Raw genomic sequence first — 72,089 nt, forward strand, 5'->3', positions numbered from 1 at the left:
GGTGAAATTTGTGCATAAATTGATATATTTTGATTTAACATAACAATAGTAAAAAGAAAGAAGCAAATGAACAATCCTTTCATGGTGATGAGAATAGTTTGAAAATTCTTTAACTTTGTTTTTCTTGGTTAGGTATGTTGTTTGCAATTCAAATTAAACTACGCTTCATGCATATTTATAGTTTTGTTGGTGTCTCTAGTTTAATATGAATATGAATATTTATAACAAACTTAAAATTGGGTTTGATTTTAGTGATGGTAAAAGAGATTTATTTTTGACAATTTTTGTATTTTTAGCCATATTTGTTTAGGATAAATTTGTTATTTACTATTTCTCAGTGTATCATCATCCTTGGATTGAAACAATTTTGCATCTCAGATTTTTTTTTAGCTTTCAAAATATGGTTTTGTTTCTTTGGTTAAAACGTTGAAAAAACTGGGTGCTCCTTATGTTACTTTTGGAATTTTAAAACAACTAAAATATAATAAAACAAAATAAAATAAAATTGAAGGAAATAAAATGTAATATAATTTAAAGACTGTCCGCACACCCTAATTAAATTGAGAGAAGCCGGTATTATTAAGTTAGACGTCATCACTAAGATTCAAATCCTATCTTACTAATCTCTGTTATATGTTTGAGTTTCTAATAGTTATTAACACTTTGTCTACAAAGTTAAAAATAAAGAGTTCGAATAAAATATGAATTTCATTATATTGTTTATGTATTTTAAAACATTAAGAAACAAATTTTATGTTTCTTTTTTATAGAGCACGTAGAATGGAATGGATCATTATTTTAGTATTCAATCCATCTAAATAAACTTTAAAATCAAATATCAATATATCTATCATATAAGAAAAGTCTACCATTTCCTCATCTCTTAGCTATGCCACATCAGCCTCTCTTCTCACAAAATTCCACATCATTCCTTTTCCATTGTAGGATTCAACTTTAAACCTCCAACCTCTCATGATCTCGCAGTTACAAATTATTTACTTTCTCTGGTCATTCACATTCACAACTACTTACAGCACTAATGACCTCATATACTTCCACGTTCCAAAACACTTTTATCATTACTATATATAACCATCATACTTTCACAGTATCTATCATATTCATCAAACCTAATCGTGGAAAATTTTGGTTTATACTATTTTTGCAATTACAGCCATTCCCTCCCACGACTATTCATGTGGAAAATTTTGGTTTATACTATTTTTGCAATTACAGCCATTCCCACGACTATTCATGGACAAACCGAAATTTAACATTTTTTTCTTTCTTTTCTTGATAGAAAATATCTTTCATGTTATTTGCAGGTTGAATTTGTAGTGTATCATTCTGAAGTACTAATTGTCGTTTCATGTTATTTGCAGGTTGAATTTGTAATGTATCATTCTGAAGTACCAATTGGCGTCACTCCATAGTATATGATTCGTTTTTTACATGGGTTGTTTCCAATCCCTATTTTCTATTTTTTTTAGTAACAATTTAAATATTGTCCTAATATTCTTCTTTGACTGTCCCGAAAGTTTGAGCTGTAGAAGTAGAAATCAAGTTGGCTGGTGTCAATATACAATGGAGAATCTGTTTGAAATTAGCGCAAGTTTTGTCAAAAATGTAGATATTATACTATGTAAATAACATGATATTTTATATTAATTCATAGAATGAACTTTAATTTTTTATATTTTAAGTGCAAATATTAATAAATAAATCTTAATTGATTGATTTTATGTTTGAGTGATATTTTATATTAAATCTTAGTAATTATAGAAATTGTAGATATTATAATATGTAAATAAGATAATATTTTATATTAATTCATAGAACTAAAGAATATTTTAGTTAGGTCAAATTAAGAAATTAAGGTTATCAATATATACAAAGTTAGTTTTATAAAGTATTATTGATATTTATTTATTATAAGGTCGAACAAAACAAAAAATAAAGATAAAATATTACAAATTAAAAATGTATACATAATTTTGAAATTTATAAGAAAATAGAATCAAAGAGTAAAGAAAAAAATATTATATTTGTTTAGGTAAATAAAGAGTTTTGAAATGAAAAGACATAAATCATTTACCTATAAAAAAAATTAAATATCATAATCATTTTACTTGACTTCAACTTTAATTTCTGATTTAATCTGGTTGCAACTTTTGATTTATTATTTTTAATTTTTTGATTTAATGTGATTACAATTTTTAACTTTTTATCCATAATAATCCAAGCATTATGGTCGAATTGAACGTGATTTTAAAGAATGGTTTGTTGAAATAATGAAGCAGCACACCTATTTTCTTGATATGGAAATAATTGGTATATTATTGTAAATTTTAATAAATAAATTTCATTGATTAATTGATTTTATCTTTGAGTGATATTTATATTAAATCTTAGTAGCTATAAAAATTATAGATATTATAATATATAGATAACATAATATTGTATATTAATTCATATAACTAAAGAATATTTTAGTTAGGTCAAATTAAAAAAATTAAGTTTATCAATAAATAAATATATATATATATATATATATATATATATATATATATATATATATATATATATAATTTATAAAGTTAGTTTTTTAAAATATTATTGATATTTATTTATTCTAAGGTCGAACAAAAAATAAATAAATATAGAATATAATAAAATATTACAAATTCAAAACATATACATAATTTTGAAATGTATAAGAAAATAGAATCAAAGAATAAAGAAAAAAACAGTATACTTTTTTAGGTAAATAAAGAGTTTAGAATGAAAAGACATAAATCATTTATTTATAAAAAAGTTAAATATCATAATTATCTTTAGTAATCATTGATCGATTGATTGCAATTTTTAATTTATGATTTAATGCATGTGATTGCAACTTTTGATTTCTTATTCTTATGTGATTATACTTTTGTATGATTTGCCTAAAATTATCTAACTTTGCAAGATATAAAAGCCTTTTTAACGACCCATACCTTAAAATCAGTATGTTGGGAATAATTTAATTGATATAGAATCAATACATTAAAATCATATCAATTACTTACCGATATCTTAATTGGTATAAAATAAATACGTTACAAATATATTTAGTACTCCAATTATATTGATGTTGTATCACCAAGTGAATCATATTATCATTAAAAATTAATAAATATAATTTATCTCACTTGATTTCCTTCAAAATTATTTAATAGAAACTTTCCAAAATAATGAATTTATCAACATAATTTTGAAACCAAATTTCATATGGTTAGAAGATTTTTAACTTCTCATTTAACATAAGGATAAATATTATTAGATACATATTTTAATAAAATGTTTTAGGCATATCATTGCTTTTATATATTGTATGGAGTTTTTTGATAAAAAATTCATAGATATTATTATAAAAATAAAGTATATTTTCAAAATATTTAAAATACAACATGTGCCATCGTCATTCTCTGTATAGAAAAACTAACTACTATTTTCTATTTTCACTTTAATAAGATTTCTTACTAATACTACTAAATTATTTAAAATATAATATATGAAAGTTATATATATATATATATATATATATATATATATATATATATATATATATATATATATATATATATATATATATATATATATATATATATATATAAATAAATAAATGAAATTTTTTAGAGATTATTAAATAAAATAAATATATTAGATCTATTGACTTTTTTTAAAAAAAATATTTAAAAATAACTATGGGTGTTAATAAGCATAAGTAATCGAATGAAACATAAGTATTGTATGAATAAATAGTAATAGAATGAAACATAAGTAATGTATGAATAAGTAGTAATAGAATGAAACATAAGTAATATATGAATAAATAATATCAAAATTGTATGATATTTTTTATTAATCATACAATTTGTTTGTCATTTATAAAATTTAAAATTTAATTGAACAAGTTCATCAATAATCAATATATATATTTATCTATATATAATATAATATAATTGAAATATTACCATTAAAACTTTAATGGGTCAATTCTATCCAAATACAAAATAATATATTACGGATACACACGGGTAATTATATGGTACGCACATATGGTACTGATATTAACACATTTAATTAAATGTAATAACGAGAATAAGTTTACAATTGATTTAAATAGTTGGCTTAATTGCAACTTTGGTCCCCCTATTTTGTCTTTTTCTCGATTTTAGTCCCCCCATTTTTAAAACCACGATTTTAGTCCCTTTTTGAGTTTTCTAATGAAAAAGAGACAGGAATAGGGACTAATTTTGCAGAAAAAAACAAAATAGAGGGACGAAAATTGCACAGAAAACTTAAAAAAGAGACTAAAATAGTGATTTTTAAAATAGAGGGATCAAAATCAAGAAAAAGACAAAATAGGAGGATTAAAGTTGCAATTAAGCCTAAATAGTTTTATAAATAATTCCAAAACAAAAATATTTATATATAGGAATAATTAATTATTGATTCAAATATTTTATATATAGAATAATATATTTGATTTGTAAATTGAGTTTAATCAATTATATTAAATATTTATTATTAATTTTATTATATAATTTGATAGAATATTTCTTCATTATAATTTGTCAATTTAAGATTTTTGTTATTAAAAAAAAATTTAATTATCATCAAATATTTTTAAACAATGTTAAAATTAATTTATTTTTGTTTCAAAAATATCATCAAAATATTGAATATTAATAGAATTTTTTTTAATATTAATGGGTACATGAAGTTACTAATCAAAATATTGAATATTAAAGATAATATTAAATTACTGATCAAAATATTAAATATATTGAATATTAACGGAAACATGAAGTTATTGATAAAAAATGGCATGTTAACGAGAGCATAAAGTTACTGATCAAAATATTGAATATTAACGAGAACACGAAGTTATTGATCAAACTATTGAATATTAACGGGAAAACAAAGTTATTGATGAAACTATATTGAATATTAACGGGAACATGAAGTTATTAATCAAAATATTGAATATTAACGAGAACATGAAGTTAGTAATCAAAATATTGAATATTAACGTGAGTATTAAATTACAGAGCAAAGTATATAATATTAACGGGAACATGGAATTACTGCTAAAAATATTGAATAATAACGGAAACATGGCGTTATTAATCAAACTATTGAATATTAACAGGAACAAATTTGAAACATTAACAGAAACACGAAGTTAGTGATCAAGATAATGAATATTAATGGGAACTTGAAGTTATTGATCAAAATATTGAATTTTAACGGGAACATGAAGTTACTGAACAAAATATTGAATATCAACGAGAACACAAAGTTACTGATCAAAATATTAAATATTAAGGGGAACATGAAGTTACTGGTCAAAATATTGAATATTAATGGGAAATGAAGTTTATTGATCAAAATATTGAATATTAGTGGGAACACGGAGTTACAGATCAAAATATTGAATATTAACGGGAGCACGGAGTTATTGATTAAAATATTAAATATTAATGGGAGCACAAAGTTAATGATCAAAATTTTGAATATTATCGAAAACATTAAGTTACTATCCAAAATTTAAAAATTAACAGTAACAAATTTTGAATATTAGCGGGAACACAAAGTTACTAATCAAAATAATAAATGTTGACGGGAACACGGAGTTATTGACAAAATATTGAATATTAACAGGAACATTAAGTTACTGATAATTTTTTTGAATATTAACGGAAACGAATTTGGAATATTAACGGGAACACAAACTTATTGATCAAAATAATGAATATTAACGGGAACAAGGAGTTACTGATCAAAATAATGAATATTAACAAGAACATGAAGTTACTGATCAAAATTTTGAAAATTAACGGGAAGAAATTTGAAATATTAACGGGAATACGAAGTTACTTATCAAAATAATGAATATTAACGGGAACGTGAAGTAACTGGTCAAAATATTTTTCTATTAATTATGCATTTTGAATGAATCATTATTATAAATGGAGTTTGTAGTCGTTTCTCATTGGCCTACAAGACAGAGCTGATAGTTTGAGATTGGGCTGATAGTTTGTAGTTATAATTGAGCCAAAATAATTAATTTTCTCCTTAGCTAGCAAAAAATAATCGATTCTCCTTAGCTGATAGTTTGAGATTGGGCTAATAGTTATCACTAATTGAATTATATAATTTGATTGAATATTTCTTCATTATAATTCGTGAATTTGCGATTTTAAAACTTTTCCTTCATTATAATTTGTTAAATAAAATATTACTATTTTTATAACTTTTTCAATTTTACCCAAAACTTAATCTTTTACTAATATCTTTTATTTTTCTCAATCACAATGCGCGAAAACGACGGGTACCCGTGCGAACGCACGGGTAAGACACTAGTTGTTTTAATCTTTCAATATAAAATATATCTATACTCTATGTACATTAATGAATTAGTACATTTGTCATAATCCCTTAGTTTGTTTAAACTTTGTGAATGAGAAATTGTGAACTGGAATAACTTCAAATGAGTGTTAAGCCGGAAGACGTTGCATATGTCGACAATGATGGTTAAAGAATTATAGATGATTAAGTAGTTCAGAGATATGAGTTTGGTGTGTGAAGTGACACCTCAGAGTGTAATGTTGGGTATGCTGAAAATTAATAATAAACTCCTGGACAATATTAGAGAAGCTCAGAAGATCGATGTGAAGTTGGTGGATTTGATGGTTGGGATCGATCAGTCTGAGAATGGTGATTTCAAATTAGATGCACAAGGTGTTTTGAGATTCCGCAATCGAATTTGCATTCCCAATGATATAGATATGAAGCAGATGATTCTTGAGGAGAGTCATAAAAGCAATTTGAGTATTCATCCGGAAGTTACTAAAATGTATCAGGATTTGAAGAAGTTATTTTGGTGACCGGGAATGAAACTTGATATAGCGAAGTTTATGTATGCTTGTCTAACTTGTCAAAACTCAAAAGTTGAACATCATAAGCCTGCGGGATTAATGCAACCGTTAGAAGTTCCAGAATGGAAGTGGGATAGTATCTCAATGGATTTTGGGACAGAATTTCCTAATACTTCAAGGGGGCATGATTCTATTTGGTCGATCGTTGATAGGCTTACGAAGTTGGCTCATTTTATTCCTATTAACATCACATATCCAGTGTTAAAGTTGGCGGAGATTTATACTAGTGTGCATGTGAAGTTGCATGGCATTCCTTTGTGTATTATATCAGATAAGGATCTGAGGTTCACATCTGATTTTTGGAAGAGTTTGCAAGAGGAGTTGGGTTCTAAGCTAAGGTTGAGTTCGGCGTATCATCCTTAGATGAATGGTCAAACTGAAAGGAATCTTTAGTCGTTGGAGGATTTGTTGAGAGCACGTGTTCTTGAACAAGGAGGTTCGTGGGATACTTATCTTCCGTTTATTGAGTTCACATATAATAATAGTTACCATTCTAGTATCGGAATGGCACCTTTTGAGGCGTTGTATGGTCGGAGATGTAGAGCCCCTCTGTGTTGGAATGAATCTGGAGAAAGTGTAGTCCTTGTTAGAACAAGATTTGTTCTGATCAATATTCTTAGTTTTGATGATAACAAGGATATGAATTTTGTGTGAGATAATGTGGTACTCTAATATATTGCAATTTCCCTTTCAGGAAATATATAAAGAGTATGCACAAATCAGCGCTCAGAAGCTTTGTCTCAGAAGGTTCAGCATGCAACATCAGAACATGGTCTGGCAAGACATCAGAAGATGGTCAAGGCAGAATCAGAACATGGGTCTATGGAAGCATCAGAAGAACTTGAGTTCAGAAGCAGAAGCACTGAAGTTCTCATGGTATCACGCTCAGAAGCACTTCAAGGTCAGAAGACAAGAAGATGCTATGCACCAAGCTGTTTGACTCTGATGATATTCAAACGTTGTATACACAAACATCAGATCAGAAGAAAGTACAGGTGGCAGGCTACGCTGACTGACAAAAGGAACGTTGGAAGCTATTAAAGGCAACGTTCAGTAGACACAGCGTGAATAAGGCTCGAGGTAGTTGACAAAAGCGTGAAACATTAAATGCAATGCTGTACGGAATATGCAAAGCATTAAATGCTCCCAACGGTCATCTTCTCAAGTGCCTATAAATATGAAGTTCTGATGAGAAGCAAGGTTAACCAAACCTGAACGAACTTATTCTGAAAAACTTGCTGAAACGCTGTTCAACTCAAAGCTCAGAAACTTCATCTTCATCAAAGCTCACTACATTGCTGTTGTAATATATTAGTGAGATTAAGCTTAAACTTTAAGAGAAATATCACTGTTGTGATTATAGCTTTTCAGAAGCATTTGTAAAACTCTTATTTGATTACATTAATTTGTAAGTAACTAGAGTGATCAAGTGTTGATCAGGATACTCTAGGAAGTCTTAGCTTGTGTCTGAGCAGTTGTAATTAGAGCGATCACGTGGTGGTCAGGATACTCTAAGAAAGTATTAGCTTGTGTCTAAGCATTTGTTCCTGGAGTGATCAGGTTGTGATCAGGATACTCTAGAAGACTTAGTCGCGGACTAAGTGGAAAACCATTGTAATCTGTTGCGATTAGTGGATTAAATCCTCAGGTGAGGTAAATCACTCTGTGGGGGTGGACTGGAGTAGTTTAGTTAACAACGAACCAGGATAAAAATAACTGTGCAAATTGTTTTTATCATTCAAGTTTTCTTAAACTACACTTATTCAAACCCCCCTTTCTAAGTGTTTTTCTATCCTTCAATTGGCATCAGAGCGCCGGTTCTATGGTGCAAGCATTTAACCGTGTTTAGAAAAGATTCAGGAAGAGAAAAACGCTTCAGTAAAAGATGCCTGGTGAAATTCCAACAAATCCATTTGCATCTACATCTGGCTCTACTGAGCAATACAATGGTAACAATGGTTATACTAGACCACCAGTATTTGATGGTGAAAACTTTGAATACTGGAAAGATAAACTGGAAAGTTACTTTCTTGGTCTAGATGGTGAACTATGGGATCTTCTGATGGATGGTTACAAACATCCAGTGAAAGCTAGTGGCGTAAGGCTTACAAGGCAAGAAATGGATGATGATCAGAAGAAAATTTTCAAGAATCATCATAAATGTAGGACAGTTTTGCTGAATGCTATCTCTCATGCTGAGTATGAGAAGATATCTAACAGGGAAACTGCCTATGATATATACGAGTCATTGAAAATGACCCATGAGGGAAATGCTCAAGTCAAGGAGACTAAAGCGTTTGCTCTAATCCAGAAATATGAAGCCTTCAAGATGGAGGATGATGAAGATATTAAGAAGATGTTCTCAAGATTTCAAACTCTAACTGCTGGATTGAGAGTTTTGGATAAAGGCTACACCAAGGCTGATCATGTAAAGAAGATCATCAGAAGCTTACCCAGAAGATGGGGTCCAATGGTGACTGCATTCAAGATTGCCAAGAATCTGAATGAAGTTTCGTTGGAAGAGCTTATCAGTGCCTTGAGAAGCCATGAAATAGAGCTGGATGCAAACGAGCCTCAGAAGAAAGGTAAGTCTATTGCATTAAAATCTAATGTTAAAAAATGCACTAACGCTTTTTAGGCTAGAGAAGAAGATCCTGAAGAATCAGAATCTGAAGAAGAAGATGAACTGTCCATGATCTCCAGAAGGGTAAACCAACTCTGGAAGAGCAAGCAAAGGAAGTTCAGAGGCTTCAGAAGTTCAAAGAGATTTGAACGAGGAGAATCTTCCGGTGACAGAAGATCTGACAAGAAGAAGGTTGTCTGCTATGAGTGCAATGAGCCTGGACATTACAAGAACGAGTGTCCAAAACTTCAGAAGGAGAATCCCAAGAAGAAGTTTCATAAGAAGAAAGGTCTTATGGCAACATGGGATAATTCTGAATCAGAATCAGAATCAGACTCTGAAGAAGAGCAAGCCAACTTCGCGCTGATGGCTACAGAAGATGATGGATCAGAATCTACATCAGAATCAGATTCTGAAGAGGTATTTTCTGAACTATCTAGAGAAGAGTTAGTTTCCAGTTTAACAGAACTTCTGGAACTCAAGGCTCATCTTAGTATCAAATACAAAAAGCTGAAAAAGCAGTTTGAATTTGAAACTAAGAAGCTGGAATTGGAAAATTCTGAACTGAAGGAAAAAGTTTTAAATCTATCCAAAGATAATGGATCTCCTTCTGAAACAGAAAAATCCATTCCTAGCATGAATCATATTCTGAAAGAATATGACTCGAGCTTCAGAAAGTTCTTATCTAGAAGTATTGGCAGAAGTCATCTTGCTTCTATGATATATGGTGTTTCTGGAAACAGAAGGTTTGGTTTTGGCTATGAGGGTGATACCTCACATAAATTTGAACCTGTTGATGATCTGAAGATCACATACAAGCCATTGTATGATCAGTTCAAATATGGCCATGCACATGATATTAGGCTCACTTCACATGCACAGAAGTTTAACACTGTTCACACCAAGAAGCTTGTGACACATCCTAAGAAATATCATGCTGACAAACCTAAAGAATATCATACTGTTCCTCCTGTTAAATATTCTGCTAAACCCAAGTTCAATCAGAACTTGAGGAGAACTAACAAGAAAGGACCCAAGAAATTGTGGGTACCTAAGGAGAAGATAATTTCTGTTGCAGATATCCTTGGCGGCAAAGAGGACAAAAAGCAAAATGTCATGGTACCTGGACTCTGGGTGCTCGCGACACATGACGGGAAGAAGGTCTACATTCCAAGACCTGGTGCTTAAGCCAGGTGGAGAAGTCAAGTTTGGAGGAGATCAGAAGGGCAAAATCATGGGTTCTGGAACCATAAGTCTTGGTAACTCTCCTTCCATAACTAATTGACTTCTTGTAGAAGGATTAACGCATAACTTATTATCCATAAGTCAATTAAGTGACAATGGTTTTGACATGATCTTTAATCAAAAGTCTTGCAAGGCTGTAAGTCAGAAGGATGGCTCAATCCTATTTACAGGCAAGAGAAAGAACAACATTTATAAGACAGATCTTCAGGATCTTAAGAATCAGAAGGTGACTTGTCTTATGTCTGTTTCTGAAGAGCAATGGGTCTGGCACAGAAGATTAGGACATGCTAGTTTGAGAAAGATCTCTCAGATTAACAAACTAAATCTGGTCAGAGGACTCCCTAATCTGAAATACAAATCAGATGCTCTTTGTGAAGCATGTCAGAAGGGCAAGTTCTCCAAACCTGCATTCAAGTTTAAGAATGTTGTTTCTTCCTCAAGGCCGTTAGAACTCTTGCACATTGATCTGTTTGGCCCAGTCAAAACAGCATCTGTCAGAGGAAAGAAATATGGATTAGTCATCGTTGATGATTATAGCCGCTGGACATGGGTAAAGTTCTTAAAACACAAGGATGAGTCTCATTCAGTGTTCTTTGAATTCTGCACTCAGATCCAATCTGAGAAGGAGTGCAAAATCATAAAGGTCAGAAGTGATCATGGTGGTGAATTTGAGAACAAATTCTTTGAGGAGTTCTTCAAAGAAAATGGCATTGCCCATGATTTCTCTTGTCCTAGAACTCCACAGCAAAATGGAGTTGTAGAGGGAAAGAATAGGACTCTACAAGAAATGGCCAGAACCATGATCAATGAAACCAATATGGCTAAGCATTTCTGGGCAGAAGCAATAAACACTGCATGTTACATTCAGAATAGAATCTCTATCAGACCTATTCTAAATAAGACTCCTTATGAATTGTGGAAGAACAGAAAGCCCAACATTTCATATTTCCATCCTTTTGGATGTGTTTGTTTTATTCTGAACACTAAAGATCATCTTGGTAAGTTTGATTCTAAGGCACAAAAGTGTTTCCTTCTTGGATATTCTGAACGCTCTAAAGGCTACAGAGTATACAATACTGAAACATTGATTGTAGAAGAATCAATCAATATCAGGTTTGATGATAAGCTTGGTCTTGAAAAACCAAAGCAGTTTGAGAATTTTGCAGATTTTGATATTGATAAATCAGAAGCAGTAGAACCAAGAAGCAAAGCTGCAGAAGCTGGCAGTCTCAGAAGCAATGGATCAGAAGATCAAGTTGCTGCATCCTTAGAGAATCTCAGGATTTCTGAAGAGCCAGCAGTCAGAAGATCACCTAGACTTGCTTCAGCTCATTCAGATGATGTGATCCTTGGAAAGAAAGATGATCCTATCAGAACAAGATCATTTCTAAAGAATGACAATCAGAAGCAGTGATCAGAATTAGAAGGCGTAAAGCTCTTTCAGAAAAATACAGCTGTCATCTATTTTCGATGGTGAACGCGTGTCTGTACGGTTAGTAAAAAGCGTGCAGTTGAAAAGACGCCGATCTAGGTAACTGTGTTAATTCATTTCATTTACCGTGTTCTCTCTCCTAATGTCATTTCTCATTAAATGCATAATGATTTCTTAATTTTCAAATCTTTTAAATAACCCGCTTCACCTTCATTCCTTCTCTCTCTCTCTCTCTCTCTCTCTTTTGTGCATCCCTTTCGTTGCATCTGTTTTTCAAACCCTAGTTTTTGATTTGATCTCAAAGCATAATCATCATGAACTCATCTTCATGTTCATCAAATTTAAAAGAAAGACTCACTTCCACACAAATCCTTCTACGCAAATATGAGTATGTTCCATTAAAAACATGCTTAATACCCACGGAAGAACTTGAAGTTCTTTGTGAATCTGCTGTGGACATCAACAACCTAAAAGCAAATGGCTTTAAGTGTGATGCAAGAGTCTTTGAGCAAGGATGGTCAAAATATCTTGATAGATTGGTTGGTCCAATTTATCTTGAACTTGTGAAGGATTTTTGGGTACATGCAACGGTTACTCCAACTTCCATCATTTCATTCGTGCTAGGGCATGAAGTGGTTATCACTGAAAAGCTCATCAGGAAGCTGTACAATCTGAATGATGAAGAAGGTTGGTCTGGTCTTCAACATGCAACAGTTGACTGGTCTAAAGTTGAACGACAAATCTCTCTGGCTTTTGGAATTGATTCTCATAACACGGGCACCTTAAGGCCATTTTATCAAGTATGGGCTGAGATTATTCTGGGTTCTCTTCACCATAGAAAAAAGATGCTTTCCTCCTCCTACATCAGTCCGGATCACAAGTATACTCTTTTCTGCATTGGCAGAAAGATAGAGATCAACATCTCTCATATTCTATTTGAGAATCTGAAGACTTCTATTTGTGAGTCAAGAGAAGATGAAAGGGCGAAGTACCCTCATATTTCTAGAAAGACTATTCCCTTCGGAAGAATGATTTCAGACATTCTGATTGAAATCAAAGTGCTGGACTCCATCAGAAAACTCAATGCGTCCCATTTTCTTGGAGTAGTTCAAGGTCCCATCTTCAATGGTGTGGATTTGTTCAGACTGGAACTCATTCAAAATGTACCTTCTGTGTGCACAAGCTTTCCTAACATCCTGTCAAGAAGAGTTGTTGTTGAAGGTTTTGTCTCTTTGTTTCATAAAGAACTGCATCAGGTTGTCAAGCTTTACCTTGAAGATTGTGTTAGGAAGCAATCAGATATTGATCCTGCTTGGATCCGTGGCAGAGTACTTCCGTCCAAAGCTGATCTTCTGAAGAAGGATCAGAAGGAACAAAAGGCTAGGCTAAAAAGAAAGGCTCGAGAAGATGAGGTTAAGAAAGCCAAGAAATTGAGGGTCACCTATGATCCTGACAAGGTGGACTCTGAAGAACGAAGGGAGAAAAGGATCAGAGACTCCTTTCACAGAACCAGATCTTCACATGCTTCTTCTGAACACGTCTCCAGGCAGGTTTTTACTCCACCTCCTTCGGTCCCCAAACCATCTCTCCAATCACCTCCATCTGAACCAAAAGTAAACTTCACTTTACCAAATCCTTCTCCATCATCTTTTTCCTCTCTCATTCTAAACCCCACACCTCTAAGTATTCTTCCCCCAACTCCTTCTGATAAATCTTTCTCACCCATTCCCTTTACAAATACTCCATCCTCTTCTCAATCTATCCTTTCTGATATTCCATCCTCATGAATCATTCTCTCAGATATCCCTTCTTCCTCATCCACCGCACCTCCACCTTCTATATCCCATCCCTTACCTACCAGAAAATCCAAACCCTACTGTCTTCTCTACCCTGACTACAAATTCACCTTCAATCCGCCTAAACCTGAACCCTATACCTACCTGGAACTATTCAGACATGAGGTGATTAGCAGTCTAGACCTTCTGAAGGATGCCTTTCTAAATGGTCTGGATGATGTTTCTACAAGAAATCTCTGGAAAAGTTTTCGCAAGGATTTTCAATTAGAAGCAATGGGAGTACAGAAAAGACTAGTGGCTGCTGCCCCTGGTTACCCTGGTTACCTTCTGGAGGGTGATAATGGTATATACTACCATCCTCTCAGAAATTGTGTTGCTGCTAAGGAGAAGCAGTTTATGGATGAATTGGAAGAAGCAAGACTGGCTGCTGCATTGGAAGCTAATCCTTGCAGGGAGATTGTGGTCTGGATACCTCAATATCCTGTTCTGCTCGGAGATTTCAAGACTCTTTTTGACTTTTTGAGGGAAAACCCTTCTAAGAAAGACCCAAGCTTGGTCATTCCAGAAGTTGTTGACCCACCAGAAGTTGAAGGTCCTTCTTCCCCTAGGAATCTAGCTGCCATTCTTCAGGCACTTGAGAATGGAGATTCTGAGGTTCCTGCTGCAGAGTATGGAGATGCTTCTATGCAAGAAGCAGATGTAGAAGATCATGTTGCTGAATCAGTTCCTGTTGAGGAAATCCCTGCAAATGATCTATCAATGGAAGCTACAGATCACAATGCCATTCCGTTGGATAGAAGCTGTGAAGCTTCTTCTGATGAACCTTCCCGTCTTGCAAGGACTCTGGAAGTTCTTCAGAAGAACCAGGATGAGCAAAGCTCAGTAAATGCTGAGTTTAGAGCTTTCATAGAGAAACAGAATGAGCACAACAATGGGGTTCAAGAGATGCTGGCCAAGATCTTGTCGAGGCTAGGGTCATCTTAGATTGAGTCTTAGTTGTTTTGTTTTTGCTTTTGCTGCATCTGTTTTGTGCATTTTCTCTTCCTTATCTTCTTGTACTTCTGTACTTTTGTCTGCTTGAACTTCAATGAAAATTATCTTTTTCTTCCATGTGTTTCTTTTTGTTTTTCATCTGAATCTTTTATGTTTTTGATGTTATGACAAAAAGGGGGAGAAATATGTGATAAATGATTTGAGTTAATCAGTTGCTTTACTAACAGAACTTGCAAAGTTCTATGCTTTAAGTTGTGTTGTTGCAGGAATTGAAGACTGAAGATCAACATAAGAAGCAACAAGATGAGGAAAAGTAATTCTTTAAGAGAATCAAGCTCCTGGATTCTTGAAGCAAGCTGAGTGCTATGAAGCTTCAGAATCAGAAGCAAGAAGGAAGAATGTTCAGATATTCTGATGATAGAATATGATCTGAAACATTATGTCTATTTGTTCTGATACATTCTATATGGCTCTGATACATATTATGTGTTCTGAAACATATTCTATGTTCTGACTCATTCATGCTGACTTTTGTCGTTTAGTTTTGTTCTGTAACATTTCAGGATGTAGAGATGCTCTGATGATGCTCTGGTACATTCAACAATGTTCTGATACAATCTAGCATGAAGTGATGTAAGAAGAAATTCAAGCTCTGAAGCTGTCCCAATGGAAGCAAGAATCAGAAGCTGTGGATGTTCTGAAGATCTAAAGAAATTCAAGTTCTGAAGCTGTCCAATGGAAGTAGAAGTCAGAAGCTGGGAATGTTCTGAAGATCAAAGAAATTCAAGTTCTGAAGCTGTCCGATGGAAGCAGAAGTCAGAAGCTGTGAATGTTCTGAGGATCTAAAGAAATTCAATGTTCTGAAGCTGTCCTATGGAAGCAGAAATCAGAAGTCATGAATGTTCTGTAGATCAAGCACTGTGAACGTCTCTACTGAAATACTCAGGGAAGTCTTTTATTATTAAAATTCTTCTAGTATTAATTTCAGGGGGAGATTATTCATCTCAGGGGGAGATTGTTAATCTCAGGGGGAGACATATTCACATGCTTATGTTATAGCTGTGTAATTGTCTTTAGCTGTCTGCTCTTTCTGATCGCAAATTCATATCATTTATATATGTTTTTGTCATCATCAAAAAGGGGGAGATTGTTAGAACAAGATTTATTCTGATCAATATTCTTAGTTTTGATGATAACAATGATATGAATTTTGTGTGAGATAAGGTGGTACTCTAATATATTGCAATTTCCCTTTCAGGAAATATATAAAGAGTATGCACAAATCAGCGCTCAGAAGCTTTGTCTCAGAAGGTTCAGCATGCAACATCAGAACATGGTCTGGCAAGACATCAGAAGATGGTCAAGGCAGAATCAGAACATGGGTCTATGGAAGCATCAGAAGAACTTGAGTTCAGAAGCAGAAGCACTGAAGTTCTCATGGTATCACGCTCAGAAGCACTTCAAGGTCAGAAGACAAGAAGATGCTATGCACCAAGCTGTTTGACACTGATGATATTCAAACGTTGTATACACAAACATCAGATCAGAAGAAAGTACAGGTGGCAGGCTACGCTGACTGACAAAAGGAACGTTGGAAGCTATTAAAGGCAACGTCAGTAGACACAGTGTGAACAAGGCTCGAGGTAGTTGACAAAAGCGTGAAACATTAAATGCAATGCTGTACGTAATACGCAAAGCATTAAATGCTCCCAACGGTCATCTTCTCAAGTGCCTATAAATATGAAGTTCTGATGAGAAGCAAGGTTAACCAAACCTGAACGAACTTATTCTGAAAAACTTGCTGAAACGCTGTTCAACTCAAAGCTCAGAAACTTCATCTTCATCAAAGCTCACTACATTGCTGTTGTAATATATTAGTGAGATTAAGCTTAAACTTTAAGAGAAATATCACTGTTGTGATTATAGCTTTTCAGAAGCATTTGTAAAACTCTTATTTGATTACATTAATTTGTAAGTAACTAGAGTGATCAAGTGTTGATCAGGATACTCTAGGAAGTCTTAGCTTGTGTCTAAGCAGTTGTAATTAGAGTGATCACGTGGTGGTCAGGATACTCTAAGAAAGTCTTAGCTTGTGTCTAAGCATTTGTTCCTGGAGTGATCAGGTTGTGATCAGGATACTCTAGAAGACTTAGTCGCGGACTAAGTGGAAAACCATTGTAATCTGTTGCGATTAGTGGATTAAATCCTCAGGTAAGGTAAATCACTCCGTGGGGGTGGACTGGAGTAGTTTAGTTAACAACAAACCAGGATAAAAATAACTGTGCAAATTGTTTTTATCATTCAAGTTTTCTTAAACTACACTTATTCAAACCCCCTTTTCTAAGTGTTTTTCTATCCTTCAGTCCTTGGACAAGAGATTGTTCGAGAAACTACTGAGAAGGTGAAGTTGATTCGAGAGAAGATGAAAACTTCGCAAAGTAGGCAAAAGAGTTACCATGATAAGAGGAGAAAGGATTTGGAGTTTTAAGTTGGTGATCATGTGTTTTTGAGAGTTACACCTGTGACTGGTGTTAGGCGAGCATTGAAGTCTAAGAAGCTTACACCTTGTTTTATTGGTCCGTATCAAATATCGGACAGAGTTGGAAAGGTGGCGTATAGAGTGGCGTTGCTGCCTAATCTTTCGAATTTACATAATGTGTTTCATGTGTCGCAACTCCGAAAGTATGTTTCTGATCCGTTGCATGTAATTCATATGGATGATGTGCAAGTACGGGATAATCTCACGGTGGAGACGATGCCAATACGATTTGAGGATCGTGAGACAAAGACGCTCCGAAGCAAGGATATCGCTTTGGTGAAAGTGGTTTGGACAGGAGCTGTTGGAGAAAGCATGGCTTGGGAATTAGAAAGCAGGATGCGGGAATCCTATCCAGAGTTGTTTGAATCAAGTAAATTTTCGAGGACGAAAATATTCTAGGTGGGGGAGAGTTGTAACGCCCGTATTTCGATTAAGTATTTAATTTGGGCTATTTTAGTAATTATTGAAATTTGCGCGTTTTGGACGATTTAGTCGGTATTAGTTCGGGATAGCGGAACGATAGTTAGTCGAGAATTTTAATATTTTTAGTATTAGAATTATTAATAGAATAATCTTCGTCGTTTTGAGAATTTTCCGAGTAATTAAGATTATTAGACCGGAAAATATGAAAACGGAGTAAAAGAGGAGTTTATTAATTGAATAAAGTGGGCTAATTAGTAATACTGCGTGTACGTGTGATGAGTGGCCCAAATTTGGAAATAATAAGGTATACTAACTAGGTTTTAGAAACTCTGTAACATAACATAATTTTTGGAGAGAAGAGCAAAGAGAAGAAGAGGAAAATAGAAGAAGAATAGAGAATACGAGCAACTTCCATAGCAGAGTGATTTTTGGGGGTTTTCGATCGGGAAGAATTAGAGCAACCTTTGATCCAAAGGTAAAGGTAGTGTTCTTGCTCTATAAACGAGGGTATGATGAAATGTATGTGGGGTTTATGGGATTAATGTTGTCTCTGTATTTTCGATTGATTGCTGATATGTATAATGTTGTGAAATTGCTATTTCTGAAACTGTATTGAAAAGCTATGTGCTGTGAAATTGCTATTTTTGAAACTGTATTGAAAAGCTATGTATTGTGTAATTGCTATTTCTGTGATGATTGAAATACACTTGGAATTTCGATCGATGATTGTTGATGAGTTATGAATGGACTGATGATGACGTCGTGGTGTTAAAATCTAAATTTGCTAATTGGGAATTACATTGTATACTGATACCGGATTGGGACCTAGCCTGGAAAAGAAAGACAAAATTTATGGATGGGGGCTTGGGACGGGTGTCCCTTAAGTGAAGTGGGGCGGGCGGCCCTAAGGGAGGGGGCAGGCGCCCTATGATGTGTTGGGGGGGGGGTCTCCTTGTGGGACGGGTGTCCCATGTAGCTTTTAGGAAATTTTTCATTTTTGGAAATTGGGTACTAGTTTTAGCATAGTTAGTTCTGAGTTCCATTAATAATATTTAGGAGCACTGCTGGATTAAATTAACCATTTGAATCAAGTAACAACCTTGGAATAAATTAGTAAGTGATCGATTAAAAATGCAGTAGCAGATGAACAACTAGTAAATAAAGAAATAGTAGTAATAGTATTTCAAGATGCTTGAACTAAACATTTAGGTAGCAGGGATACTGGGGTAGCACACCAGTAATAGTAACTATAATAATAATCGACCGAAACTAATTTAATTGGGTAGAACTAATTAGGCGTGTTCAGAATGATTCGGTATCCGTAACTTTGTGACATTTTGGCGATGTTTTGAGGCGATGAATATGGTGATTTTTGTGAAGCTTGTGAAATTGCAAGAAATTGATGTGATGATTATTATCACTGATTATTGTTAATTTTGGCGATATAGGTGAATTCCTTGTGACAATATATATATATATATATATATATATATATATATATATATATATATATATATATATATATATATATATATATATATATATATATATATATTGTGATGTTCTTGTGATTGTTGCATTTCATCCGTGTCCCATGATTTGCATATTTTGACGACGGTCTTTATTTGACGAACAGTGACGAAGGCTTATGCCTGTATAAATGCCTCTATTTACTGGAAGTTAGTGATATGGGCTGAAGCCCCAGATACCACATGCTTTGTATCTGTCGTGTCTCATTCATTTGAATTTTTTGTGACATGTGTGAATTTGAATGTTAAACCGTTTTAACGGAAATTGTGAATTGAGATGTGTTATAACTTAAATCGTAAATATACTATTTATCATCACTTCATTTATATTGTTTGATATCTCTCCCTTTACTTGTTTTCACCGTTACCTTTATATTGGTAGCGTGCAGGTGATAGCAGTGGGTGAAGAGAAGCCGCCATGAGTCAAGTCGTTATTCGCTCTGATATGTAGCACTCGGGGGGACAAACGAATATTTTCTTTAATCATTTAATTGCTGAATTTTATGATGTTTTGTTTTGGCTTGTACGTTGATGTTAAATTGAGAAAGATGCTATGATGATGAGACTAAATTTTGGTGAAGTTTTATGAATTTTGCTGCGAAGTTAATTTTATTTGACGAAGTGCTTTTGAGGATAAAATTAAATGTTATAATTTTCCCGTCTTAATTTGTGTGCTATGTATCTATATGAAGGCGTGTATGCCGTATGTGAATTAAATGACGAATATGACATCCTATTTTATCGTGTGAATATTTATACTCTGATTTTTGAAATAAGTATTTAGGTAGATTTTGGGTGTTACATTGTGACCAAAAGTCAACTCTCTAGAGAATTAGGTCAAAAACCTTAGTTGTGTACCAGATGAATTTGGAAGTTGTTGATATAGAATTGAACTATACTTGGGCTTGGATATTGATGAGTGGAATCACATGAGTATATGATAATTCTTGAGCTCCTTTGTGAGTCTCAAAACCCTAATTTTCCTGAGCCTCTTGATCAATCACCTACCTTGGGAAACAAACAACAAGCAAACATAATCTTTTTGTATATTTTTGGTTAGCAAATGATGCACGATTGATTATGAATGATGATAATGATGATGATGATCACACTCTTTTCAAAATGAGGTGGGATATCAAGCTAAAAAATTGGGGTACAACAGGATCAATAAGCCATAACGGAAATGACGGTCGCTACAGAATTTGTGTTGTAGGCATGTGGTCCAGCCTTTAGGGTTTATTAGGAATTGAAATTGCCTACTAAGTAATGATAGTGGAACATTGAATCTCTATTTCTTATGGATACGGGGGTTATTCCCTTAACTTCTCTTTTTCATTATCTTTGACAAAGACATGTCATTCCCCACGTTTCCCTATATTGAGCAAGCAAGAGTGACATGGGAAATATCATCTCCCTCATGGGAGATAAGATTTAATCGCCCTTTATTGCCGACATGGTCTCCTTGCCTTTTGTGGGCCCTTCGCAATATATCGCTAGATACATATAAGACTTTGGCTGTTGGGTTTGCATTTTTGAAAAGTGAAAAAGAGTATTACTTTACGTGGGCTTTAGAAGTGTATCAGACTATTTTAAAAGACCAAGAAAATATGCCACAAGTGATTTTCATTAGTCACAATACAACACTGATGAATCTGGTTGGAAAGGTGTTTCATATGTCATATGCTTTATTACGTAGAGATCATATGACAAACAACGTGAGAGGTAGGCTTAAGCATGCGGTGGATACCAAACAAAACAAGGTTCAAGACGAAAAGTTTTCAAACCTGGTGTAATACTGGAAAGCATAATGGTTGCATGGAGAGCTATAATAAATTCTTCTTTGGAAGCATTTTATGTTTGTAGGTGTTTTCATGTTGGTTGCATTTGTGGTAAAACATACCTGGGTGTTTAATGTCTTGACCAATGTCATGACATATTTTATATGGTATTGTGCAGGCTGCATATGGTTAAGCTAATATAGGTTTTGTCCGTGAATGTCATGACCGATGTCATGACATCCATGTTTGACAGCAGGAGTTGTTATGTTTTACTATTATGTTTCCTGATTTCTCTCAATCTACAGTTTAGGAAACATTTTATTGTATGTTGGATATTTCTCTTAGAAGATTTCGTTAACAGCACATTCTGTAACATCCTGATGACATGTATATTAGGTTAACTTGGTTAACCCTAATTTGTTTCTTGGAAAGCCCGAGGCCCAAGAGCTGCATATAAGAAGACAGCAATCCTAATTTGGAACGCAGAGAGATTTGTTAATTGTGAAAAACCGTAGTTCTGTGTCTGTGTGTTTAGTCTCTTGTACTCCAAGCAACTTCCTTTTGATGATTGTATTGGAATAGGTTGTTTTTTGTACTTTGTCGCTGTCATACCCCAAAATTTGCCCACACTTTTCAAAAATTCAAAACAGTTTCAAAAATTGGGTTTTATAAAAATTTAGGATTCATTTACATTGATATCCTATTTTTATAAATATTCGATTTAAAGTCTATTTTTAAAATATAGTAGTTTACTCTTAAAATTGCTTATATTTTAATAAATAGAAAATACTGGCCGATGCTTCATATACTTTCAATTGGCTTTTTACTTCAAATAAATAGCATAGCACAATTGGTAAGAATGAAAGGCTTGCAAACAAAAAGGTCACGGGTTCAACTCCCGCTTGGTGCATTTCCATCTTTTTTTCTAACTATTTTTAATCCTTTTTGCACTTGGACGCACCTGGACACAAGTACGTCCAGGTTCTTAATGGGCCTTTGGATTGGATTTTTTTATGAGTTTGACCTAATTCCTCTCTATAAATAGAGACTCTCCACTATCTCTTTTTCATCAACAATTTTCTAAACCTTTTTTAATCAACAATTCTCATGCTCTCCCAACCACAATTAACCAACAATTTTTACAAACTTTTTCTTATACGCTTTTCAACTTCTTTTCAAGAGTTTTCAATTTCTTTTAGCTTTTGGCCGATGATTCTCAATATGAGGCCTCCCTTTTATTTACAATTGGTTTTTTAATTGATTGGAACTATATGATGAATATTGTTTGATGGTATTTGTTTTCAAAGAAATTGTTTTTTTTTCTCACGTAAATAATCATACACTAACAATTTGAGATCTTTAAAGTGCCAGTCATATAAAAGTATGTTTGTGTTAATGTTCAAGATGTGGTTTTTTCTGCATAGTAACTATATTGGTTGGGTGAATGTCTTAAGACAATGCAAATTCTGAGAAATCAAATTCAATTTGACCCTTCATCCATACTTTTACTAAAAGTCAACCACTAAAAGTCAACCTTTACAGTTATAGCCATCATCGATTATATTACACTCTATCATTATATATTATCTCAAACTTTACAATAATATTCCATTACGTTGTTTTGGGTTTTATTGCAATGTTATGTTTTTTTAGGAAAATGAAAGAAGCCATTCACTAATTTCATGTACAGAGAAACCAAAAAGAAAACGACAAGAGCATCCTTCAAAAACGTCTTCAACGAATCCGCCTGAGTTCATCGCATTCATACACACTCTGCAGACTCAAACTCAACAAGAATCAAACACGGCTTCACCGATTCAGAGCCTCTATGCCATAACTTCAGATTGAAATCGCTGGAAACACAACCAAAGCGCATCCAAGCCCCTTCACCTCTTCCGAATGCACATCATCATCATCGACACAACAAGGATGACAGAACCCATTTTTTAGTTGATTTCAAAAACAACAATTGCTCTTTTCTTTTGTGTTTATGGCAGGTAACAGAAAATTTGGGACAGGTGCAAGGAATAAATCAAAATCAAAAACACCAGTGTTGCAGATCCGATATCGATCCGCCGCCATCACGCGTGACTCCACCACCTTCTCCGACCGCACAACGACACAACCACCGCGCCGGAGTTTGATCACCAACGATCGTGCGAAAGCATCACACCCACACAAACTTCCGACGCCGTGAACCACTCGCACCACCACCGCACCGGCAACAACACAACCCGCAACACCGACGCATCTCCAAAATCAACTCACAGCAACCCAACACAACTAGCACCAATTCAGAACGTTTTCTGATTCGGTATGCTTTATTACTCGTTCCCTTTATCGCTGCATTTTATGCTCCAATCTACTGCTTATTTGATGTTGCTGTTTGTTTATATTGTTGAAATATGAATGTTGAGTAAGTGGAGATCAATGGAGAGAGGACTTGAAAGCAAGAGATGATTTTGTTGTTGTTTGTTTGAAAAAGCATGAGATTGATGTGAGAGATAAGTTCAGAGTGAGAGCGAGAGTGAGGCGAGTGAGAGAAAGAGGAAAGGGATGGTTTGTGTTATTGCTCCACTAGGGTTTTTCCCTCATTTGAATTTTGTTGGGCCTCCTCTGTTCACCAAACCCGGCCCAATCCGTTTTTTATTCAATACAGCTCCCCATCACCTGCGGCTACACCCCCTGTTGGGTTTATTTTAATCTTCAATTTGGGCCGAGCCTCAAGGCCAAGCGCCTTTATATCCTCTTTTCAGTTATTCTGTCACTCTTTTAATGTTTGTGGTGGAATGGTAGAAATACCTCTCTGTAAAGATGATTTCATGTCTCTTTACTGTAAACAAAGGTTTAATTCAAGCTTCAACCTTGAGCTTTAAGCAAGGCACCAAAAATAATTAGTTTCCCTAATTAGTTCTCCGAACTACAAAAAGCTCTGACTTCCATTAGGGATATGTAGGCATGAGGTTCACAAGGAATCTCAGCGAGCTAATAAAAAACCAAAAATAGTCAGTCTGTCTGTCTTTATTTTAATTCAATTCAATTCTCTCTCCTAACACAAAGGAGAAACTTTCCCAATAATAAGCAACAAACACAAACACATAGACACAGAGAAGGTTCCCGTAGAGTACTACGGATATGTAGGGTGCTTAAACTCTTCCCTATGTATAACCGACCCCCCGGACTCCAAAATTTCTAGTCTAGGTGAATCCCCACACTTAGCAAACTCCTAGGGTTTATTTGAGATCTTTTCCCCCTCTCCTACTCGTAGGATAATTAAAAAGTTCGTGTGATATCGTAGGAAGAACTGAAACAAAATTCATCCCGCCCCGGGCGCATCCTCCTTCCAAATTTCGCGTGAAGGGTCTAGCGTGCTGTCCTCCCAAGTGAAACAGGGAGGTAAAGAAAACGACAGCCACACAGAGAAGTCGTCCATAAATATTTCCATTATCCCATCCAAGAAATCGGCAAAGTGTTATACCCCAAAATTTGCCCGATCAATTCACATCTTTTAATTCATCAAGGGTCAAAATTAAGAGTCATGGGGTTTGACATTCACATTGTCAAACTCACCCCCTTATAAAATACCTTGAGTTAAAATGGGGTGAAATTAACAGGTATCTTGGGTCCGAACATTTGGCCCATCTGTCTCAGGCTGGGATCATGTTTGGGGATATTCTAATGGGTTTTTATTTTCGAAAAATATATATTTGATTGGTAAGTTATTGATTTAGTTCTATTAGTATTTAATTTTGTTAAATGTTTATTATTAATATCATTACTAATATTAGGATTATCATTTGAGTTTTTTATTATGATCAGATTATTATTATAGTTTTTTATTTATAAGTATTATTAATCATTAGGATTAGGATTTTTATACATTATTAGAATTATTAGTATTATTATTATTACGATTATTTTTAATTATTAAGTTAGTTGGGCAATAGGCCCATTAGGTGTAGAAATACCCTAAATTGACTAATATAAATACAAATATTTTCTAACAAATAAGGGAGGGGTCATTCTCTCTAATCCTAATACCACATACAGACAAATGTTTCAGTAACCTAGAAAGTACAAGATTGGCTGCAGAAAACTTTATTAAAACACAAAAAAGTCGTGAACGAAGAGAAGCAGCGGAAGGATTTTGGGACCAATTCAGGGCAAACCAAACATCTGAATCAATCTCCTGGAGTTCTCTGAGTGTAACCAAATCACCGGCGTCGATCTGAACGCGCTTATACGTGCCCGGACGTTCACGTTCTATGCTCAAAAAATGTCGATTCGAGTTCCATCATATATGCATCATAAATCAAATTTGAATACATGTTTGTGTTTCTAATCTTGTTCAGAATCTCCCCGTGTCATTTAATTGAATTTTATTGCAGGTTTCGTGAATCACCATTGCTAGGGTTCTTGAGCTCTGATTTGGGGATTGTTAATTAGGGACAAAATTAAACAAGATTAAGGACATTATTTGACTCGGGAGGTTATTCACGGTTGATTGGGGTTATTATCAGTTATTAATTGATGATGATTCGCAAGTTACTTAGGAGGAAGGCTGAGGCCGGTTGAAAGTTTCTGCGCTTCAGGAAAAAAAGTGGAGGAGACAAAGCTACAGTATCGGCGCGCAGGTTTTAAATTTACGAAGCAATTTTGTTTAATATATCATGTTATCGATGCATCTTTTAAACAGACGGATTGCTTGGTTGGAATGGTAAGTGGGGTGTTTTGAGGTAAGGGGCGTGGGTTCGATCCCCACCTTCAACATTATTTTTAATGAAAATGCAGGTTACTTGATCTAGTGCCATGCGTCCTCATTGGCTTATGACGCACCTTCCGCTCTCACAACTGGATGAGCAGTTCATCAGATCTAACGTCACCAAGGAAGAGGTTCATCATGCACCCTCAAAACCTCAACATACATGATTACTACCAGGTTTTCTTCATATATTTATTTTATTATTTATTTTATTTAATTAGGTTAATTGTTTAGAATTAATAGTTAATTTAATTTAATTAATTCTTGTTAGGGTTTGGTGAAAATTAGGATTAGAATAGTAAACTAGGATTAGGTTTAGGATTATCACCCGATTATTCGATTATTTCGGTTAATTTATTTAATTAATTTTAAATATGATAAATCATAAAAAACCCTAGGAATGTGTAACCAATACATTAGGGTTTGCCCAATCCCACTGGCCACTTGGCCAAAGTTTTAAGATTTAATTTGTTATTCGTTCCGACTAAATCTACTAGTCGCAATGATTAATAATCGATTAATTTAATTAATCAAATCCAACAATAAAACACATTTTATTTTGCTAAATGGTTCTAAACAAATCTATTGGTTACAATGATTAGCATACTTAACTCGTTATCGTGTAGTAATCAAACCTATTGGTTATGAGGGATAACGATAAATAATTTCAATTACAATATTAAAATATACTCCATTTGCTGTCCGTGACGATCGAATCTATCGATCAGAGCAACCAGCAATACATTATTTATTCCGTTAACGATAATGATCTAACATATTGATCATCGCAACTAACGGTGACATATTAAACCAGGGTTGTACGCCAAACATTTAAAACACATTAAACCACGAAACTACGGATTTTCATCTCTTCAATACTGCGATTTTCAAATCTACGATAAGGTAATTCAAAATACCTTCGAACTTCGCATTTCAAAAACTATGACAAGGTAACTCAAAATACCTTCAAACCATATCAAATCAAACTCAAAGGCGTACAACCCTATGCCCGAACTACGTTGACTCTGATTCTCCATAAGGAGATACGTAGGCACTTGGTAACAACGCGAGTCCCCCTCCTCAAAACTCTAATCATGTTCATAATATTTGTTTGTCAACCTTATTACTTTCTGTCATCTTTCTTTATAACCTTGCCATAAACCTTTACTTTACAATGCAACCTTTAGGAAAGGGTTGAGGGTGCCTAACACTTCCCTCGACCTGATTATAATAACTTACCCTGAATCTTTAAACTGCGTAGGGTTTCCTATTCGCCCTTCAGAATAGGTGGCGACTCTAAACCTTTAATTTTTAGGGCAGGTTGCTACACAAAGATTGCCATCATAGGCGAATGTCTGAAAGGCATTTGTCTATAGGCGAATGTACCTTAAGGTTATGTCAATGTGGTCTTCTCTTGGTCATCGGGGTGGATAGAAATTTGGAAAAATCCAGAGTACCCATCTAGATAGCAGAAATGAGACTGTTTGGCCAAGCGCTCGAGCATTTAATCTATGAAAGGTAAAGGTAAATGATATTTGCGAGTGGCTTTGTTTAACTTCCTATAGTCGATGCATATTCTCCATCCAATTTGAGAACGTTTTGCTACAGATTCGCCTTTTGCGTTAGTGATTACGGTGACTCCTCCTTTCTTTGGTACGGCATGAACAAGGCTAACCCATTTACTATCGGATATAGGATATATGATTCCTGCTTCTAACAGCTTTTCAATTTCCTTTTTAACAACATCGCTCATGATGGGATTAATTCGTCTTTGATGCTCCATAGAGGTTTTGCAATCTTCCTCGAGTATAATGCGATGCATACAGATAGAAGGACTTATTCCTCACAGATCTGAGATGTTTTAGCCTAGAGCAGTTAGATATTTTCTTAGGACAATTAGTAACTTTTCGGTTTCAGTTCTTCCTAAATCAATGTTTACTATGACAGGTTTTTTAAGTTCTTCGTCTAGGAATTTGTACCTTAGATCATTCGGTAATGTTTTAAGTTCTACAACAGGTTTCTTAGGACCAGGTATAGGATCAGGAGTCAATGCAAGGCATTCACTTAGGTGGTTGTCTTGGTATTCCCCACGCTAATTATCATCTTCGAAAATAGGCAATATCAGAATTCTTAGGATTTAAGTATCCTTCGGTGGTTCTGACTTTATTTCCTTCACACATTTATCGATGATGTCAATAAAACAACATGTGTCTACTATAGCATGGCTTTAAGGAATTGAGAGAGGATGAATTCAATTTTAATCTTCTCCGACATTGAAAGTCAGTTTCCATCGTTTCACATTGATGATAGCACCAGCAGTGGCTAAGAAAGGTCTCCCTAGTATGATTGGAATGTTAGAATCTTCTTGGATGTCCATTATGATGAAATCTGTGGGAATATAGAATTGACCTATTTTAACGGGAATGTTTTCTAGCATACCTACAGGGTACTTCACAGAGCGATCAGCTAATTGTAAAGATATTCTTGTTGGTCTTAGTTCGCCTAATTGAAGTTTTTCACAGATTAAAAGGGGCATTAAACTCACACTAGCTCCTAAATCTCAGAGTGCTTTGTCTATGACGAATTTTCCTATTACACAAGGTATGGAGAAACTACCAGGGTCTTTCAGCTTAGGTGGCATATTGTTTTGGATAATAGCGCTACGTTCTGCGGTGAGCATCACTGTTTCATTGTCCTTAAGTTTCTTTTTGTTAGACAGTATCTCTTTAAGAAATTTGGCATAAGATGGCATTTGTGTTATGGCTTCGGTGAATGGTATTGTTATGTTTAATTGCTTCAGAAGTTCCATAAATTTCTTAAATTGTCCTTCAGTTTTAGACTTAGCTAATATTTGAGGAAATGGAATAGGTGGCTTATATGGTGGTAGATGTACGTATGGTTTTGTCTTTTCAGCAGCATCTCTAGCTATAGTTTCTGGCTCAGTAGGTTTATCTGATTCATCATTACTTTTTTCCTTTTTGGTTTCATTTTCCTTTTGTTGGGACATCGGTTTAGTTAGGATTCTTGGATCTACTGGTCCATCTAATTCAGTCCCACTTTGTAATGTAATGGCATTAGCATGACCTTTCGGGTTAGGTTATGGTTGACCAGGAAATACTCCAGTTGGAGCAGCAGTTGTTGCTTGTTATTTGGCTACTTGGGAAATTTGGGTTTCTAGCATTTTGTTATGTGTAGCCAAGGCATCTACTTTGGTTGCTAATTGTTTCACTAATTCAGAGGTGTGTACATTTTGGTTCATGAAATCCTTATTTTGTTGTGTTTCAGTAGCAACAAAGTTCTCCATCATTATCTCTAGGTTGGACTTACGAGGTGCTTCAGGAGCGGCTTGAGGTGCAACTTGGTTATAGACGCACACAATCCGCACAATAGGATTGATGCCACCATTGGACCGGAGTCCTACAAATCACCACTAGGCCAAAGTCCTAACATATGACATGAATACATGATATACATAATGCAAAACAATACAACCCCGTCTGGTCAAAGTGCATCATCATTCACGTACTCGTCACAACATCATGTTCACAAACAACATTTTTCACATCAAATCATTATTATATGGGTTAATAGCCATTTACCCCCTGTCGTATAACGCATTGTTATTCTTATTGGAGAAATTTGGATGATTCTTCCATCATGGGTTATAAGTGTTAGAATACGATTTTCCTTGAGCGTAGTTCATTTGGTCAAGAGGAATTCCAGTTAGCAATTGGAATTCGGAAATGATATGTCTAGGTACTCCACATATCTCGCAGTTTGAAGCTACGACAACCACGGTGGTTGCGGGAGTCATAGATAGACTTTCAATCTTTTGAGTCAGGGCGTCTACTTTAGCGTTGACGCGGTCTATGCCACTGACTTCGTACATTCCTCCTTTAGCTTGAGGTTTCTCCACAGATGCTCGTTCTCCTCCCTATTGATAATGATTCCGCGTCATGTTTTCATTGAGTTGATAAGCTTCATTATAAGGTTTGTCCATTAATGCACCACCAGCGGCGGCGTCTAGAGATAATTTGGTATTATAGTGGAGACCACCATAGAAGGTGTGGATGATCAGCCATGGTTCAAGTCCATGATGCAGGCAAAGTCTCAGCATATCCTTGTATTTGTCCCAAGCTTCGAAAAGTGATTCATTGTCTTTTTGAGTAAATCCGTTGATTTGGCCTCTCAGCATTGCAGTTTTACTAGGTGGGAAATATCTTGCTAAGAAGAATTTCTTCAGTTCGTCCCATGTAGTTATGGAATTGGAAGGTAAGGATTAGAGCCATGCCCTGGCTCTATCTCTTAGAGAAAAGGGAAAAAGAAGTAATTGAATTGATTCGGGACTAACGTGGTTAGCTTTTATTGTGTCTGCATATTGCACGAACACGGATAAATAGAGATTTGGATCAACCATAGGGCTTCCAGAAAATTGATTTTGTTGCACGGCTTGCAACAATGACGGTTTAAGCTCGAAGTTGTTTGCCTCGATGGCAGGTGCAGCGATACTCGAGTGCGGTTCAGCTCGAAAAGGGGCAGCGTTGTCCTTAAGAGGATGATTAACTAGTTCAGCCATGTCTGGTTTTGGAGTTGGTTCTTCATGAATGGGAATCAACTCTTCGGGAAATGGAATCGGGTCTACTTTGGGAAGTTCATGGATTCGACGTCTTATGTTAACAAAATGTTCGATTTCGTTGATTCATTTTATTAATTCCCCTCCTTGTAAACGATTATTTAGCATACAATCGTTCAAAGAAAAGAAAAGTGTTGCCTTAGTCTGTACTGTGCAACAGCGGAGTTACGATATTGACTAAATTAGTCCCCGACAATGGCGCCAAAAACTTGATCGCAACTTAGTATGTCTATAGAATACTGACTGCAAGTGCACATTCGTATGGCGTAGCTTTAAAGATTATCGAACCCAAAGGACTAAAAATCAACCTACCGTTATATAATGTTGCGGTGTAAATCTAAGGCTAATGATGTTCGATTAACAAATAAGGGGGGCGAAATAATTTAATAAAGTCTAAAATTAATTATGGGGAAACACCGGTATGTAATTATCTAACATCAGGGATTCAGTAATTTATTGGCACTGTTTCGAATGACACAAAAAACTTCTTTCAGTGAAAACTATTGGTTTAAAAATCTTTGTCTCACACTCTCGTGTTTATTGATTCCGACTATATAATTGGACCTAAATGATCTCTCTCGTTGTGTCATAAAAAATCCTAAAATACTATTTGAAAACAAATAGTGTTCAGTTAATTTTAAAGCGCTCTCGCTGTATTCAAAATTAACATTTCATTCTTACTGTCCGGTTAAAATTTCAAACTCTCGTTCTTATTAATTTTTACCTCTATACTTTCTTTTACTCTCATAATAAAACAATTTCAATATTAATTCTAAGAATCGAACCAGAAAAGAGAATTGATTTAGAAAATAGTTTGTGTCAATTCATTACCTAATTCCTTCGGCTTATGATTACATACCGGTATTGATAAGTTTATCCAGACATGGTATTCATAACAGATTCACAATCATAAATAGCAGACATAAATTTAAGCATGGTTGCAGACATAAAATTATAATGGTAAAACATGTAAAATATAAAAACCTGGAAATTTAATTGAAGATTGAAATATGCTTTGAGTATCAGATGCAAATCCTCCACAGACTGATAGGTTTTTTGCTTCTTTGTCTCTTAGAATATAAACCAACCGAAATTTCCGGAACAGTAAAACCTAAACTAACACTGAAAGTCTAAAAATAAACTAAGGGGCTTTTGATTTCTGGTGTAGAAATTAAAAGCTGAAACGGGAGTGGAAAGAACAAAAGGAAACTGGAAATTGCAGAAGAAAATAGGATGCTCTGAACTGTATTGCAAAAACTGGGTAAAAACTGCCGAACCCCCAAATGTTGTTTCGGTCTCCTTTTATAAGTCGTCTTCGTAACAATTCAATGAGAGAATTTAGGGGAAGTGGAAGTTGCTTTGTTGAAGAATCGATTCTGAGAGTCTTGCGGAGAGGAGAACGCTGAAGTTGTGGAAGTTGAAGTGTGACTCAGTCGTGGAGAAAAATATGGGAATAAAACCACATAAAACACTTGTGGCGGAGGCCACAAGTGTGAGGGACGTGCGTCCCTTTCTTCTGCAGCAGACGTGGCCTAAAGGGGCGGGGGCCACAAGCGTGAAGGGTGGGTGCCCCCACCTTATTATTCCAACGTTGTGTGCACCTTGGGGGTGGGCGCCCCATTGCTAGAGAGTGGGCGCCCCCACCTTGTTATCTTTTTTTTCTTTTTATTTTCTTGTAAATTAAATAATGGGCCTCCAACACAGTCTTTTGCATTTCTTCATTCTTTCACCGAATAATTCTTCGAAAATACTTTAATTCTCTTCTTTTTAATAGAACTCGGGAAAAATTAAATACCTGAAATAAAACGAGAATACCAGCATAATACTAAAATAAAATAATATAATTAAAGCAAAATAAAGACAAAATCTATATTAATCGAATCAAATATACGATATAATTTCGTGTTATCAGTGGTTTTTATACAAAACTATATTCGGTGGCGGAGCCCGGATTTTTTTTAATGGGAATAAAAGTGTAGTTATTTTGACTTTGCTAATAAAATAATTAAATATTTATTATAACATTTTAATAAAACACTTAACACAACAATTAATTTTACAAATTAGTAATTATTGAAGAGAAATAAGAGACAAAAATAAATTTCATTTAAGCAAAAAAAAAAACTATACTTCTAAATATTACTAATTGTGAGTTTGTGAGTATTTTTTATATATTTTTATGACCATTATTAGTTCTTAATGAATGTATTAATAGATAAAATTAAGTTAATGTTGAATTCAAAATAAAAATATATAAACTTTAGATATTAATAGAAATGATGATGCATATATGAATAAAAAAGAGAAGGATAACAAATTTAAGACAAAGTGTGTAAGTGAATAATTCATAGTAAGTGAACAAGTGTTTTTTAATAAGTAAAAAAATAACAGCAGATCTTATTCAAGATTACTATCATCATATAAATTAGGTAAAACTCATCATATAAATTAGGCAAAGTAAATTTTGATAAGGTGCCCAAGTTTACAAATAACATACAAAATTTTTATGTAGCAAAAAACAGATGGATAAAGTCATGTTGGGATTGAAAAATTATTTAATACTACTATCAAAACAAACTTTTGTTTTCTTGTGGGGGCTTTAGCTCCTAAGTTGTTACATGTGTATCTTCCACTGACTATATTGACTAGATTGTAGATGTCAAAGATGCTGATAATTGTGGTTATCGCTCTGTTTCAGCATTGCTTGGTAACAAATTAAGAAAGAGAATCACACACTTGTCAGCCAACATCTTATCAAAGATTTATACGAAATCATACACAACACTATATGGGAAAAATGAAATTCATCCATCTCTTATTCATTGTGTTAGTGGTTCAGCACCGGAGGAAAAATGATGTGCTTCCCTGAAATGAATAATCTTATAGAAAATGCATATAATAGGATGTGTAATAATCTGACAAGATATGATTTATCGGAAATATTTTTCCCACTTTGAAGTGGCTCACCTTGTAATCCAATCGGATATATTATATTTATTGGGTAACTTTCAAAATCATAACATTCTGTTCAAGTTTTCTCAAACCGTGAGTGGACATCTCATTCCATAAAAGAAGATAAAAGTTGGATGGATAATTTTTTTGATAGGAATGCGGAGTTTGCCAAGTTAAGAAAAATGGAAAAATGTAAAGCATGGAAATTCAAAGGTCGAACTATTTATATATAAATTTAGGTGGTGACACATATTTTAATGTATTTTAGTTTTATCTTACCAGGCATTTTAGGTGGAGACATTTTCTTTTTGTATATAATGTTGGATTGATTTATTCAACAATGTGTTTCAGGTACTTTTTGAAGTGTTTTAATGTATATAACATTACTTGTTAAAAATAAGGAAGTTTTGTGCGTAACATTATCTGTTTGTAATATTAACTTCTGTAATGGATGAATCCAAATTTTAAAATACGGACACCCCATAGTATTTGTTATGTTATCCTTTCATAAGAAAAAGGGTCATTTGGTAATTCAATATCCATACAAACCCTTAATTGTACCTAATTTATTCTGCATTCAAACTCTAGAATGACAGTTGAGACAATATAACTTTTGTATGGTCCTTATTTCTCTAAAACTTGTATAGACATGCCTTTGATGTAGATGTAACTATCAAAAAATACTATAGAATGTCTCAATATTGGTATCTCGCATTTGTTAACTTCAAAAAATGTGAGTTTGGATCTTAAATTTAGGGTCACAGAGGGCACCTCTCTTGAAGTTCTGAAATAGAAAATGGATAATCTCTTGTACTACCCAAAAAATCGAAGGATGGTTAAGATCGAGTATCATTCACCCTCGATTGATGAAAAAGGAAAGTTAAGGTTCGGCAACTTTCAGTTGAAGACGGGTGAAGATTTAAGAGTTATGTGGAGTATATTTCATTGTTACGAAAGAAATTGTCCAATCAAAGTGGATGCAAATGTGGCGAGATCGATCAACGACATCCAAAAGATGTTGAAATATCCTCAACCATCTCTAGATCATGAAGTGTGATGTTAGATTTTATGTCAACAAATATTTATGTAATGCTACGTAATCATGTATGTGATAATAAATATTTATTTTAATGTGTGTTTTCTTAATCTCTTGTTTGAAATTACTTATGTATTTTGATAATATGTTATATTATAGATTTCATATTCCAGAAAAATCTCATGTCATGATTTTCTGTTCTAGTATGAAATTTACTTTGTTTTCCTAATAACATGATATATTTCGGATTTTACATTCCAAAAACTCTCCTGGATGAAATTGTGGTGCGTTTAAGTAGTAGTATCAAGGAAGAATCAGGATTCTAAAATCTGATTTTGTTTAACACTGGCTTTGGTATGTTTCATGAAAATGTTGTGTATTTCAAGCTTGTATAGATTTTAAAATCTAAAATCTAAGAGTATTTTTAGAACTTCATGAGAATGTACGTAACACATAAGTGTAATTAGTGAACCAACCCATCCTGTATTTTTTTAATGTTAATATTTAGTATGTTATAAGCTTTACTAGTAAGAGACCCGTGCTGTCGCACGGGTACATGTTTATTTGATGTAGTATATTTTAAATGATGTGAAAGTCAATATTAAATGTCACTATGATCAATTTTATTAATTAATATGTAAATTATTAGATTTGAAAAAATTATAAATTTTGATAGAATATTTACTTCATAATATTATAAGAAATGTAAGTGTAAAATTTAAAATATAAATGAAAAATATGAAATTATTTACCAGGGCCGGCCCTGTGGGGGTGCAAGAAGCGCTACCGCACAGGGCCTCCAAATTTAGAGGGCCTCAAATTTAATTAATTAGTTTAATATAAATATATAATTAAATAATATATAACACTTGAGCGAATAGTTAATCACTTGTTTCATTATAGCCTCGTGGTTAAGTGTGCTTCTAGAGAAGCTATCACTATGCAGGTTCGAACCCCAACTTTGTAATTTTTTTTCATTATTAAAGAAAAGCTATCACTTAGAAGTTAGAATCGTTTTGAAATTTATTATGGATACACAAACATCTTAATCATTTCATTTCCTTTATTAAAGATCTTTCAAAATTTAATTCAATTTCTTTAAATTTTATTTTAAATAATAACATTTTAATGAACTATTATAATTAAATAATCAAAGATTTATTATATGATGAACTGATCATTTGTTATTATTTTTTATAATTAAATATTGTACAATATTATTTTTTGGGTATTGTCTTGCTTCATAATAATGTTTTAAAACTTAATAAATATATTATTTAATTTTACTCAAATTATTATTAAATATAGTAAATTAATAAATTAAGTTATTCAATATAAATGATTTTTGAACATATTTTAGCTTAATTTATTTACAAGTATTTTCATTAATTTAGATTTTTATTGTGAATTGACACAATAATAAATTTGATGTAGTACTTGCTGCATTTGAAAAATGAAATTATACTCTTATATTTTGTAATTTCACAATGTTAATTATTTATAAATTAAAATACTTTGTTATTAATATTGTAGAAATCGTTCAAATAATTATTACCTTTTATTAAATAGTATGAATTTTTTTATAAATGGAGGATAGTAGGAGTATAAAGATGGAAAAAACAAATTTCAAATGACTCAAATTTTTATAGAATATTTCAATATCATTATATATATATATATATATATATATATATATATATATATATATATATATATATATATATATATATATATATATATATATATATATATATATATATATATATATATATATATATATATATATATATATATATATAAAGGGCCTAATGTTAAAATAGATCAGGGCCTCTAAATTGTTTGGGCCGGCCCTGTTATTTACTTAATTGTAAAATGAACAATAATCATATAAATTTAACTATATTAAATAATCATACAAAAAAAAGACCGTGGGATGGAGAAAGAAAATAATTAATATTTAAAAATAAGGAGTTTGTTTCTCAAATTAAGATAACGATTGATTAAAATAAAATAGATATTGTGTTGATAGTGACCCGTGAGATAAATAAATTATTAATTTTATTAAAATAAAAAATAGATTATTAGTATCTTAATTTTTTTTGGATTTGGATTTAACTGGTTGTGTTGTGTCTCGTGTTAGTTCATAGAAGTTTTCTCAATCATTATTGAAAACTTAAAGTCTATGTGTTTACTTATGTTATTAAAAGTGATCATGATTAAAAACTACTAAAAGTGAATCAACATGCTAGTAAGATAGTCATTTTCCTGTGCGGATAATTTTTTTTGAAATAATAGTATATAACTATTATAAATGTATCAAGAATAAAAAAATATTAAATTTTAATGTATGATTAACAATGATGATATAAATTTAAATATATATTAATATTTAAAATGGTACTAATTGGTTACACATAAAACACAGCGATAAATAATTAGAAAATTACATAAATTTTACTTCATAAAGGAAAACAATCACTCAAAATATTAAACAGAAACATTGAAGAAAAATATGTATTATTAATTTAAACTATTGAGTAGATCCTTATATCTGAGTAGGTTTATAGCTTAACAAACAATCGATGTCAATGGGCCTGTAAAAATATTAGGAATTTTATTGGATTATAACTCATAACTCAACATTTATATTTATAAGGAAATAAATATATAAAGTAATAAAATTTGAATGTTTTTATATCAAATTAGAGGATTAACTTATATCATTAAATAAAAGTTACACTATTTATACTTTTGTAATGAAGCAAACTAATAAAAATATATAAGTTAATAAAGCAAGCTTTTTTCTTAAAAAAACATTAAATAAAAATAAATTTTTAGGGTAGTACACGTAAACATCACACACTCAACAAAAGACATATAAAATAACACTATGAGTAATGTATAAACTGAACATAAGTCCAAACAAATACCCACTTGATATCATATTATCTTGTCTCATTCAAACACTTAGATAAATAAAATATTTTCTTAATAATTCAATGTGGTTATTTTTCATATAATTTAATGTTGATTTTGAAATATGGGACAATATGCACTTTGCATCATACGTCTCTCTCCTTGGATAAACCGACACCGAAAAACATATTTGGTGGTTGATATTCTCCTCTTACATGTTCTATGTGAGGGAATAAATAAAAATGGAGGACCAAATTGATACACCCTATAAAATGAGGGACCTAACTCATTGCAAAAGCAGCCATATAAGCACAAAACCCATCAAAGAATGCTTGAGGGTCACTGATTTTTTTCAAGGTTTGACCACTCCACCACCAGAAGTAGTTACCCACAAACTCATGCTTATGACTGTTTCTTATACTCCTTGACAAAAATAAATAAGCATAACACATTTCACTAACTATTATATTCAAGGTTTGATAATCCATGCATTGTTTGCTCTACATCCTAGCCTTTCGTAGCATGTTCAAGACATTAAACCGAATACATTTGTTCGGACCGCACCACACATAGTTGGCCTGCATACATTGCACTTCGCAACCTGAACCAATACACCATATGTCTACTTTCTCATGAAGATGCAGTGTCATTGAACCTCCAAATTAGAACTTCTGTGGCAATCAAGTCGCTGGGATTAACAACAACTCTATAAGCAAATGGATGCTAGAACCTGCAAACAAAAATTCAAACCAACACATTACATCTTCATGTCAGTATAATTGGACCCTCCAAATAATGTATTTTATTATGCCTTACATTTTTTTTGCAAGTTAATCTTGTGAATTTTGGTTTATGAAGAACTGAAATGACTTCAATAAATTTTCACCGACTATTTATCAACCTATGAGCATGTGATTCAAAGTTAGATACTTGCAATGAGGGGTTTGGAAAAAGTTGAGGATCCACAATCATCTCTGCAACATGACAATTTTTTATATCTGTAAACAGTAAATAATTTCATGCATGAATCAAGTGGACTACAATTCTTTTAAACTTTGATTTTGTAGTAATTGTTCATGACATTTAAAGTATTTTATGATCAATGGCATAGCTGACTTATCAACAAAAGCTAAAACATGGAACACTTATTGCAATTGCAAACAGACTGTCATGAAAAAGAATATATACCATAACTTAACATTTAGTAATAAATACATAATTAACAGACATTTAGAAATCAATTGTAAATTTCCTGCAGGAACATATCACAAATTTGTGGAATGAGTTTGTGCTTTTTGGGACAACTTTTTGATAAAGTAAACTTTCCTTGCCTCCAATTTGATTCTTTACACAGAGAGAGGTGAAGCAGAGAGAGAAGTTAGAAAATGAGATCATTTTCTCAAACTGTCCTTGCCTCTAATCAGTCATTGATTAGCTCTTGTAGTTGATATGTTCATTCAAAAGCACACTTTGTTCCCAATATTCTTAAGCTCCTTACATAATATCATATCAAGAGATATCAAGAGAGTTGTGATAAAAATCCCTACAAATGTGCCTTTGCAAATTAGAAAAAACCAGCATCACATGATAAGAAATATCGTTTAACTATACAAATAAATAAAAAGGTAAACAATTATAGCATATATCATTTTTTAAGAAGAATCATCAAACAATTCTATTAAAACTCACATAACATAGTTTTTATTGTTTCATGACAAACTTTCAACAGAATTGAACCCAAAATGAGTTCAACAAAAAAATCAAATAGCTTCAAAGCAAGGAAAAGTTAATTACAAAGAAATTAAATTCAGGCTCACCCATGTAACGATGGAACACACAACATGTGTAGACCCTTGTTTTGGTTTGGTTTACTTGTTTCCTTAGATGAACTGAGGGAAAACATGAGGCAATGTCAACCTTCAACGCCGACATTTGTCCTTACTATACTTCTCGACAACATTTTTGCCCAAGATATCAATTTTAGTTCCACCATAAAATCTGTTTTAATATCTGCAAGCATCAAAACAGATCCAAAATCATTATCCATTATGAAAATGAGAAAATATGCTTAACTTATATTATAATATAAACTACTCCAACGTTTCTGATGTTGGCTATGAATTCATCACAAAACAACACAATTCAAGTACCAACATAATAATACATGTCTTACTTAAACTTTAATGATGCAAAGCAAAAACTGTGTTTATTAGCAGTAGTACCATACTCAGATATTTTGGTCCTTAACTCAAACAATGATAGAAAAAGTTGAAAACTATCCACATAAAAATAAGCTGCGGACAGTGAGAAACACAAATAAAAGTATATCAAACCTACAATAGTTTAGTCTGGCAGCACTCAAAGTATCTTCAATATTCTTGAGTCTTTCATTTCCTAAATTGCATTTGTTCCCAGTTATGCCTTGCTAACATAGTTTGAGACATGAGAAAATTGCGCCATCTCAATGCTGACAAGAATTGTACTCTGCAACATCAATTGACATATGTAATAAAATTTGCAGCAACTATTAATGTAAAAAAACCAGAATCAAAATTCAATTTTAAGAGACAAAGTATAAAAGAAAACTGAATCTAACCTTCATCATGTCCATGATTCCTGCCATTGGATCTTTCAATTTATCGATGGTTGGCTTCAGCTGCAACATCAACAGAAAAAAATTACTACTTCATCACATTGTGAAACAAATACAAGAAACTGTCATCTAATTCACAGCAGTTTACTATACTGCTTTTTGGTTTTCGGCATCTTGATTCTATAATGAATCAAATAGGGAAAATATGACAGCAATTATATAAAGTAAGAAGCAAATATATCGTGAGCACATGAAAACTTACAACAATTGTGATTACACCTTCTTTTCCAACTCTCTTCATAAACTTTGCAATTAACTCACCAATTTCTCTCTCCCCATTAGCAAATATGGTCACCATATGTAAATCCTGTGAAAACATATAAACAAATAAGTACCAAAATTCAACCACATTATAGAAAAAGAATGACTTAGAATCACATTTTATCCTTCTCATTTTAGAAAAGATTTGTTTCTTACCTGCTTCTTTCTTTTGAAATTAAAATCCTAGCAAAAATAAATAAAAACACCATAAATCTACTCATTCAGGACCTATTCTGATAAACTCTTTCCCGTAAACTCTTTTCAAGATATAAGAATAGATCTAAGTTCCAACTATGAACTCACAGGGAGAAATAATGAAAGAGAGATTGAAATAAAAGATGAGTTTTGATACCATAGAATCGAAGACGAAGATTAGTGTGGTTATGGGTTTCTGCCGTTTGCTTCGAATCTTTGTCTTCGATCTTGACATGAGTTTCTGTAGTTTGCTATGGGTCTCAGAAGGTTTATAGAGAGGGAACATATCGGAAAAAATTTAGGATGTGAGAGGCCAATGTGATTCACTAACTCATCTTTGTCATCGGTCTTTACATATTTCATTGGACTTTTTCACATTAATTTGTTGCCTTGGTTCAAAGCTTTTCCCATTCTCGGTGGAAGAGAAAGAAAGAGAGAGAGTGAATATTAGGGTTGGAGAAATGAAAGAGAGAGAAAAAAATGGGGGAGTAGTGTTTTGGGGGGAAATAAGTTTTTCAATGTAGACCAATAAAAATGGAACATTTGGTGCAAGAATGAAAAAGTGAATGGTTATTTTGTTAATTACTTAAATATCCAATTTGTAGTGTAAATTATTTTTTAGAAAAGGGCATTTTAGAGAGTTTGGTCAATCTTATAATAATGGGTAGATAGTAGATATGTTAATATGTTGCTTGGCTATGTTATTCGACACAATACAAATATATAACTATATCTTAGTAAAAGTAGAATGAACATGTCTAATACAAAAACATTTTAACCATAGCATACAAAATTTTGTTAAGAAAATCATTCAAATATAATTAAACTACATGATGTTTGACTTAAAAAGATCTTTGATTTAAAGTTTGTGACTATAGTTGTACACAACCAAACTGCACACAATCAAGTTGCACAAAACATTGCTAAATATTTGAATTACATTTGAATATCCTCTCCACAATAATTACCACCAAAATCTCAATTAGTATCAAGGTTGTTGAAAGAATCACACCTATTTCGTACCTCTCCATTCTTTCCCACCTTAACATTCAAAACACTTACCTTACGCATAGCATGACCAAAATCCTCAAAGAATTTGCTTTCATTTTCCGCATACAATTCCACAAATGGCTTTGTCCTCTTGTCCTCAAACATTAAACTATCCGTAGCCAATAGACCTAACCCTCTTTTCACATTCTTATAATACATGTTGTCAAACTTCTTAGGTGTCATCACGTCATTGTAGGCCGACATCGCGGGGTCCTTTTGGTAATTTTGGCAGAGTTTCTTTAGCCCCGCGGCAAATTCTGGTTTATATTTTGGATCAGTTTCAGCGGTTTTGCTGAAATTGTAGAGCCGGTTGCTAAACTCTTTGCAATGAGAGAATCCTATTGTGTGTGCTCCTACTAGAGCCACCATCTCTTGAATTGTAAACCCTTTTGATGTGAAAATCTCTATCACCTAGCATAGTCAGACATTTAGAAATTATACTAACATCGTTATGCACGAGTCTTTGAACTCTGTCTAAAAATATTAGATAAAAAATTATTAAAATGAAATAGATTAGTTTCATTTATAACCTGATTCATTGTCATGTTTGGTGTTGGATATTTGTTTTCCGCGTCAACAGCTCTGGAGACTAGACTATCTTTTCTACCGAGGCCTAACTCGTAGAATGGACCGCCGACTAAGACGACAAGGTCACGCGCGGCTGTTGCGATTATGTCAGAGCATGAGACAATGCCGGGACATTCCAACTCCAACATGTTTTTAGCGCGCGTCACCACGTCAAATCCATCTCCTGAGAGGGAGAGATTGATGTCTGCATCACGCTCTCCCTTATTGAAGGCATTTGAGGATATCAAAACGGAGGCGTCACAGCCTCCAATCATGCAATCATGGAAGAAGAGGCGGAGTGTAGCACCAGCTGTGGTGGGCGTTAATTGCTGCTTCGCGGCCACGGTTTCCTCCATGATGTCTAAGAATCTTGGACATGATTTTTCATAGTAGTTTGGGGTGAGTTTGGATTGGATAAAGGGAAATAAGGCTAGGAAAAATATAATGAAAATGTGAGATTTGTATTTACAAATCATATTGTTTTTAATATATCAATATTATTAGAATTCAAATTTATATTCAAAATTGAATCTTTTGAAGAAATGTTTATGATTTGTTTGATTAAGGTTAACGAGATGAATGAGTTATTGTACTATGGTTGATGAGATGAGGGAAATTTGGTATTGTGTGAAGGAATGAAAGGTTAAGGATATGAGGTTGTAGTAAATGGCATTAAATTATATGTGGAAGAGAGGACTTAAAGGAGGTGATGGTTAATTTTAGAGAGGTTTGTATATTTCATGATTATGCTTTTTTTCTTCATTTGGTTGAAGAGAAACTTGTCAATCTTGAGGTCCAAATTGAATATAGATAGTGGAATGTTTAATGGTTATTAGTAATTGTAATTTCGTATTCAAATTGTATATGACATTGCACGATGTAAATATCCTAATTATGAAAAATTTATTGTATTAGTTTTAGTATATTCAAAAACTTGCTACTATTACTCACTTATCAGCAAAATATTTAGGCTTTATTGGGAGAAATAAGTACTTGAATGACAAACATAATATACTATGATTCATCAAATAAGAATTTCTTCGGTGACTTACTAGTATTTTTTAAATGCAATGCTATTCATCGCAAGGCTTTTGACCAAGAATATCTCACGAATTGTGTTTGACCAATAAAATCTCGTTCTGAAATGAAATATGGGATTAATGGATGTAATTTAGGTCAAACTTTCTTTTATATAAAATGAAAGTTTTAAATATATAATTTCTAACATCGCAAGGTTTTTGTTCAACTATAACCACCTCAAATCTTAATAGGTATGGATGTCGATATAATATATATGGGGATAGTTTACTGAGCATAAGAGGGAATGGTCTGCGATGGAACTAATGAGGGTGATTGCCCAATGGAGTTTGGCCGTTTAAGGGGTCCTGAGTATAGTAGGTTGTTCAAAGCATACAAAGCAAGATGGTCGGTAAAAAATTAGTTGGGCTTAAGCCCCAAAAAAACAACCAATCTTATGTGATACACATGGTTTCGGAGGTGTCTAAGGAGAAACAACTGAGGAATCTGAGTAGCGGGAAAAATGTTCCTCCCACGATCAAGGGATGACTGATCACCTCTATTGCATGCTTTTTTTTTTGGAAGGGATGGGAAAACCTTCTCTTTAAATTTTAGCCCAGGCCACTATGATCTTCTATAAATGCCTTTCCAATATAGAAAAGGGTATCATGAACTTTCACCAGACCCCCACTAAAAGAAGGTTCCTTATGAGTCCTGCATGAGCACGCATTCCCCAACTTCCACTAACCCCAAACACACCAAAATTTATCAAGGAAAAGGTGGGCATCCCTATTGTACTCAAGCGAGCACTAGGATATCTCACCATCCATAGAAATCACACAAGCAAAGCCTTTTGCATCCTATACGAGCAGGTTCTCACCTTCTATTGTACATTTAGAAAGTAAAAATGGCGTTCAGCGTGTTGTCTGGTAAAACTAACCTAAGTCACACTCATCTTCAGCTCACAAGCCACCTGAATCATCTCCTAAGAGTGGTGACAGAGGAAGGCATCGTAACACCCACCACATTGGCCACTTTTATCATGCCATACCAATGGGATTGTTAGGGTCGTAAAATCCATCTCCTCATATAGGAGAGACGCTCGACAAGTCATGGCATTGAATGGCACGCTTGCCAGCCCCATACCAAGTTCAATAATGAAGTTAGAACATAAAATCGCTTGCTCTAAAAAGGACGTCATAGGTATACATCCTCATAACAACGACCTCATGATTGTCACGGTGTAATATGGCGATTGAGATATAAAGCAAGTATTCATTGTCCCAGGATGATCAACACATGTCCTATTATGGGGAGTATTTGAAATTTTGCAATAGATCTAGATGCCATCTAGGCATTCCAAGGCATGTTGAATGGGATTTTAGTAAAGCTCATAATGGTAAAGAGCCACCTTACTCTCAAGATCGTATTAAGGATGAAAGAGAACTCGAAGATGCTCAAGGTCAAATATCTCATGGTATAAACTCTTTCTACATACAACATCAGCATAGGAGGCCTGCCCTCAATCTTTTGGGCATTACTTTGTCGACATAATACATAAGTATTAAGTAACTGCTCCCTAGCAAGTAGAGTAATCTAAGGTGATCAAGAGATTTCCCAAGAATGCTACTAGTGTAGCATAAGGATAAGTTGGAGGGAGATGGCTGTAACCAATGTTCTGCAACAAGATGTGAAAAAAGTATATTCTGTAAACTTGGACCCTAGCATAGACCTCGAGAAAGAAATAATGACGCCCATATAGGCTATAAAGGAGGTCCAGACTGGGCCCTAGGAATTCCAACCCACCAAGTTATGTACCTCCCTTACTAAACTGAAGATGGAGAATTTATCGCCCAACTTAGAACAAATATTGATTTATTCGTGAAGGCTCATTTGGACATGCTTGGTATAGACGCCAATGTGGTCTGCCACTTTTTCCCTATACATTTTACTGTGAATTTTGTGATACAGAGAAATCGCAAAGTTGGCAAAAAAGAAGAGGGTAGAGATCGATGAGTAGGTTGAAAAGTTTAAAAATGTAGGTTTTATAACTAAGATCAAATACCCAACTTGGGTAACTTACATGGTCTTGGTTCAGAAGGAAACAAATAAATGGCAGATGTGCGTCAATTTCACTAATCTTAACGCAATATTCCCTAAAGATCTATATCCATTGCCCAACACTCATCGACAAGTCCCCTTGTTATAAGACTCTAAGCTTCATGGATGCCTACTTTTGTTATAACCAAGTAAAGATGGAGCCTTTGATTGCGTCCAAGACGACGTTCATGTCCAACCATGATAATTACTACTACATTGTCATGTCATTTGTGTCATACCCCAAATTTGACCCCTAAAACATTTAGGTTTTGCATCATCAAAGAGCATTCATACATCTCACATTTGTTTTTAACTTGCATCTCTATGTCATATGATAAGTCATTTTTTTGCATCTTTATAAAAAGTCAACGTTTTGATTTTAAGGACTATTTTGCTAATAGTTCTTCATTCATATCATATCATTAGTAAAAAGTCAAGAATTTGAATTATTTTTAGCCACATTGCATTATCATATACATTTGTGTTTGGTCATTCACTTTGGAATATTTTGGACAATTTCACTTATGGTCTATCTCACATAAACCTCTAACTTTTAATTTTATTCTACAAGTCCAAGTCCATCATCATGGATTTAATTATGCTTTGAATTGAGTCATTCGCTTGATTAATAATCCATCTTTTAAGTCAAATTGCATCATGTTGCATTTTCCACATATTTTGAATTGAATTTAGTTTAAATAATGCTTTAATCAAACAGATTTTTGAATTAATCAAATGTGAATAAAGACAAATGTTGGGATAAATCAAATTTGTAATTTTGTTTTATTTATCATTTCAATCACATATACATTATACATCATACATCATACAAAAATATACAAAGAGACAAAATCCAAATATCAGTCCCTGGACATCATCATGCCATATCCAAATTCCATAGCTCCATGGTGTCATCGTCTTCTTACATCATCAAAAACTCCCTCATGCTCCATGCTTCACATCATCATACAACAAGCTACAAAAGGAAAACCAACTCAGTTTTAAGTTCATCACCACAACTTCAACATCCATTGATATAACACATACACACAATACATTCATCATGCATTTGGGACCACGACTCACACGCATAACAAACTCCAAACAATTTTCAAATTCAGTTAACACAAAACCAATTTAAACAAACACAAGTAAAACCATTGATTCATTTTTTTTTTCACACGGATTGCAAATATAGCCAAATCTCAATCTTTGATCAATCACCCTTCTCACATGGATCACTAACCTCAATTCCCTCCAATTTTTCAATCTCTCATCACAATTCTCACCATCACTCTCCTATTTAATCCCTCACTCACTAGAAAATATTCATCAATGACAATCATCCAATACTCTACCAAATTTATTTTCCCTCGCAAAAGCTCGAATCCTAAACTGGAGTGAAGAGGAATGGGAGGCGGAAGAGTCTCCTTAGAGTGTGTTTGAATTAGGTAATTAGAAATTTTAAAGCAATTTAAAATTCAAAGCAATTCAAATGATTCAATTCATTCATTTTAAATTATTTTATTTGGATGGAGCATTAAGATAAGTCATTGTTAGATTTTTGGTGTCATTTTTTATAAAATTTAAAATTTTTGGACCAAATTAAAAAATGAAAAAGTAGGGACTAATTTGCAATTTTTAAAAATTTGAAGGACCAAATTGTAAATTTTAAAAATTATTAAGGACCAATTTGTAATTTTTTGAAAAATTTTGGGGTCAATTTTATAATTTTGGAAAATATGAGGACCAATTTGTAAAATTTGAAGAAATAATAATAACAAAGGAATTTCAAATTCTTTTGTTTTTGGTGTCATTTCAAAATGATTAAATTTAACTTAGGTGAAATACTCCATAAATTTCCATCGTTTTAACAATTCTTCATTTTTGTATCCAAACAATGGATTTTGGTCAAATCATTTTAAATTCCCTCAAAAAATTACTTTCCCTCATTAAAATGCTCCATCCAAACACACTCTTAAGGTTTTGAATTGATAAGGGTTTTGACCTTTGGGCCCAACCCATTTTTGGTTCACCATCCACCTTCATCTTCCAAGTACCCAACTTTTGTTTCTAGACAATTTTTTTATATACTCTTTAGTTTCATAGGAATCCGCGGCAAAATTCCATAAATTTCAAAAGTGAATATCCGAAGATACTTTTTTTGGAAAAAAAAAGGTTATTTCAGAAATGCATATTCGAAGACATTTTTTTTAGAAAAATGTGACTTCGAAAATACACTTCCGAAAATATTTTTTTAGAAAAGGGGTGTCTTCGGAGATGCATATCCGAATTTTTGGTCTCTAGATTTTTCGGATATGCATATCCGAAAAAACTCAATACTTATTAAAAAATTAAAATTAAGGTGAATCAATACAATTAATAGTATTAATTAAAATATATTATTAAATATATATTATTATAATCAAGATATAATAATAATAATAAAAATATTAGCCTAATAAATATTTAAATCAACTACTTATTTTTAAATATAAAATTAATAATAATAATAATAAAAATATTTATTTACTATTTATTTATTATTTTTTATGATAAATAAAAAATCATTTCATAAACTAAATTTCAAAAATGATTTTATAGTTAAAAAATTCATTTTATAAACAAAATTTTCAAAACAATTTTAAAGTTAAAAGTTAATTTATATATAAATGATTTTTTTTATCATAATTAGTTATTTAAATAATTTTTATATTTTTTATTTTTATTTATTATTTTGAAAAACTATGTAATTCGAAATTTATATTAAAATATGAATAAAGTAGTAAATAATTTTATTTTTACTTGATCTCTTTTATTTTAAATTTTTGTTGAATAATTGTTAATGTATTTATCTTTTATATAATTATAATTGTTGTGTATTAGTTATAATTTTAATAATTATTAATATAAAATTTATCAATTATTTATAATTTTTTATGAGTTTTATTTTTTAATTTATAATTGAAATTAAAATAGAAATATGAACGGTATAATTATCATTATTATTATTCATAACTTATAAATTATATCAGTTTTAAGATATCTGAATTAATGAACATCCTAAATTTTTTAATTTTTTGGGATTTTTTTCGTATATGCATATCCCAAAATACCTCTGACAATTTTTTGGGATTTTTTCGGATATGTATATCCGAATTAACCAAAATCTTGATTTTTTTTGGGTGTTTTTGGAGATGCATCTCCGAATTAATCAAAATCTCAATTTTTTTATTGTTTTCGAGATGCATCTCTGAAGGGGAGTTTTCAGCAGGGTTTTCACCTCATGGAGTCTATAAAGAAATTGTCTTGTTTCTATCCCATTTTGTTTTGGGCCATTCCCTTGGGGCCCAGCGTAACATGTAATCTTCTTCTACTTTCAATTCCTCCTTTGCTTTTACACTCCATCTTGCATTTTATTTTCTTTTTTGTTATTTGCTTTCTTAATGACTTAATTATTTAATTTTTTTAATTAGTTAATTTTGTTAATGAATTTTAATTAACTTGATTATTTGATTGAATTAATTTTAGTCAATCACCTTTATTAAATTTAATTAGCTTAATTAATTGATTTAATCAAATTTTAATCAATTAATTTTGTTAATTCAACATCATCCACTTGTTCATAATTTCATCTTGATAACTTCAAAATCGTTTCACAATGAATTCAAGATAATTTTCATCAATTTAAACGCTTAATCAACATCAAGTCGGTTTTAAATCAAAAGCGCTTAAAAAAAATTTCACAATAAACTGGATAAAAAATGACGACATGGACGTATGTTCTACCTTTTCCTCGAGTATTCAGATACTAGTTATATAGCTTAGCCATTCGAATATTTGTCTTCAATTCAAAACGTAATAATTAAGCGAGTTTAATTCAACTCAATAAACGGATTAAATGGATGAGATTGACGTATGTCCTACCTTTTCCTTGAACATTGAATACAAGTTATATAGCTTGACCACTCGAATGCTTGTCTTCTGTCAAGGGGTTGTGACTCAATTCGTCTTAGATGTTTTGAATAAAAGGGACGAAAAAGGATGAGGTGGACATATATCCTACCTTTTCCTCGAATATTTGAGTACAAGTTGTATAGCTTGACCATTTAAATACTCGTCTCCCGCCTAAAACCAATCAAACCCATTTTTCCTAAGCGCAAATCTTTTAACCAACGAGTCTTTTTTTGTCAAAGGTGACTGACTAAACTCATTTTCACTATTAAAATTAACCAGCAAATACGTATGTTTCTACAACGAGCTATGGGGCTCTGATTTTCTTATTACACTTGCGAATACGTAAATACAGGATTTTGAAATCTTGTCAAGTATAATAATTAAAAACCAAAAAAATATTATCTTTCCTTTTTCTCGCATAATGATTAAAAAACCGTAACTAACATCACGCTAACACTCATTCGCAAAACTAAATAAATGGGTCCTGTTGAGTAGAACGTGTGTGAGGGGTGCTAATACCTTCCCGTTACATATTTTATTTTCTTTCGTGGATTTTATCGATATTGTCTCTTTCCTTTGGAATAAATAAAGTTTGTTGGTGAATCAATTGTATTTCGAGCGTGCGATACGCTTGGGTATTTTTCGCGCTGCGGCAACTGACGACTCTGCTGGAGATATCCTCCCAAGCGAGTCCATCCTAGTTTAGTTGTTTTGTGATGACTGTTATGTTTGTTTACTTGATTTCTTCTTCGTCTTTTTCTTTTATCTACTATGTGTTTTCTTTCCTGTTATATTCATCTACTGTTGAATTTCTAATATGTTGTATTGGGAGTTCCATGGGTGATTTCATTGATACTATGAGAGAGGCTCTCTAATGAGTATGAGAAAATAGATAAGCTAAGATGGTGGGTGATTAGTGTTGACCTTTTGGACGTATGTCTTGTTTCGTTGGCACAAAGACCCCGCATAAACTATATCCTTTTGAGAATGTTGTTGGCCTATGAGTATTTGTTACGTCGACAATATTTTTAATATGGGTCAATGACTATAGGGACCTTTTGTCTAGAACCCTTAAACCTGTTTGTAGAACCTGTGTATAGAACCCGAGTCGAGGGTTGTGTAGTGTTGACCTTCTGGAATCATGTCTCGCGTGGTTGGCACAAAGACCTCACATAGATTAGATCCCCTTGACGGTAATATTGGCCTACGAGTGCGTTACATCGGTAATATTTTCAAATGGGATTCGTGACTCAGGGAACCATTTTTTCAAAAACCCTAAAGCTTACCTGTGAGTGGAATGTTGGTTAGATGTTACACAAAATCTTGACACCTTGAGAATTCCTACACATATTGTTGCATTGCATTCATTTTAAAAATATTTTCTTTAGACTATCGCATTTTATTCTTATGGATCTCTGCATGACAAGACAATGCATTTTCATAGAAAGATTCTGCATATAAAAAATGAACAAAATTTTCTTGCATCCGCATTTATCACCATGCATGTCCATTTACTAAGAAGTTCTCATTCCATTATTTCCCATTCTCAGAAAAAAAACTAAGTTGTTAGCAAGGCCACCAAATTTCCCGACATCCTTACGAGACGCGCGACATTACTCGAAGAAAGATGGAAAACCTTGAACACATACAAGAAAAGATGAAAGAGGATATAAACGGGCTCAGAGGATCCATGGCCAAGATAATGGAAATGGTTCAAGAATTACCCACAAAAGAGGATCAGCCTCAGCGTACTGTGACCTCTAAAAATTTTGGTATCTCAATAGAGCCACAACCTACTCAAAGGGTGAATGTTTCGTTGCCAGAATTTGATCTACCTCCTAACTACTCTCCACCATTTAAAAGTACTACTAAAATAGGTCCTTCCACCCAACAGGTTATACAGATACCAATAGTCACTAAGTAGTAACCAATTGTCCATTCCATGGTTCAGACTCCCTTTGATGATAACTCTTTGATGTACCATACTGATGGCTCCTAAAATGGCGATTAAGAGCGGACTAATGAGGTAGATTAGGTGAAAGAGAAATATCAGGTTCTTGAGAAGAGGCTGGAGGTTGTAGAAGGAAGTGGCATCTTTGGCTTTGACACCATGGATTTTTATTTGGTCCATGACCTGACAGTTCCCGCAAAATTCAAAGTCCCTAAATTCGAAATGTAAAAGGGGCATACTTGTCTAAAGAATCATATATTAATGTACTTCAGCAAAATGGCTGCCCATGAGAAATGGGGTGTGAAGCTCTCATGAACTTAAGCATATATGTCCAAAACTAGAGAATTTGAACTAATTTAAGGTGCTTGGACTGAGCAATACTCTAACTTGAGGTATTATGCTGAAGAACTGATGAGATCTAATCCTAAAAGTACAATTATGATTAAATGTGGGGTGTCTGATATTAGACCTATTTTTTAGAGAATATATATATATATATATATATATATATATATATACACACACATATATATATATATATATATATATATATATATATATATATGTCTTAAGGTGCGCAAAGTTGCATTTTCATATACATGTAGACCTTTAATTGGTATGGATACATGTTTCTTGAAGGGTGAGTATGGTGGTCAGTTAATGGCAACAGTGGGAAAAGATGGAAATAATCAGATTTACCCAATTTCATATGATGTGGTGGAAGCGGAGACAAGAGACTCGTTAAAATGGTTCTTGGGTCTATTACTACAAAATATGAATAATTTGATGCAAATGTCATATGGTTTTATTTCACACCAACATAAGGTATCAAATTCTTATACATTTTGCATATCCATTGTTGTTAACTTTTTTATGTGTGTTAATTTTGCATATCCATTGTTATTAACTATTTTATGTTTTATAGGGTTTGATACCAACTATTGCTAACCTGAGACCAAATGTAGAACACATGTTGTGCGTTAAACATTTATTTGGAAATTGGAAAAAGAAGTATATGGGTGGACACATGAAAGAATTACTTTGACAGGCAGTTACAGTAACAATTGTGTAGGATTGGGAAAGAGCCGTGTAAAAAATAAAAGATATAAATGAAGATGCGTGGAAAGACATGGTGGAAATTCCACCTTCCATGTGGAGTAGGTATTCATTTCGCACAAACATTCATTGTTATTTGCAAGTGAATAACATGTGCGAGGTGTTCAACATGGCTATATTGGAGTACATAGACAATCCCATCATTACTTTGCTCGAAGGTCTAAAGCACTACATGACATTTAGGATAGTGAAATAAAAGAATCTCATGGGTCATTTCAGAAACACAATTTGTCCTAAGGTTGAACAAACAATAGAGTTTGAAGTGTGCAACTAGAGGTTGGACGCCAACTTGGCATGGAGATGATGGATTCAACCTCTTTAGTGTCACAAACGGTATTGACACTTATCAGGTGAACTTACAACAATATTATTGTGCTTGTCAGAAATAGGCTTTGAGTGGAATTCCTTGTGTCCATCCCATTCTATTTTACCCAATAGGACTTTAGTTGAAATGTATGTTTCGTCTTATTATAGATATCAATTGTACTAATATGTTACTGGTTTTACTAATATATTTTTTCTCAATGATATGTTGTGTGTGTTGAATGGATCCAAGTTGTGTACTAACTATTTGTGTTGATATGATTTGATATTTAAAATTATATAGTAATTAACAGGTACTAAATATTTATGTTGCTATTGATATAAAATGATATGGTACTAACTATTTGTACTTCTATGAACTGATATTTGTGCTAAATGTTATGAAACTAATATGAATTAATCCTCTCGTAATGTTATGAAACTGTGCTAATTATTGACTGATGTGAATTGTGTGAACTGGTACTTATGATTGTGTGAACTAGTATAAACTAGTATGGTAACTAATTGTGTGAAATGGTATGAACAGGAAAACAAGTTTCATGGAAACATATTTGTATATTGTTCTACCATCCAACGGTCCAATACTGTGGCCAACATCTCAAAGGGAACCAATTAATTCATTGGTCATGAGAAGAGATTTGGGTAGACCGAAAAAGAAGAGAAATAAAGCTAATAATGAACCCAACTCAAGCAATATACTACCTAGGAATTTGACAATGGTAAAGTATAAAAACTATGGGAATTTTGGGCACAATTCATTACGTGCAAAGGCAAGACAGCGGTGGGTCAACAACTGGCCAGAGAAAGTCATAAGACAAAATAAGAAAAAGAGAGTATCAACAAAAGAAGATAATAAAAGATACCCAGGAAAACAATGAACAGTGTAACGATTGCAGAAACAAGGAAGACACGATTGGAGAAACAAGGAAGACGGCAGTGTAATATTAGGTCATTTTATTTTCCTTTTTTTCATTTTAATTAATATATATTATGTATTATTAAAGTTTTTAAATTGTTTCACTTATTAAAAAATATTTACACATCAGCCTTTTTTATGAAAAATGTGGTTGGGAGACCAAAATTGTTTAAAAACAAAATAAGGAGACTAATTTCGTGAGATGGACAAAATAGGGAGACCAAAATTATAATTTAGCCTTAACATTTACAAATAAAAATTAGTTTGAGAACACGTACTCATATAAAAATCAAATGCGCATTCAAAATAATTATGTATAGGATAGCAATATGTAATTTTTATTTATAGAATATTTTGTACTAAACGACTTCTTAATTTATTATATTTTCATAATGGTTAGATGCAATTTTTAATTTTATATGTTTTCTATTTAATTTATAGGATGACAAAGAGGAATTGAATCTCTAACTTTGAGTTATACATTTTTGTTTCTATACAGGTTGTAATTAAAATGGATATTGCTCCTTCAAAATTTTAAAACAACGAGGAAAGACAATTGTGTGGATCATGCGAAATAGCTTATGCAAGCTATAATTTTCTACACTAGACACCATTTTCTATTGTGATCTTCCATTACCTGCAATGGAGATATAGACCTTCTTTATATTTATTAAGTTTTAAGTTGTTAATTATAGACTATAAATCAGTACAATCACAACTATCTAAATGTATCTTTCACACTAATTAATAGTCGAGAAGAGCATAGCTCTTCACTATTTAATATAATATGGATGACTTTGTTTGGTAAAACTAGCGGTTGAGTGATAAATTAGCATATAGTTTATAGTTTATAGCTTATGGTTGATAAGTGATGAGTGATAACTTGTAACTATTGGAACAAGTTTGGTTCGTCAATTAATCCTTGAAGTTTTAAGGATAACAAGTGCTTTTATATGAAGAACAATTTTGTTCTCTAACGGTTTTTCGATGTGAAGATCTAAAATAAAGCAACTCTCACTATGAAGAAGTCAAGCTGGAATGCACCAGCTGCTGAGCTTAGCACATGTTGAATCTGGAGATCAGCAGTATCTGAAGACTGGCATTATCATAAGCAAGCAGAGTCTGATGAAAGAGAATGACTTTAAGCTATGAATAAACTTCATCACAATTTACCAGAAGCCTCTGATTCAAAGGACTAACGTCTAAAATAATATCTTAAAGAAGCAAAAAATTTAATTTAGAATATGGGTTATCAAGTCAATGCATCGACAAGAATTTGTCCAAAAGATATAAGTGATGGACTCTAGCTCTCTACGACTCTGATATCTCAAATATCAAAGACTAACTCTGATCAAACTTCATCATAACCTATCAGAAGCCTTTAACTCAAGAACTTAAGTGTGACAAAGAAGACAGTAACTCTGACCTATGATCAAGCTTCATCTAATTATATTAGAAGCCTCTGAATCATGAAGTTAGATGTAAAAGGGAGTATATGTGAAAATATTATTAAAGTACATCTTCATGTTGTTGGAACAAGATTGAGAATCTTTGTTCAGAATCTGGTTTTGATGATAACAAGCATATATTTTGTGAGTAACAATTTTATTACTAATGGTTTCATTTAGTGTGCAGATATTATGTTATAAGCCTTATACAGGTTGCATCAAAATCACAGTACAAAAACTACATCAGAAACTGAATCAAATATGAAAGAAGAATCAAACATTCAGAAGATGGAAGAAAGCTAAAAGTCATCATATCAAAAAAGCACAAAATCAGAAAGTACATCTGAAGCTTCAAGGAAAATGAACAAGAAAGATCAGTATAAGAAGCTTTGCAACATCGGAAGATCACGCAAGTAGAAAGATCAGAAGTTCTGAAGTTACAAGTTCTAAAGCTACAACTCAGTGACATGCAAGATACAAACATAAACAGAAGTCACGTACAAGCCAATGAAGAATCTACAACTCAGCATACAAAATAAATAAAATACAAAGAACTTAAAACCAAAGGGAGAGCCGTTAGAAACATCATCACATGCAAACGGATACCACATTTAAAAGAAACAACTCCCAAGGTTGATTGAAGAAGCAAGCCACATGTAGCGCATTGGAAATACAAGCTTAACCAAAGAAGCACGCCATCAACTGTAATCATCATGTTGAGTATAAGGTTTTGCCAAGAACAACACATGTCACAAAAGGCTCAATCTAGACGAAGCATTTAAAGCAACATTCAAAAAAATCTCAACGGCTAGATTCCAACGGTAACATACCAAGCTCTATAAATAGATCAAACTTTAGACTTGAAAGTATGCGTTTTACGTATGCATCTGAATATGCATCTAGAGTGAGCATCAGAGTATGTATCCATGATACATCTACAAAGTGAAGAACAAGAAAAATCTTAGGAGAAAATCTACAGTGATAAACTGAGCATGAAAGTATAAAAGAAGAAATGTCGAAGTCATGCATCAGAAGTTACACAAGAGGCAACTTACACGAAGTGTATGATGTAACACCCTGGATTTCCGCTTACCCCGCGGGGCTTCCAGCCTACCAAGCATGTCACCTGCTTAATCAATAATCCCCCTAGGTCTGCTTACCGGCTGCCCAGGAAATATTGTTTTTGCCTCCCGCAGGAATCGAACCACGTACCTAGGGGTTAAGTACGTGGTTCGATTCCTGCGGGAGGCAAAAACAATCTTTCATGGGCAGCCGGTAAGCGGACCTAGGGGGATTATTGATTAAGCTGGTGACATGCTTGGTAGGCCGGAAGCCCCGCGGGGTAAGCGGAAATCCAGGGTGTTACATTAAAAAGGCGCCTTTGGACAGAGGATCGTGCAATTGTAATCAAGATTGGTTATAGTGGATTAAGACCTCTGGACAGAGGCAAATCACCTGAAGAAGGTGGACTGGAGGTAGCATTATTCAGAAGGTGAACCAGCATAAAAATGAATGTGTCTTTTACTTTCTGTACTCTTCGTTTTGACTTAGAACATTTAAGCAAAGGTTCTTTAGAACTGTACTGAAACTAGTCAGAAGTTATGATGACACATAAAAGTTAAAATGAACATTTCATTGGTTATGTAGTTCTACTTCCACATGCTTCCGCAACACCAAAAGCATAATCCAAAAGATGATAAAACGAAAGAAAGAAAAGACGTTAAAAAGAAACGGAATTTTAATCTGGTGAATAACACAATTCAATCCCCCCTTTCTTGTGTTTTTCTCCACCTTCAACTGGTATCAAAGCATGGCTCTGTATTGATCTCAAGATCAAACACGTAACCGCGTAGAGAGATCCAAAAGGAGAAAAACCACACTGAGTTAAAAATCAATGTCATATTCCAACACTCAGTATAATAAGAAGATGTCAAGGCTAGATCTCAAGACTCTGAATGTGTCATCTACATATCAAAAGGAGTTTGAAAATCAACAAAAGAATATTCGACAAAGCTCAAGACATCAGAAAGAAGAATATACGCTCAATGGAAATATTCAAAGATGAATAAGTGTAGCTGACTCATGACAAATGGTCATCTCAGACTCATTAGCGCCAATCAGAGGAAGAAAGAAAGGCAGAACTTCTACTCAAATGAAGACATTCAAAATCAGGAGATAAACAAGCAAAGCTGACTCAAGCCAGATTGATCAAGTCAAGAAATGAAGACACTTACTTCAAGACAAAGATCAGAAGAAGAAAAAGACAGAACCTCTACATCAGAAGATGCTCAAGCTCAGACAAAAGACAAGAAGGAAGGCTTATCATCAAGGACGGTCAGATCCTTCTAACACTCTTGCTTTTATAATTCTGCTGACTTTGATATGAGCTTATTAATAGTGTATATAAATCTCTTTTGCATATCTAAAACTCATTACCACCTACTCTACTATCTGTCCTATTCTCTTTACATGCACTTTAAATTAGTTTTAACTTCACATTTATTAACTAAATAACCACCTCGTGAATAAGTCTAAGTCAAACCGAGAAATTAACTCCAACGCTAACGTATGTCAGTATCCTTTGTCTGCCCATGCATGCCTAGATCTAGTTACCACCCAATCTATTATCTGGTCTATTCTCATGGACATCAGTTATCTACTTAATCTCCTCGAAAACATAACTCAACAACCTCATTAACTCATCTGTCTCTCATAAAATATCTCAATCCTCTTGGAAAGATAAGTTCCCACATATATTGCTCCTCATTAAGCCACTTCTTTCTTAACAATGCCTCCGCTAATGTAATACCCCAGTTCCACGACACCGGTATTTTCCTTTAATTGATTATTTGTGTAATACAAGGATACTTTGGTCTTGTTTCAATCTAATGGATATTGTGTATATTCACATGTCAAGAATTATTAAAGGAATTAGTTGGATTATAACTAGATGGCAAACTAGTAATTTTAGCATGGTTAGAGGGCACATTGGTCATTAAACATGGTTGCATGAGCTTAAGACATTATTTGGCTTATAGATAAGAATTTATGAAGGAAAGAGAGAGGAAGAATTTATGAGCCAAAGGAGAAAGAAGTTCATAATTCCATTTTCGTACTCCAATGGCAGCCTCCACTAAATCAGGTATAACTCTCTGCTCGTAACTCCGATCGTAACGATTCTGGTCCATTGGAAAGCTAATGAAATTCTCTTCAATTTGCATATAAATTTCGCACTCATAGCTTGTTTATTGATGGAGATAAATACATTTGAAGTTGATCAATGGATGCTGAAAGTTAGCAAGAGAGAGTTGCGGATTTTGCTAGCTTGAATGTGAAGTTTGTGTCAAGTTAAGGGTTCAATGGCTGCATGATCATCATCTCAACCTCCTTTTTAGCAAGGTGAGTCCTTAGTTAGAAACCTTGGGGTTTTGCATGTAAGGATTTTAATTGAGGTTTAGGGATTGTGAATTAATTTATGAACTAATGATGCTAAACATGTTTGATTTTCCTTAATCCTTGCATGTTGATGATTCTGAATATGTGTATGATATAAATTCGTTGAGACTATATTGAGGATGCAGGGGATCAATCATAGGGCATTTGGGACTGGTTTAGAACTCTTAGAATGCAGAAAAAATGATTGTGCTTCAGGGTAATCGGTTACTGGCTTCTGGGTAACCGGTTAATCTGTAGAAAATTGCGTTACTGGGCATTATGCATGCCAGTAACCGGTTACTGGACTCTGGGTAAACGGTTACCCTTGGCAAAAGTGCAAAAATCAGCAAACTTTAGAGATCCGTAACTTTTGCGTCGTAAGTCCGTTTCGCGCAAACTTTATATCGTTGGAAAGCTAGCGACGTGTACTTTCTAATTAAATTGGTCCCCAAACCAGAATATTAACTTATCACGAGAATTTATGTCTTTCTGATTGTTATTAATTATTATATCATGCATTAAGTAGAATGTCTATTTCTATTACGAATATTATATCCATGTTTGAGATGATATGCAACTATGTGATGTGCATGAAATCCTGTTGACACCGTTGTTATGGTTAAACGATCGACATTGATTGTATTGTGTGACTTAGCGCTTGTTATACGTGTGTATGCTTGAATCAAAACGGGTCGGGGGCTAGGTTGCGTTATGTCCCGGGCTTTGTGATCAATGGGACAGCCCCGATCGTGTGATCTTGGGCTCACACCTGAGCTACCGTTGCAGTGTGCTCGTGAGTGTCGTACGGGGCTTTTTACTCACTTGGCGTTAACACACTTGCGTGCTCGGTATGGTGGCGTTATGCGGCTAAGTAGGCCTACACATAATAGGTAAACCATCTCTAGTGGTGCCATGTAGGCTACATCACTAGGCTTTCGCCCGATGGATCCATGTGTCAAGATGGCGTATTTGTACTCGGTGTTAACACACGTGCGTGAAGATGGTTAATGGGACAATAACGCCAATCAGGTTAAGGTCATCTCGCGGCCATTTAGGCTTGTGCAAACCCGTCTAGTCATCTTGCGGTGTGCTTGTACAAGTCTCTTGACAATAGGCATGGGCGTGATTCATCGAGGGTGTGTTTTATAACCTAGTTGACGCATTAACGCGCTTCTGGATTCCCCATACACGGGTATGAGTTTTGGCATACGTGTTTGTATACTTGTGATATGATGAGTCCTATGGTGGACGATTCCTTGTTTTCTCTGTACTTGTACTGGATGTGAGGATAACCTCGAATCAATGGTGGATTCGGTTTGTTGATGCATGTACCCTGTAGAACCGAGTGGACCCATAGGATAGGAGGACTCACTGAGATTTAGTAATCTCACCCCAATCAACTTATATTTTTTTCAGGTGCAGTTTAGTAGTGTTTGGTCAGTAGCAGGTTTGGACTGAAGACTTGAAAGTGGTTTTGGCTCGAAGACCTCGTTGGTTTTGACATTCCGCTATGCAAGATCCATTGAAGACTCATGTATTATGCTTCTTAGTATTTTTTCCATGTTGTATTCAATGTAGATCTTCTTATACATTTGGCTTTTGTATGTACTCAATATCAGTTTTAACGTTTCATGCATAATATACTAGTCAATTATGTGTGGGGTGTTACAGTTGGTATCAGAGCAGGTCGATTCTCGGCCGAGCCATGAGACATCACTAGCAATTCCCTTCTTCCTCACATGTGCGCGTTGCTATCGTGATTTTACTGAAATCTCATTCAGTTGTTGAACTTGATCAACTCATCGACTGAGTGTGAGACAGTAGAATTACGGTAGAGCCGCCACGAGGACTCGTAAGCCTGTAAGTGTTGTGAACCCAAGTGGCAAGGATTAGTTGGGTGGTGAATTGTATATGGAAGCTGGATTTATTGGACGACGTAAGTAGAAGGGATATTGGAGTTGTCAGACTTAAGAGGAGTGTTTGATGCAAAGGAGTAATACCCGAACTACCAAGGTGTGGATTGAGACAGCTAGAACCCCCAGGATTTTGATTGGATGAAGTGAAATTTTCTATAAGTCTTGGTAATAGCAAGGGAAAAATCCAAACAAGATTGAGTAGGAGCCTTGTAAGTGAGATTCTTCGAAGGTGTTGAGCCAGGAATTAGTAGGATTCAGTACCGATGATGCTGTCGGTGTTGGTGTGACTGGTGAGCTGATAGGGCAGAATAACCTTTGGAAGTGCGGACATAGAAGTCAGAACTTTCTGATTACGCTGGTACGGACAGTGATTGGATGGGCGAAGTATTAGATCCTGATCCAACTTGAAGTACCCTAAGCGAGAGTAGTTACCTAGTAAATGTTGGTGGAATGTACGAGTGTGGTAACTTACGATTGGGCGAGGTTTGAATACCCGGTCGATAGAAGAGGATATGTATTTCTGTTCTTATCATTTTATATTTAAGTTCTAGAACTACGCTAGATGGAATATGAAATGATGTAGAAGCGTGAAATGCAGTAACCTAAGTTCTTGTTAGTTGTTGTTCGTCTGACCCCGAGTGAAGCCATAGAACTACGCTTGGCGTTGGGCGTTCAGGCGAGTAAGAACTAAGATCTATCTAGAACGTTAGTAGGATGATCGCAGTTGCGTTGGTTGTTAGGAACCATAGTATTCTTATCTGAACTGAATTATCCTTGGAATCTCATGCATGTGTGGGACGAGTGGGTACGCGTACTGTATGGTAATCCGAAGTTGAACTTCAAATCTTCATGTTTGGCATTTTGGCTTTCCGAGTAAGTAAACCTTGGTGTGTAGCACTCCCAGGTTTTAGCATCCTGAGGAGTATGTGTCATACCCCAAAATTTTCCCATCTTATTTCTCTTAAATCAAACTCCTATCAAAGTTCAAGACTCAAAGACATCCCTCCTAAACAAAGGCTCAAGAAACTAGGGTTTGTGGTTTCCTGAAGAAAATCAATGAACCAAAGGCTCCAAGGCATCTCATATGGCTTATAATGTTTCAAACTACCTCTATGACAAAATTCAGGCTTTAATTCATAGGATTGACCACCAAATTGCTCAGAAAGTCAACAGTCGACTAGTTTGACCTAAAAGTCAACGGTGGTCAAAGTACAGTCAAAACTCTTATTTTTTGTCAACAATATCATTTAGAAGTATCATTCACCATTTTACCAAGGATTGATCATGGTTCATCAAGAAAAGATCAGAAATCAACAAATCCAAAAGTTTCTAAATTAGGGTTTTCATAGGAGAAAGTCAACTAAACATTGACCAGCCATAACTCCTACATGGAACATCAGAAATTTCCCATCCAAAACTCATTTTGAAGTAAATTGAATTATCTACAATTTTGTCTCTCACATGCCAAGTCTAAAAATGCTTCATTTGGGAGATATGACTAAAAACATTACAGGTCCCTTTTGAAAGTCAACCAAAAGTCATCTTTTTCAAAAGAGCACACAAGGAGCATGGGAAATTATTTAGACATGGGACCAAAAGAATTGATTAGAGGACTCTTCAAGGTTTCTAAAAAGTCCAAGAACTTGAAAGAACGTTGAAAAATGAGGAAACGGAAAGGTGCACAAGTTCACCTGTTTTCAAGGGCATGTATGAAGAGAAAAGGGCCAAAACTCCAAATATTTCCAAATGGGCCCATATTCTTTTCATCCAATCCTTATCTTAAGCCCATGCACGTCCTAAAAATATATCTTTCAATTTTATATTATTTTTATTAATTATTTTATGGTTTTTATGCATTTAAATCATAATTTAATTATATAAAATAATAAGTTAAATGAAGATATGATTTTTCTTTGATTCTAAGCCAAATATCAATCAAATATCCTCATCAAATCATCCAAATTTCTTTCACATGGCTTGAGGTGCAAGAAAAATCAATCAAGGCCAAATTTAGAAACATTAAAAATCAAATTCCAATCAAATTGTCAATCAATGATTCATAGAGATTCAGTCCATAATTGTTGACCTAAAAGCTTGCATTATAAATACATAAACCATTCAGAATCAAAGGTTACGAAATTGGCAGCCATAAGAACCCTAATCCGAGCCTTCAAAAATCAAGAAAAATCCAAACTCAAATTCTGAACTGCAGGCCAATTCAAGGTATTTTGTTGATTGCAACACGTTCCAGGAGCATCAAGGAAGCTTTCTCAATCAAATTCAAGGCCTGAAGCGTCACGAATCACCCACCCTGAGCCATTGCATCAAAACAAATTTACTTCGATCCCATACATACATGCATTATTAATATAATTTGACATTGGATTTGCGTTCATGATGATATTCTGATGATTTCTGGGTTGTTTGATTTGAGTTTTGACATGTATATAGCGTTTCACCATTGTTAGGTTTTCTGGTTTCAAATTAGGGGTTTTATATACAGGTAAAATTAAGACCAACTGATGCCATGGTTGGATTCGTGAGGTCTGGACGATCATGTCTATGGCCTCGCGAAACGTTTATTTGCGTTCTAGGATGTATTCGTTATTTGCAGGTGAAGTAGGCTACGAACACAATTCGGAGTAAAACCGTAGCTAAATCTGCAGGCTGTTTAGTGAAGAAGACGAGGATGTGTCGCGCGTTGGTTGGCTGCTTTCAAACGATTATGGCGCGCAAAAGGAATTTGGTTGATCCAAGATCCGGTGCTCCTCAGACTGACGTGTACCATGCGCCTCCACACCACAGACCCTAAGATCATACCCTTGCCAGATCCAATGCTCCTAAGGCTGGAGGTGCACCATATTCCCCACACGCGTGCCACACAGGATCAAAACGCTAAGTTTTCAAATTTTTTTCTTTTTAATTACATAAACTTGTGTTTTTTTTATTTTTATTATATATATTTTGTATAAATATTTTATATGTATATAAATCTTTAAAAAGCTCTTTAAAAAACAAAACCTTTTTTAAACTTATATTTTTATATAAAAACATAATAAATAAAACATTTATATATTTTTATTATTATTAATAATTTGTTTTTTTAGTTTAAATTAATTTAAATTGTTTAAATTATTTGTTTAATTTTAATTAATTTTTATTCATTGATTAAAAATAAATATTAGGGTTAGGATACTTAATCGAAAACCTTATTTTCACCGATTTAATTAATTAGGTTTAAAACCAATAATTAATTAATCTGATTTTATTTATTCTATTAACCATGGTAACTTGTGCCCTAATCAGGGTTTACGAGGATCATTCCTACACTAAATTTTTTCCCTTTTTCTTTGTGTAGTTCTTCAGGGTTACTATCAGGGTTTCTCCGACTACGCGCCATATCAGATCAAAAGCTAAGTCCCTGATTTTATTATTATTTATTTATTCATTTATTATTTGCCTTATAAATTAAATTAGGGTTTATCTTCAATGCCAATGAACTTCTCCTACACTCACCCTTTGTTGTTTGTTTTTCCTTTTCCAATTTTTAGGGTTAACTAACCAGTCAAAGCTCAGATGTTCGGTAACCCTAAAACTCGTTCTCTTTTGTTATTATTATTACTTATGTCAAAACTATCTGCCTTGTGGGGTTTTCTTATCTTTATTGCTTTTTCTCCCCCTTTCCCATGGTTTATTATGTAACTGCTTCTGGTTGTATTGTGTGGCCTTGAAGGCACTTAACACTGTTTATATTATTCAACTGCGTGGCTAGTAATCTAGGGAGTGTAACCTCGAACTGAACATAGAATCACTAATTTTACAAGATAAATTTAATCGAAGTTAACCACGTGATTGGGCACCCACACACCTTTTTTGGTAACCTCTCTTGTTGCCTGTTGCTTGTTGCCTGTTGCCTTGTGTTTTTCAGTGCAAAATATCCAAGTCCCTCGAATACGAGGACGCCTCAGCAATGTTGCCCTCAATTCATTCAGATCATAAGTCCCCAATGATGCAGCCTTCGATTCGCTAATATGATCTCGTCCCTCGAAGTTGCCTACGAAATGCTGAGGTGTCCTCTGGTTGCCTAAAAAATGATGGTTATTCTGATCCTTCCCTTAGACTACCTGCCCCTCTATGGCAGGGACAGTCTTATGGCGAACGATAATTGCGACGACCCTTCAACCTCCAAATAAAAGGACTTCCTACCCTCCTATGGTATGGATAGCCCTGAAAGGCTAAAAGAATCTTTTTACAAATATCAAGGTAATTTGCCCTTAAATGCATGCTCTGGTTTAAATTTATTTTTCTACCCTTTTCTCAAAAACTCCAATAAGGCTACGCTCATTTACGAGCTAAAGTCCTTATTTTTTCTTCTTCTACATTTCTAAACTTTTGGTTTCAAAAAGAGCAAAGCAATTAAGAGCCCATGGAAAACCATGGATACAAAAGGTTCCTTACACCTTCCCTTTGTATAAATTACCCCCATACTCAGTTTCTCTTAAAAAAGGTTTTTTTTCTGTTCTTTTAGCCTTTCATTAATTTGGATAAAATAAAAGTCGGTGGCGACTCTTGCTTACCGTACATTTCGATAAAGTCAGTTCACCGTATTACAGTATGATTCGAAGGACTTGAGGAACGATGAGCCTATTGGAGGCCTGTTCACACACTTGTCGGTTGTGACTTTAGAATACGCGTGGAGATCGTTATATGCCACGGAGGTAGATTACCTGGATACATGGCCTCGGAGTTGGACCACCATGTTGGTACTACTAGACGGGTATAACGCCGTAGTATCGCTATCGTACACAAGATGCGCGAGTCATCCTTTCCGACGTGTGTGGGACAAAGGTGATCCGGAGCTCAAGGTAGAATTCTGATGTGATACTCATGAGACGCAGATCCAAACTCTCATAAGGTATGAGGGGATGAGGATCCATATGTCGCGCTCGATAATAGAGGAATAACTAGGCAGACGGTGGTGAAATGGATCAAGATCCAATACTATACTTATGGAGACTCTGAGTGATCGTGATCACGCGAGTTAGTTTCAGATTGTACCTTGGGGATGTTCTCGTTTCGTGATGTGTTAAGTTGGCAATTTTGCATGAGTGTCTAGAGTGAGACTCATGTGCGGTCATGATATCTTGGTCAGCATAGTGAGTGGCTATCGTATACCATTGGCGACCAGTGATAGACTAGGAGAAGTGTATTTTGGATCGACTCGATGTGTGATGTATCTAGTAGAATATTCGTAGATACTCTGAGTAAAGAAGTGTTAATCTTGGTAAGGCGTGGACATTTTGGTTTGCAAACTGCTAAGGAGTTTATAAGAGAGAAGTTCGAAGTGCAAAGTGCAATTCCTTGCATTGTAACTACTCTCTGATTGTTAGAAGCACTTCAATGAAGGATGCAGCCGAGGAAGTTAGTTTAGTGTCAGATTTAGAGGGAAAAGGCATTAGATGACTATGTGAATGGAGTGTGGCTATGGGAGGATTATTATATCAATAAGTCGCATGAGTTATTAGAGGTGACACTGTGCTAAGAGAATGAAGTCGTTTGGTTGAGAAGAAGCGATTTTTAATTGACAGAGTTATCGTAAGCTGCAAAGCGTTGGTGAAAAAATCATTATACCGGTTGAGTAACAAGACTTGTTGTAAGGGAAGACATAACAAGTTATGCGCTGTGGGAATCAGTAACGAAAGACGACTTTCTAAGTCAATGAATAAGTGGCTTTCGATGTTATGAAACTGAAGTGTGTATCTAAGACGTATTAGATGGATCTAACCTAAAAGATAGAGTAAGTAGAGACTTGACTCTGGGGAGTACTCAACCTCGAGTGGTAGTTGGCGACGAATCTGCTTAACGTCTTATCATGCGATGTGTTGTATAAATCTTGAGAAAGGACTGTTGTTATTTGAGGACTGGGTAAAGCTTAGTAAAGTATTAAAACTAAGTGGATTATGGATAACGTGACTCAAAGGATTTCAAGGTATGTGACTTGTTGGAATCAGAGTAGCGCAACGGGTAAAGGAAGAACCAGATAAGTCTGAGGTAGGAATGAACGGGCTATTGTAGGATCTTATGTTGGGATGGAAGTATTTTCCTAAGGGAAATTGTTGAAGCAGCGTTTCATTCATTCTAGTCTCTCGAGGATCCACCATAACTTGAAAGGTGTTGTCAATGGGCCAGCTTGGGAGTACATTTTGTGGATGGCATGCGGTCCGATGTTCGTAGGCCATCAGTTTAACTTGTAAGTAACAAGGGTTGGACATAGTATCGTGATCGCCGAAATGCTGAAGTCTAGTGGGGATTTTCAGTTGGCGCAAGTTATTTGTGGTTATGCCTTGTGTACTATGATTGTACAGGAAGATTTGGACAGTGGGTACAAGTCAGCTGTTGAATTTCACCTCTCATCTGTAGAATCTTGTGTGAAGTTGTCGAATGTCAAGGTTATAATTTCAACATAATTACACCTTCGTGGTTACGGTGACAGTTGTTATGTCTAAACTGGAGTAAGGGTTAAAGTAAGAAGATTCAGTTGTATAAGTAAAAGTAAACTTGGCTCAACCATCCTAAGATCTTGGGAACCGAAAGTTAAGACCAAGGAATTTGGCTAACACCTAAAGACATTGTATGGACTCGAGTGGAGAATAATTTGAAGTGTTGTCGCAGAAGTGACGTTGTGGCAGTAATTCTCGAACGGGAAGTAATTCAAGTAGCTGAGTGAATCAGTAATGTTTGTTGAATGAGGGTGAGCATGTCAGAGATTGAACGACGGATATCCGACATGAGTGGATTATTAGGATTGTTGAAGTCATGGAAGTCCAATATAGAACAGTAAAGGTCTAGGACCTTGGAGGGATCTTTCCCATGTATGTCAAGACGAAGTATCTGAAAAGATGTGTAGTGTAAGGATTAAGACTTCGATTAGGATCAGTGGGATAACGGATTTTGGTGGAATATGTTTCTTCGGATGGAACGACTCTCAGATAGAGTAGTGAGATTACCTAAGGAGGAATGCGAGTACCATTCTTTCCCTTAATTAGATAGATATGACGGGTTGGTTTTCGTGGTGAACGGAAGGAATTCAAGGACGAATTCTATTTAAGGGGGGGAGAATGTAATACCCCAGTTCTGCGAAACCGGTATTTTCCTTTAATTGATTATTTGTGTAATACAAGGATACTTTGGTCTTGTTTCAATCTAATGGATATTGTGTATATTCACATGTCAAGAATTATTAAAGGAATTAGTTGGATGATAACTAGATGGCAAACTAGTAATTTTAGCGTGGTTAGAGGGCACATTGGTCATTAAACATGGTTGCATGAGCTTAAGACATTGTTTGGCTTATAGATCAGAATTTATGAAGGAAAGAGAGAGGAAGAACTTATGAGCCAAAGGAGAAAGAAGTTCATAATTCCATTTTCGTACTCCAATGGCAGCCTCCACTAAATCAGGTATAACTCTCTGCTCGTAACTCCGATCGTAACGATTCTGGTCTCGTTGGAAAGTTAACGAAATTCTCTTCAGTTTGCTTATAAATTTCGCACTCATAGCTTGTTTATTGTTGGAGATAAACACATTTGAAGTGTATCAATGGATGCTGAAAGTTAGCAAGAGAGAGTTGCGGATTTGGCTAGCTTGAATGTGAAGTTTGTGTCAAGTTAAGGGTTCAATGGCTGCATGATCATCATCTCAACCTCCTTTTTAGCAAGGTGAGTCCTTAGTTAGAAACCTTGGGGTTTTGCATGTAGGGATTTTAATTGGGGTTTAGGGATTGTGAATTAATTTATGAACTAATGATGCTAAACATGTTTGATTTGCCTTAATCCTAGCATGTTGATGATTCTGAATATGTGTATGATATAAATTCGTTGAGACTGTATTGAGGATGCAGGGGATCAATTGTAGGGCATTTGGGACTGGTTTAGAACTCTTAGAATGCAGAAAAATTGATTCTGCTTCAGGGTAATCGGTTACTGACTTCTGGGTAACCGGTTACTCTGTAGAAAATTGCGTTTCTGGGCATTTTGCATGCCAGTAACCGGTTACTGGACTCTGGGTAACCGGTTACCCTGGGCAAAAGTGCAAAAATCAGCAAACTTTAGAGATCCGTAACTTTTGCGTCGTAAGTCTGTTTCGCGCAAACTTTATATCGTTGGAAAGCTAGCGACATGTACTTTCTAATTAAATTGGTCCCCAAACCAGAATATTAACTTATCATGAGAAATTATGTCTTTTCGATTTTTATTAATTATTATATCATGCATTAAGTAGAATGGCTATTTCTATTACGAATATTATATCCATGTTTGCGATGATATGCAGCTATGTGATGTGCATGAAATCCTGTTGACACCGTCGTTATGGTTAAACGATCGGCATTGATTGTATTGTGTGACTTAGCACTTGTTATGCGTGTGTATGCTTGAATCGAAGCGGGCCGGGGGCTAGGTTGCGTTATGTCCCGAGCATTGTGATCAATGGGACAGCTCCGATCGTGTGATCTTGGGCTCACACCTAAGCTACCGTTGTAGTGTGCTCGTGAGTGTCGTACGGGGCTTTTTACTCACTTGGCGTTAACACACTTGCGTGCTCGGTATGGTGGCGTTATGCGGCTAAGTAGGTCTACGCATAACAGGTAAACCATCTCTAGTGGTGCCATGTAGGCTACATCACTAGGCTTTCGCCCGATGGACCCATGTGTCAAGATGGCGTATTTATACTCGGCGTTAACACACGTGCGTGAAGATGGTTAATGGGACAATGACGCCAATTAGGCTAAGGTCATCTCGCGGCCATTTAGGCTTGTGCGAGCCCGTCTAATCATCTTGCGGTGTACTTGTACAAGTCTCTTGACAATAGGCATGGGCGTGATTCATCGAGGGTGTGTTTCATAACTTGTCGAGGCATTAACGCGCTTCTGGATTCCCCGTACACGGGTATGGGTTTTGGCATACGTGTTTGTATACTTGTGATATGACGATTCCTATGGTGGACGATTCCTTGTTTTCTCCGTACTTGTACCGGATGTGAGGATAACCCCGAATCAATGGTGGATTCGGTTTGTTGATGCATGTACCCTGTAGAACCGAGTGGACCCATAGGATAGGAGGACTCACTGAGATTTAGTAATCTCACCCCAATCAACTTATATTTTTTTCAGGTGCAGTTTAGTAGTGTTTGGTCAGTAGCAGGTTTGGACTGAAGACTTGAAAGTGGTGTTGGCTCAAAGACCTCGTTGGTTTTGACATTCCGCTGTGCAAAATCCATTGAAGACTCATGTATTATGCTTCTTAGTATTTTTTTCCATGTTGTATTCAATGTAGATCTTCTTATACACTTGGCTTTTGTATGTACTCAATATGAGTTTTAACGTTTCATGCATAATATACTAGTCAATTATGTGTGGGGTGTTACAACTAACCTATCTAGGAAATCAAATCCTTCCTGAAGTTATCTCAGAAAACCAAGTAGAAGTCTTAGGTGTTGAACAATCCTATATATGACAATCTAGTTACGGACTTCTGGAAACATGCATCTCTTAAAAATCCTCTCTCTTATACCAAAAAAAAACCACTCCTCAGTTTTTCATCAATCTTTTGTTAAAATCCTCTCTCTTTAAAAAAAACTCCTCTCCTGCATCTTTACAACCAGTTTCTTCCTTTCAAATGGATTTCCAACCTCGACTCTTTATTATCAAAGAAAAATTTATGGGTCTGGCTGAACGTAATGAACTTCTCATGGAACTCTTGGGGACACAGGGATGGTTTCACTATGTTGTCCGCCTTCAAGGCTCTGTTTTCCCAAATATTGTAAAAACCCTCTGGATGGAAGCATATCTTAGTGATGATAATTGCAGGATCACGACCATTATCCATGGCATCCCTTTCACTATCACTGAAGAATCAATTGCTGAAACAATTGGCTATCTGCTCAATCCATCGGTTGTCTGTCTCGCTGCTTTTGATCATTGGAAAACATCCAACCCTATAAGTAGCAGAGATGTCAGACGCATTTTTAATAATGCAGAATTCCTATCTCCTCCCAAACGAGTTGTGTTTAAGTTCGTTATGTCCAACATAACACTTAGAGGACACTTTCATCACCTACTGACATACAGAGATCGTTTTCTGATTCATAGACTTGAAAATGGTCGACCACTGAATCTTCCCGCAATCATTTTCTGTCATCTCAAAGAATCTCTCACTACTTTTAGATGTGGCCAAAGTATTCACATTCCATATGGGAGAATTCTATCCGCTCTGTTTGAATCTGCTGAACTAGTTCAGAGTATTCGTAATACAAAGTGTGAGGACAGTGATGACATTCTTATTGAAGAAGAGTGTGAACCATTCTTTGCTTAGATTTCCATAGCTTTCTGTATTGTAGTTTTTGGTGAAGTCATTATCTGCATTGATCTATTATTGAAAAGTTGTGTTTCTGTTTAACTATTGTCTATATTTTCTACTAAATGCCTGAACCCTAAGAAATAAACAGATAAAAGAATAGTTAATGGGTATACAAAAAAAAGATAGTTCTTTTGGAAGTATAACATATTCGGATATAACTTAAAACATTTTTGATACAAATGAAAATTCTAAGTTATGTACCAGAAGTATGTGCATCTAAAACAAAAAATTACTCTGCTCAGAACTTCCAAGATGATGCACGCATTCATAGCTAAAATAATCTAAAATAATCTGACCTGACACAAATGGAGTTAAAATCTCGAAAACACTCCCAATTTGTGTACCAGAAGTTACTGTTTTGTAAACAGGAAATATTAGAAGTTATAAGAAGATGCATGCATGCATGCATAGCTAAAATATCTACAAATCTTTTGAAGAAACAAACTCAAGAAATTATTTTAGGGGGAGCTATAAATCAGAAATTAATTCATAGGGTTATCTAACTCATGGGGAGACTATGCATCTCAGGGGGAGAATACCACTTTAATTCACCTAATCCCATCCAACCCTCTTAAAAGCTTTTTGATGATAACAAAAAGGGGGAGAAAGAATAACCGTTTTTGATGAATAGCTGCTTGACTAAATATAACAAAAAGGGGAGAAAGAATTGATTTTATTGATGATTAAATCACTTGATTGAACATGTAAAAGAGATGTAATATATTAACTGGCTTATTATTATTATCATCTCATAAAATTGTTCCATCAAAATACATGGTTTTGTCATCATAAAAAAGGAGGAGATTGTTGCAACAAGATTGAGAATCTTTGTTCAGAATCTGGTTTTGATGATAACAAGCATATATTTTGCAAGTAACAATTTTATTACTAATGGTTTCATTTAGTGTGAAGATATCATGTTATAAGCCTTATACATGTTGCATCAGAATCACAGTACAAAAACTACATCAGAAACTGAAGAAGAATCAAATATTCAGAAGATGGAAGAAAGCTAAAAGTCATCATATCAAACAAGCACAAAATCAGAAAGTACATCAGAAGCTTCAAGGAAAATGAACAAGAAAGATCAGTACAAGAAGCTTTGCAACATCAGAAGATCACGCAAGT

The 72,089-nt window shown here is 34.2% G+C and overlaps 1 protein-coding gene, 2 long non-coding RNA genes and 1 other non-coding gene across 6 annotated transcripts; 2 read left to right on the forward strand and 2 right to left on the reverse strand.

Moving 5' to 3' along the window:
- The first annotated feature begins 22,897 nt into the window (after positions 1-22,897).
- Positions 22,898-34,819, forward strand: LOC131620499 (uncharacterized). Its single transcript, XR_009289163.1, has 3 exons — positions 22,898-23,655; positions 25,730-26,280; positions 33,435-34,819. It is a non-coding gene; the product is annotated as an uncharacterized LOC131620499 (long non-coding RNA).
- On the forward strand, positions 30,192-30,298 carry LOC131621185 (small nucleolar RNA R71). The gene has a single exon (XR_009289511.1). It is a non-coding gene; the product is annotated as a small nucleolar RNA R71 (small nucleolar RNA).
- A 3,245-nt stretch (positions 34,820-38,064) lies between the features above and the next one.
- LOC131617168 (uncharacterized) lies at positions 38,065-41,224 on the reverse strand. 3 transcript variants are annotated; one of them, XR_009288467.1, is made up of 7 exons: positions 40,907-41,224; positions 40,496-40,600; positions 40,237-40,296; positions 39,974-40,124; positions 39,458-39,650; positions 38,457-39,183; positions 38,065-38,370 (listed from the first exon to the last, which is right to left on the reverse strand). It is a non-coding gene; the product is annotated as an uncharacterized LOC131617168 (long non-coding RNA). The 3 variants fall into 3 exon arrangements; XR_009288465.1 differs by having other exon boundaries at positions 39,978-40,124; positions 40,907-41,223; XR_009288468.1 differs by having other exon boundaries at positions 38,457-38,541; positions 39,978-40,124; positions 40,907-41,221.
- A 361-nt stretch (positions 41,225-41,585) lies between these two features.
- On the reverse strand, positions 41,586-42,953 carry LOC131617169 (peroxidase 31-like). The gene is made up of 2 exons (XM_058888518.1): positions 42,330-42,953; positions 41,586-42,210 (listed from the first exon to the last, which is right to left on the reverse strand). The coding sequence occupies exons 1-2, from the start codon at positions 42,840-42,842 to the stop codon at positions 41,728-41,730; spliced, it is 996 nt and encodes a 331-aa protein (XP_058744501.1). The 5' UTR covers positions 42,843-42,953; the 3' UTR covers positions 41,586-41,727.
- Positions 42,954-72,089: the final 29,136 nt, after the last annotated feature.

The sequence above is a fragment of the Vicia villosa genome, linkage group LG7, assembly GCF_029867415.1.
Source record: "Vicia villosa cultivar HV-30 ecotype Madison, WI linkage group LG7, Vvil1.0, whole genome shotgun sequence".
NCBI classification, from domain to species: domain Eukaryota; kingdom Viridiplantae; phylum Streptophyta; class Magnoliopsida; order Fabales; family Fabaceae; genus Vicia; species Vicia villosa.

What these genes read in the sequence shown, in the direction of transcription:
- LOC131617169 (XM_058888518.1), bottom strand. Translation starts at nt 42,842, where the DNA reads ATGATTTGTAAATACAAATCTCACATTTTCATTATATTTTTCCTAGCC. An exon ending in CAAACATGACAATGAATCAG is followed by an intron (nt 42,211 to 42,329) that starts GTTATAAATGAA and finishes TGACTATGCTAG; the next exon opens with GTGATAGAGATTTTCACATC.